Source organism: Erinaceus europaeus, chromosome 11 (genome assembly GCF_950295315.1).
Source record: "Erinaceus europaeus chromosome 11, mEriEur2.1, whole genome shotgun sequence".
Lineage (NCBI taxonomy): Eukaryota > Metazoa > Chordata > Mammalia > Eulipotyphla > Erinaceidae > Erinaceus > Erinaceus europaeus.
The window spans coordinates 26921181-26993269 of NC_080172.1; the positions used below are offsets into that span (position 1 = coordinate 26921181).

The 72089-nt window shown below is 37.0% G+C and overlaps 1 protein-coding gene across 2 annotated transcripts; it reads right to left on the minus strand.

The window, feature by feature from the left end:
* Positions 1–30110: 30110 nt before the first annotated feature.
* Positions 30111–49006, minus strand: NUDT12 (nudix hydrolase 12). Of its 2 annotated transcripts, none has more exons than XM_016189872.2 (7): positions 48896–49006; positions 46444–46591; positions 44410–44978; positions 37617–37784; positions 36428–36541; positions 33300–33499; positions 30111–31342 (listed from the first exon to the last, which is right to left on the minus strand). In XM_016189872.2, exons 2-7 carry the CDS (start codon positions 46557–46559, stop codon positions 31232–31234), a joined length of 1278 nt encoding a protein of 425 aa, XP_016045358.2. In that variant the 5' UTR covers positions 46560–46591; positions 48896–49006; the 3' UTR covers positions 30111–31231. The 2 variants fall into 2 exon arrangements, with proteins under 2 accessions (XP_016045358.2, XP_007526874.2); XM_007526812.3 differs by having other exon boundaries at positions 46444–46655; positions 48896–48984.
* Positions 49007–72089: the final 23083 nt, after the last annotated feature.

Consider the following 72089-nt stretch of genomic DNA (forward strand, 5'->3'; position numbering starts at 1 on the left):
GGGTACAACTCCAACATTTGACATTTTATTATCCAACCTCTTATCACCCCACCTTCTCCTTCCATATTCTTTGTGATAATCCTGACCTATGCATCACAGGAAATAAAAGTAGATTGAAATGATCTGCTTTCAATACCAAAACCACGAATTTATTTGCATTTATATCATATTAAATGGATTTGTTTGAAGAAAGAGTTACACCTTGATGGTTGGTGTGGTCTGACAACAATATTTGAAGAGAAATGAAATTGCACCCCTAAAACATACACTCTTGTAAACAACCATTACTTCAATAAAAGGAAAGAATAAGTTTGATAATAATATTTTGGTATTTAAAAGTGTTTAATTTTTTTAAATTATATTTATTAGAGACAGCTAGAAATTGAGAGAGAAGGGGGAGATAAAGAGGGGGAGAGAGAAAGAGAGAGAGAGAGGAAGAGAGAGAGTCCTGCAGCCCTGCTTCAGCCATTTGCAAAGCTTTCCCACAGCAGGGATGGGGAGGGGAGGGCTAGGTGGGAGACTATTCAAACCTGGATCCAGGTACTTGCACGTTATAACATGTGCAAGGTGCGCCACCCACCAGTATTTCTCAGCACACATAAAGACTATAGTTTTAGCTCCAAGGAAAACATATTACCATTAAACATTTGATATACTTTAATCCATTTTACTATGTATTTCCAAGATTTATATTTTTCATAGATGTTTATTTGTCCTTTGCAAAATTGGTAATAAGACTCAGGAAAGTTATCATGATTGCTGTAATATATCAACTAAATCTTATCACATTTGATACGTTTACTTTGGACTTTACAGGATATTCTTTTTACTGTGCTTTGATTCATTACTGTAATTTATAGAATGAAGAAAAAGGTAAATGGAAAATACTCACAATATCTTTCTATTGTATTATTGCATGATGACACCATTATTTTGAGAACACTGTGAGATAGTAAATATGTTTTATTTTATTTTATTTTTTTTACCAGAACACTGTTCAGTTCTGGTTTATGGTGCTGCAGGAGACTGAACTTGGGACATTGGAGTGGCAGGCAAGAGAGTCTGTTTACATAACCATTATGGTATCTATCCTCTCTGCCCAGTAAAGATGTTTCTTAAAGGTTTGTGAGAAAATTGTATCGGTGCCACTTTTCTGACAGATCAATGAAAAACTCTAGTGTATTTCTAAGCTAAAATGTTGTCATTGGAATATAGGAAGAGAGATGTATAAAAGGATAATGATGACTATTAAAATTCTAGAAGAAAATTAAATATGAAGCCCCTCTTCTCCAGAACTCCACCCCACTAGGGAAAGAGACAGGCTGGGAGTATAGATCGACTTGCCAACACCCATGTTTAGCAGGGAAGCAATTACAGAAGCCAGACCTTTCACCTTCTGCACCCCATAATAACCCCATACTCCCAGAAGGATAAAGACTAGGAAAGCTATCAGGGGAGGGGATGGGATAGGGAGTTCTGGTAGTGGGAACTGTGTGGAGTTGTACCTCTCTTATCCTGTGTTTTTTGTCAGTATTTCCTTTTTATAAATGAAAATTAAAAAAAAAGAAATAAATTCAGAAGGTTAAGTGCTTCACTGCCAGGGAAATATGCCATCTCATAGTACTTGAATTGATTCCAATTTTTTGTAGAATATAAAAGAAATCTTAGTGAATTTCTTACTATTTCACTTTCTTGATTTTAACACAAAACCTATGTTCTGTGTTGAATGATTTAAAATTTTATATGTGAAGCTTGTGAATTATTCAAGTTTAAAAATATGTGAAAGGCCCCCATAAAGAAATTTGGTTGTGGGAAAAGAGTAGCTCCCAAATATGGGAAAGGTGTATAAATATTGTTGACTGTAAACCCCATCAATTTGGTATGATCTGGGGCCCATATTCAGCTTAGGAGCTCATGTGACCTCTGAATCCCTGTAGATCTGAGCTCACATTCTTTGGTCAAGAATAGGAACATTCCAACTTGCCCCAATATTGACCCATCTTCCTCAGGTGTAGCATAGAGTATGTTGTCCATCCTCCCTTCAGAAGATGGAACATTCTCTACCATTGTTGATCCACGTTGAGGGCAAGGTCCTATGGGGGCCCACAAAGGTGTCTATTGTGTTGTTACTGGTAGAGATGACCGGTAACAATAGAGAGAGAGAGATTTATTCGAGGTCTAGGCCTATCATGTCTGTTTGGGAATCTCAGGACTCCCCGATTAGTGCCCCAGCTGATGGGGTGGCCTGAGAGTGACTAAAGAGTCATCATTAAAGTATGCCAGTCTCTTGCCCTTATTCAGCTTTTGCAGTCCTTGCTTTGCTAAGGTTAGCTTTGGAGTGAGCGAGAGAACTGTAATAGGAAGTAGGTGAGGAAGGTATCTAAGTCTAAGAAGACACTATTTCATTATGAACTTTATACTGACTCACTGCAGACTACTGTGTACTTTTGTTGTCATGTATATATTTTGTCCTAATTTATGGATACACGTGAACCTATTCGATCTCATGGGACCTGATCTATATCTAGGGTTGGTACTTTGTTAGGAAATGAATCACCTGGAATGGAATTAGAGAATGCTATGAAAGGAAAGGTCTCACCAGAGTAATGAGGCTGAAGGGTTGACATCCCATGCCTAAGGTCTCTGGACACAGTCTGAAATGAAGCATGCTGAGGTGGTACTCCTTGTATTGATTAGGTTAGGATCGGCAGATGCAGTATCATTTGGTATGAACTGAGAGAAGCATGCAGGAAGTGAGCCCCACCCTAGGAGGCAGGCTGGGAATATGGATCAACCTGTCAACACCCCTGTTCAGTGGGGAAGAAATTACAGAAGCCAGGCCTTCCATCTTCTGCATCCCACAGTGACCTTGGGTCCATACTCCCAGAGGGTTAAAGAATAGGAAAGCTGTCAAGGGAGGGGCTGGGATACGGAGTTCTGGTGGTGGGGACTGTGTGGAGTTATACCCCTCTTATCCTATGGTTTTGTCAGTGTTTCCTTTTTATAAATAAAATTTTAAAAAATGGGGAAAAAAAGAAATTTGGTTCTTACTCTTAGAGCGGTACTTTTTAGGGGAAGATGATCAAAGGGTTCTGACCTCCAATTTCATTAGGACTTGGAGAGAGAAGAGGGAAAGAAAAATAAATGGGAGGGAGGACAGTCAGATGTAGTAGGTGTGACTGAGAAAGGAAGAGAAGACAGGAGGTTGGACCACAGGAAAAAATGGAAAAATACATATAAATATAGATAGGTAGTTATAAAAATATTAGTCAACCTATATCTGTGATCTTGGGAAAGCTAATATAGTTTCCAGTGGAGGGGATGGGGACACAGAACTCTGGTGGTGGGAAAGGTGGGGAATTATACCCCTGTTATATTTTCCAAATAAATATTAAGTAATAAAAATACGTGAAAGGACATTTTTAACATTTCTGTTTACTTTGTAATGTATACACAATGCACACAAACTTGTCTTGATTTTGAATAACATGGGTTTTGAAACATATGTGTCTATAAATGTCATAAGTTATGCTTACATAGAAGAAGTTATATTAGAAAATAGCTATTTTCTGGAGTATGGATTGACCTACCAACATCCATGTTCAGCACGGAAGCAATTACAGAAGCCAGAACTTCCCTCTTCTACACCCCATAATGATCTTAGGTCCATACTCCCAGAGGGATAAAGGATAGGAGAGCTGTGGTCTGGGAGGTGGCGCAGTGGTAAAGCTTTGGACTCTCAGCTATGAGGTCCCGAGTTTGATCCCTGGTAGCACATGTGCCAGAGTGATGTCTGGTTCTTTCTCTCTCCTCCTATCTTTCTCATAAATAAATAAACTCTTAAAAAAAAAAAGAATAGGAGAGCTATCAAGGGAGGGGATGGGATACGGAGTTCTGGTGGTGGGAACTATGTAGAAATGTACTCTTCTTATCCTATGGTCTTGTTAACATTTCCATCTTATAAATAAAAATCATATAAATAAAAAAGAACTTAAAAAATAAAATAGCTATTTTAATAACACATTTATCACTTCATATCTGCTTTCAGTTTCTGTGCAACTGTAAAGATAAAGCTTTACTAACTTGGGAGCTGGCCCAAGATCTTTAATAACTGTTTACTAGTGTCTTATAAACAGTTTTGGTTGAGATCATTTAAGATTAGTCAATTGCAAACTTCTTTACAGCTTTACATCCATTTCTCTGCTGAAACACTGAAGAACAAATATATTTATATGTTTAGATAAATATGCATATTTTTAGGATATTTTGAAGATCTAAGCATCCACATCTCATGCTTAAAGAAACCCCCACCCTGCCCCAGCAGACAACTAGCAGACTGTTAAAACTTACAGGAAATGGAGTATTCAAATTAATCTATATTAGGACCCTGTGGTGGTCACTGAAGTCTAAATTTTCAAGGTCTTAAATGCAGAAGAATAGATATAAAAGAACATCAGCACTAAAATAATGATCTTTACTTTAAACTATAATTTTTATTAATGTTTCAGTTTAATTAGTGGTTTATAAGATTACAGGGGTATAGTTCCATACTGCACCCCAACTATTCTATGCATCCCCCCTCACCTCCTCTCCAATAACCATCTAGTTCTTACAAAGTCAGAAGTAGTTTGGCAATCAATTTTCTTTCTTTTTTTCTCCTCTTCTCTTCTCTTCTCTTCTCTTCTCTTCTCTTCTCTTCTCTTCTCTTCTCTTCTCTTCTTTCTATTTGCAAGTTTATGAGTTTCAGTTCTATATATTCCACAGGCTGTAACCATTTGGTAGTTGGCTTTACCTCTTTGCTTCACTAAGCATAAATATCTATAGTTACAACCATTTTGTTCCAAAAGATACAATACTATCTTTTTAAAATTTCCATGTAACATTTCATTGAATATACTCAATGTATCCTGTAACTTCTTTATCCAGTCATCTGTTAATAAGTGCTCAGGTTGCTTCTACTCCTTGGCTATTGTGAATAATGAGTGTTTTCATATTCTTTTGAGTATATAGTTAGGAGTGGTATTGTTGAGTCATATTATGAAAAGAATTATTGTATAAAAACCTTTGTTGGGATGCCATCACACTTAGTCGATTCAAATAATCCTTGGAAAGACAAAGAATCAGTTTTGATATCTGAAAGACTAATTCTAGATAGAAAATGACTTTCAAAATGTATAGGGCAATATAAAATTATATTAGTAAATTAAAGAAAAAAACCTTAACTTTTATTTAAGGAAGCTTGATACACTAAGTAGCACCAGTAAAGGGGGAATTAGAATAGGTAAACATGAGACGTAGATTGATTGGCATGAGATGATTTATCCTATTCCCTCATTTCTCTTTGGAGGAAACAGAGAGGCACAATAAAATGTTCAAAGAAACCTTGTGTTGACATATTGTATTCTTTTTCTCCCCCATGATAGACTCTGAAAGTAAAAATTTTCTTAAGACTTACTTCTGTACTGTTTTAAATATAGTAGTCTTAATCTGCTTCAGGAATTCCCCTTTTCCTTTCTTACCTTCTTATAAATGATTCTAGTGAAAATTAGAACTGAAAAAGCCAAGTTTACTTTACCACAGAGATAGCCTTAAGAAATTGGTGTTCTCAATTTGCAAGAGCCCAAACTTGGAAGCAACCCAGATGTCCAATGACACAAGAATAGCTTAAAAATTACAGTAAATATACACCATGGAACACTATTCAGCTGTTAAAAATGATGAAGTAATCTCTTTTGCTTCATCTTGGATGGAACTTGAAGACATCATGTTAATGAGATAACCTCCAAAGAGAAGGATAAATAACAAATGATCTCATGTACGAAATTTAGAAATAAGAACAGAGGGAAAACAAAGTGATATTTGGACTGGGTATGGTGTACTGCACCAAAGCAAAGGACTCTGTGGAAGTAGGGAGAGGGAAGTAGTGAAGAGAATCTTGGTGTCCTGTTGCATTATGATGTACAAGGACCTAAATCAGAGCCAAGGGGTTCCATACCCAGTTGAGTGTACACGTTATCGTGCCTGGGTTCAAATTCCAAGTCCCCACCTGTCTGGGTAAGAGAGCTTCATGAGTAGTGAAGCAGTGTTGCAGGTCTCTCTTTCTCTTCTTCTTCTTTCAATGTCACTCTGTCCTATCGAATAATATATATTTTAAAAGGACCTAAGTTGTGGGTGAGACTGTTTTGCAAATAATTTTCATAGAGAAATAAGAAACTGTACCCGTGTTTAAACACTGCAGTATAAACCATTATCCCCCCTTCCAGAAAAAAAAATGGTGTTCTGTTATCCTAGAGTAGAAGATATTTTTAAATTATACATCTGACAAAGGAATTGGTAATATATAAATAACACATAGGACTTAACAAGAAAACAACAAAATACTCAAAATCTGGGTAAAGTATCTAGAGAGACACTTTACCAGAGATGTATACATGGCTAACAAGGACATGAAGATATCTTCATCAACTATTATTGTAGGGAAATACCAACTAAAATAACAAGATATCACTTCATATCTATGAGAATATCTATTAACCAAAAGACATAAACAAAAGGATACACAAAGGCAATGACCTTTTTATATATTTGCTATACTCCTGTTTCATATTTATGAAAAGGAAACATTTGTTGGATGAATAGCTAAATAAATGAATACTACATGGTCTGTTTCTTAATTTTAATCATGTACATATTGTTTCCATTATATTTCATTGTGTGTGTGTTGTGTTGTTTTGCTTAAGAAAGAGGTACAGAGGTAGAGAGATGCAGAAGGAGAATGAGAGAATATAGCACCAAAGCTTTCTTCAATATGATGGGGGCTGGGTTTGAACCTGAGTCACACAAATGACAAATCAACACACTATCCAGGTGAGTTATTTTACTGATTCTTCATTATATTTCCAGTATGCTTGGAACCCTGTGCTTTTATTTGCCTAGTGTTTTTGATTTACTGAACTTTTTATAAAGAAATGCATGACAACTACCAGATGATTTTACTCATATGTGGAATCTCAAAATCTGATACACATGAACTTTAAAACAACAACAACAAAAACAATAGGAGAAAAAAAAACCTAACTTGTGAGAACTTAGTGGTTATCTTTGGGAGGTGGGAGGGTGGGAATACAGATTTGGTGGTAGATGTGGTATGGAACTATACACTTTAATCTTAAAATCTTGTAACCTATTTTTAATCACAAATTTAAAAATTCTGACTTTAACTTCATGTTAGACAATATATGTAATATCAGAAGAAGCATATATGTATTAAAACAAAAATGGATAACTAATAAAAATAAATTGTCTTCATCTTGTACCACCCAAGGCCATTTTTCATGTGCAGGAGTGTCTTTCTAAAGAGCCATCATACTTCATAAGCTGTTACCACGACATTACCAGAAATCTTGAAAGCATGTATCTTGCTTTGCTTCATTTACTTTAGTTTTTAGAAGGACTATAAGAGTACAATTTTACCTAATCCTATGTGCAAAATGAAACATGAATTGAATACAACTGTACTGAGAGAAATCACTCTACTCAACTATAATTAGAACCAAAGCCACTTTGATTTTTTTTTTTTTTCAATTGCAAGGTCAGGAAAATCTGTAATTACCGTTTTTCCCTCTTCTGACCTTGACCAGCACAAGAACTTTCAGAATCTATCTTTAGAATTTCCTTTCCATTCATTTAGCCCCATGGGACACTTTTTATTATTCCTTTTTGGCTAATCAAACTGTCTGCAATAAGAGGTGGCAACTTCAACACATACATTTCAAATAAGTAAAAATAATAATAAGTAAAAATAAATTACTAAAAAGTGGCATTTTTATTAAGATGATTAAAAAGGTAATTAAAATACACCTATGTATTCAAGTGCTGTAAAAGTTAGCAAAAGAATAGGTACAAAAGGCTAAATGAACAGATTCAGGGACTATTATTTTCTTGTGCCAGACTCTTCTTACCTACTAATTAAATGAAGAATGCCTTTGAGCTTTCTAAAGAGGAGTGCTGTCTGCTTTTTTGCTTATTGAAGTGGAGCCACACTACTTCAATAAATTTATTACAGAAGAGCTATGCTTCTCTGAAGACTTAGTGATTGTGGAATTACCAACATCCTTTGAATTTTGAGGCATTCAACCTTACACGCCACTATGAAGTAATATTTAAATATACTGCATTTCAATTTTAAAGCAGAAAACCTCCGTGTGTAATTCTCCTAAAACATAAAATCCCTGAGATTCTTTCAATAATGCACTGTCTCATTCCCCAGAGGCAGACCACAATTCTGCTGACACCGGACAATTTTTGACTGCTCAGATCAGAACTTGTGTAACATCTTGATTCCTTTCAGTCAAGAAACAAAGGAAAATTTGAAATACAACTACACAGCTAAATTGTAGAATCAGAAAATTCCCAACTAAATATTTAGACACTCAGTGCTTCTTCCTACATTTTCACAAGGCTATTTGTTGCTCATATTAGCCTTAAACAGGACTGTAGATTAAGTGAATCTTTTCAAACCATCCAGAAGAAATCAATAAATATCTTTTCTTAAAGCTTCAGTAAAATAGTTACAAACAGTTGTCAGTTAAGAGTCACACTTTAATACTTAAAAGTCATACTTTAGCAATATCTGGAGTATTCTGGACAATGCTAAAATCCCATACAACTTCCAGGCATATAGACATAAAAATCATAAAATCACATATTTGAATAGATATATTCACCCCTATGCTTACAGCAACATTATTCACAATAGCTAAGTAGTGGAAGCAGTCTAAATGCTCATCAGATGACTGGAGAGACAGAAGAGCTGTTATGTAAAAGATTTTTATGCCTGAGGCTCTGAGATTCCCAGATTCAATCCATAGTAATACTTTAAGCCAGAACTAAACAGTGCTTTGGGGTATATCATCTATCTCTCTCATTAAAATTAAATTAAATAATATTTTTAAACATATGCTCAATGGAATATTTCTCTGAATTAAAAAAACTGAATGATAAATAAAGCAAATATACCAGTTTTTTTTTAAAGATGATATTGTGTCTTTCAGATACAATGGATGAACTGGAGGTGAATTTATGTGAATTATAGTGAAGTCAGGAGATGAAAGACAACTATGACAGTTTCTTTCATATGCAGAATTTAGAGTTGAAACTAACTTACAAAAAAGGAGTAAAAATGCAAACTGTTTCTAAGACTTTGTGAGAACTATGGTGGTTATTGGTGGGGTATTAGGGACATAGAACTCTGCTGGTGAGTACAGTGTGGAAGTATGCCCTGTAATCTTATAAACTACTAAAAACATAAATAAATATAAAACCCCCTCATTGTTTAGAGTTCATATTAAGAGTAATTTAGATAATCTTGAAATTACTTCTATTGCCTCTGAATAATTACTTGATAAGGGGGACAGCATAATTGTACTGAAAAGGACTTTCACTCCTGAGGCTCCAAGGCCTCAGATTCAATACACAGCACTATTATAAATGAGAGCTGAGCAGTGCTTATATCTGTCTGTTATCTCTCCCTTTCTCTCTCTCTGTGTCTCTCTAAATTACAGAAGAATATTAATGTAAATATGATAAAATGTTTTCAAAGTGGATTTTATCAAAAGATTTGGAAGAGAATTTTTCAATAGTTTCAGTACCATTAGACTTATTTATTTTTATTTGTTATTGATAGTATTACAAGATAATAAGCTTACAATGTGTAGTTCCATACCACATCCATGCCAAAGTTCTGTATTTCTAATTTCTACTCTTCCACTTCCCAAAGATAACTATCATAGTTTTTTTTTTTTTTTTGACTTCCAGGGTTATTACTGGGGCTCAATGCCTGCATTACAAATCCATTGCTTCTGGAGACCATCTTCCCCATTTTATTGCTCTTGTTGTTATTGTTGTCATTGCTATTGTTGTTGGATAGGACAGAGAGAAATTGAGAGAGGAGAGGAAGACAGAAAAGGGGCAAGAAAGACACCTGCAGACCTGCTTCAGCACTTATGAAGCGACGCCCCTGCAGATGGGGAGCTGGGGCCTCAAACCGGATTTCTTACACTGGTCCTTGTGCTTTGCGCCATGTGTGTTTAATCTGCCACGCTGCCACCGGGTCCCAACCATCATAGTTCTTATAAGTCTTACAGTATGCTTGATTCTGTTCTTTTTTCTAAATTCATGTGTATCTAAGCATGTGTATCTCTAGGTTCACATATGTGTGAAACCACCTGGTAGGTAGTTGTCTTTCATCTCTTTACTTCGTTAAGCATAATCAACTTCAGTTCCATCCATTTTGTCCCAAATGACATAATGTCATCTCTTTTGGTTTCAGAGTAGTATTTCATGGGATAGATACCCATAATTTCTTTAGCCAGTCATATGTTGCTGGGCTTTTAATATGGTTCCATTCTTCAGCTGTTGTGAATAATAGAGCTAGGAGTGCATATGTCCCTTTGGAAAACCTTTTTATATACCTTTTAGTTAGTCACTAAAGTACATACATTGATGTGATTTTGTAAACCATCATTTTGTGGAGTTGAAGGACTCCATTTGACACAGGGTATAGGGACTTTGGGGGTGGTTCAATAAGTTGTATGCACATCTATGTCTTGTAAAATAATGTTCCTGAAATACTATAACATGATGAAAAATTTTAATTAACAAACATTTATAATTGATTCCAAGTTAATACATATTTTAAGCATCTATTTTAAGATGCTTTTTTGCTGTGTATTTCTGCTGACTTTAATTTTTATATAACTTTAGCCACTGTGCTGTAATTTTGCCCAGTGTCATAAAAGTGTATAATTACAGTCAGGCCAATGGTGAGCAAATGGGAAACTATGTGTAAAATTGATCTGCCAGGTCAATTTAATCACTTCATGAATTGGCTTACTGGGCAGATCATCAGTACTAACAGTCCATCTCATCTCATATTCATTGGGCTCTGGTCAGTCTCATGAGAAAAGAATACTATCTCAGTGCATTTCATATAGCTATTGTGTATTTTTAAAATCAGAATTTTATTATTCTTTTTGCAAAGATAATCAATAGTCTAGGAAAGAAGCATAGTAATTGATGAGAATTGAGAATTAGGCTTGCCACTAGTTAATAGTGTGTTGTTTTAAAGACCCCTTCGAGGGGCTGGTGAAATAGCCCACTTAGAATGCCTCATGCTTTGCTATCTTCATAACCTAAGTTCAAGCCCAGGCCCCCACCACAATGAAAGAAGCTTTAGTGCTGTGACCTTTTTCATTCTGTCTGTCTGTGTCTATCTATATAAATAAATAAATAAACAAATACACCCATTAAAAGTACTTGGTTGTTGAGTGATGTACTATATAAGGAGAAAATACCAAGGTTATCCAATGAGCTCCCTGGCTGTAATTTCATCACAAATATTTGTCTGAGAAATTAAATTCCTTTACATAAATTACTACTATTACTAATTTTTAAAAATATTTTTTTTCTTATTCATTGGATAGAGACAGATAAAAATCAGAGGAAGGGAGGAGATAGAGAGGAAGTGAGACAGAGAGACACCTGCAGCAATGCTTCACTGCTCATCTAGCTTTTCTCCTGCAGGTATAGACCGGGGGCTTGAACATTGTAATATGTGTACTCTACCCAGATGCCACCACTCAGTACCAAATTATTGATTTTTAAAGTGAATTACAAACATTTCAGGGGTATAAAAACATAAAAAATGTTTATTATTTCTTTTTAAAATTTTATTTATTTATTGAATAGAGACAGCCAGAAATCAAGAGGGAAGGGGATGATAGAGAGGAAGAGAGACAGAGAGACACCTGCAACACTGCTTAACCATTTGCAAAACTTTCCTCCTGCAGGTGGAGACTGGGGGCTTGAACCTGGGTCTTTGCATTTTGTAACATGTGTGCTCTATTAGGTGCATTACCACCTGGTCCCTGCTTTTTTTTTTGAGATTTAATTTATTCATTAATAAAAAAGATAGAAGGGGGGAGAGAGAGAGAGAACCAGACATGCGTTACTCTGATACATGCGTTACTCTGATACATGCGTTACTCTGATGCGTATCTCTGATATATGCGTTGTCAGAGATTGAACACAGGACCTCATGCTGGAGAGTCCAATGCTTTTAACCACTTCCTGGACCACAAAACTAGCACTGTTCATATGTAAGCCCACACACCAATGCTGTGCTATCTCTTTGGCTCCCAAATTAAACATTTTTGGATACTTATTCAACATCATAAGAACCTAACATTAAGATAAAAGAATTAATGTTTAAATCCTGATAGAAAGAAAAGTCGTTTTTAAGTCTAATATTTAAATTCTGAACAAGAATGAGAAAGGGAAGGATTGGGTAAATTTTTAATGAATTGTCTTTCACTGTAAAAATAAACTGTCATCAAAATCTTGGAACAAATAAAAATCAACTTACAGTGATATTCAAGATATGTTATCTTGCAAAGTTTGATTTGAAATTATTGACACCAAAATTTTTGGCCAGAATATTTTATTTATAAAAAATTGGACAAAATCAACAAGTTATTGCTCTAAATTGTCACAAAAAATCTTTCAGTTTTAATGTCCTCTGGAGATCAGATTGATGTTGCAGGTGGTTATTAGATATTAAAAGTTAATAACATGCAATTCTACATGTAAAATTAGTAAAGAAAAATTCTAACTAAGCTACATGAGAAAACATTTTTGGGGATTAATATATTTACTGTTGGTAATTTACACAAATCAGAATACAGGAATTCAAATACAGGATACTGCTTTGAAGTGAAACTGACCTTTCTTAGATTCTGAGTGAATTTCAGTTATGCTCAGAAGCCTAGTTTGTCAATTGCATTTTTCTTGCTTAATAAATGCACAATTTAACCAAACCATGATATGGATGGCAAATATTTAAATGTGCCCATAAAGTCTTTCTTGACATAAGGAAGTCTAAACACACATTTTGAAATATATATTTATTTATCCATTCTACTTGTTAATAGAGGAAGTTACAAACAGCAGCTGGACTTTTTTTTTATTTTAACCAGAAAAACATATGCTGTTAAATTACCATTGTTTATGGTATCCATATAATTTCCCAATTTCCCCCTTGATAATATCTTTTGCCAAGCAACTAAATTAGGACAAGGATTAAAACAAGATATAATTCTTTTGAAATGACAGAAGAATGGAAAGAAAGTAAAGAAAAAAAATAAACATATAGTCAGCTCACCTGAGTGAAGCCTTCATAATGTCATAGCTTTGAAGGAGACATAAATAAAATGCAAATATGTACTTTGAAAATAAAGAAAATGATTTGAATATCTAGCCTTGTTCTATTTGGGGTTTATCTGGATTGTCTGAATCTAAAATCTGATTAGCATTTTTAATCTTCTGCAGTGTCAGGAATGGGCTACCATCCTTTAATCAGTCTACTGTTAACCCGTTTTAATCATTCTTAATTGCCTGTTTATTCCCAGATATTATTTTAGTGAACAATGATGCACTATGTTCTTTTGTGACTTGGCAGATTGGCAAGAACATATATTAAGCATAGTTATATTGTTCATGTGGTGCAGGTGTAGAAGAATCCTAAAAAAGAAAAGAAAAGAAAATTTAAGTGATCTAGTTTGGTAGTTTGGTGTTTTATACAGGTAGATAAATTATCAGGAGAATTACTTATTTTTGTGTGATAGACACAGGAGTATGGATGGTAGAGGCTGTAGGCACTGTTTAAGATTTAAACCTGGGTCCCATTTCCTTGCCTTGTGTTGACAATGAGAAAGTCATCTAATTTCTCTTAAGTTCAATGTACTCATTGTAAAACTGGTATAAATTATATAGGCCTTAGGGGCCAGGTGGTAGTGCAGAGTGTTAAGAGCATATGGCATGAAGTGCAAGGACTAGTGTAAGGATCCCAGTTCAAGGCCCCAGGTCCCTACCAGCAGGGGGGTTGCTTCACAAGTGGTAAAGCAGGTCTGCAAGTGTCTTTCTCCCCCACTCTGTCTTTCCCTCCTCTCTCCATTTCTCTCTGTCCTATCCAACAACAACTACGTCAATAACAATAGTAATAATAAACACAACAATGATAAAACAAGGGCAACAAATAGAGGAAAAAAATAGTCTCCAGGAGCAGTGGATTTGTGGTGCAGGCACCAAGCCCCAGCAATAACCCTGGAGGCAAAAAAAAATTATATAGGCCTTGATTTAGAATATTTGAAATCTTATGTTAACAAGAACACAGAAGTAGTTTTGAACTTTCAAATAAATGAAAATTTCAAAATTGTTGGCATATAATGTCAATCGTATTTATTTACATGATCTTTAATAAATGTCATTAATATATAATGGAAATTTACCTTTGCTTGCAGCATTTTGCAAGAACACACATTACAATATAGAAAGGTGTCATAGATAAGAAGTGATAAGAGATGAATTTGAACAGTTAAATTGCCATGCTTTGTATTTTGTCCAATGGAGACTGTTTTTGAAGAGTATTAAGTAAAAGAAAAATTAGGTAGGATTGTTCTGGGCAAGATCCATTTGGCTGAAATGTGAAGAATAAATTGGAAGTAAACTTGCAGTAGAGAGCAATTTAAGATGATAAAGAAAGAAGTAAAGTAGAAGAGAAAAGAAATAGAGCTAGATAGACAAGATGTGTTAAGGCACTAACAGGTAAGGAAATAAGAGAAATAAGATACAGAGGTCATTTGGATCTGGGATGGACTAGGGCAAGGAATAAAGTAGACAAATTAAAGATAACAATTCTATGTTCTGGGAGTCGGTGACAGATCAGCAGGTTAAGCGCACGTAGTGTGAAGTGCAAGGACCCGCTTATGGATACCGGTTAAAGCCCCAGGTTCACCACCTGCAGGGAAGTTGCTTCACAGGCGGAGAAGCAGGTCTGCAGGTGTCTTTCTCTCCCTCTCTCTGTCTTCCCCTCCTCTCTCCATTTCTCTCTGTCCTATCTAACAACAACATCAATAACAACAATAATAATAACTACAACAATAAAAAAAACTAGGGCAACAAAAGGGAAATAAATAAATATTAAAAAAAACTAAAAAAAAAAACCACAAAAAATTCCCTGTGTTCCATGTAGGGGTATTAAAAGAACATTGAAATGAGGTTTTTTGGGAGAAAAATGTTTTTACACCAAAGGATTGCCCATAAATTCTGATTTATGATAGTAACGGTGATTGAACCTTCACCCATGAGAAATCTTCTGCATAACCATTTTGGTGTCTTCTTAGGCCAGAAAATTTAATTCTTGATATGAAGTATTTGCTAGTTTTTGAGGTGCTTCACAAGATCCATCAAATAGGAGAAGATAATAATTGGAAGGTAAACTGTAATGAAGACACTGTAGAAATGTGTTGAGAAGAAGGTCCAACCTGGAAAATGACCTACATTTAAGGACTTGATGGGCTGGGAGGATAGCATAATGGTTATGCAAAAGACTTCCAAGCCTGAGGCTCCAACCTCCCAGCCTGAGTACCTAGTACCACCATAAACCAGAGCTGAGCAGTGATCTGGTCTTGCTTTTTGTATCTTTATCTCTCACTAAAAAAAATAAATAAAATATTCTTAGAAACTTAAGGTTTGAAAAAAATGAATAGAGACTAAAGTATATGTATATACTTTAGTATATATATATATATATATATATATATATATATATATATATATATGTTTGTCAGTCAAGCATTATTGAGAAAGTTTAACAGCTATTAAATGACAAAAAAAATTGATGTAGTCCCATTGGTTTGTTTCTGCTTTAGTCTTCCTTGCAATTGGGTTTGATTCATCAAAGATGTCCTTGAGGTGTAGGTGGGAAACTGTTTTACCAATGTTTTCCTCGAAGTATTTGATTGTTTCTGGTCTGACATCCAGGTCTTTGATCCAGTTGGAGTTGATTTTTGTTTCTGGTGAGATAAAGTGGTTCAATTTCATTCTTCTGCATGTTACAACCCAGTTTTCCCAGCAACATTTATTGAAGAGAGCTTCCTTTTTCCATTTAATCCTTTGGGCCCCCTTATCAAAGATTAGATGTCCATAGGTGTGGGGATTTATTTCTGGGCTTTCAATTCTGTACCACTGGTCTGTGTGCCTATTTTTGTTCCAGTACCATGCTGTTTTGAAGATGATGGCTTTATAATATAGTTTGAGATCTGGGAGTGTGATGCCTCCATTTCTGTTTCTTTTCCTCAAGATGGTTTTGGCAATTCTAGGTGTTTTCAGGTTCCAGATAAATGACTGTAGTGTTTGTTCTATTCTCTTAAAGAAGCTTGGTGGAACTATGATGGGTATTGCATTAAATTTGTATATGGCTCTGGGGAGAATATTCATTTTGATGATATTTATTATTCCAATCCATGAGCATGGGATATCTTTCCATTTCTTGGTATCAGTTTCTATTTCCTTGAGTAGCGACTCATAGTTTTCAGTATACAAATCTTTCACTTCTTTGGTCAACTTTATTCCTAGGTATTTGATTGATTTTGCTGAGACAGTAAAGGGGAGTGATTTCTGGATGACTTCTTCTTCAGATTTAGTGTTTGCATAAAGAAATGCAATATAAAATTTAAAAGCTTCTGCACATGCAAAGAAACTATTAAACAAACAAAGAGACCCCTCACAGAATGGGAGATCTTCACATTCCATACATCAGACAAGAAACTAATCACCAAAATATATAAAGAGCTCAGCAAACTTAGCACCAAAAAAGCAAATGACCCCGTCCAAAAATGGACAGAGGATATGAACAAAACATTCACTACAGAGGAGATCCAAAAGGCTAACAAACATATGAAAAACTGCTCTAGGTCACTGATTGTCAGAGAAATGCAAATTAAGACAACACTAAGATACTAAGAATGGCATCCATCAAAAAGGACAGCAGCAACAAATGCTGGAGAGCTCGTGGGGAGAGAGAAACCCTTTTGCATTGCTGGTGGGAATGTAAATTGGTACAGCCTCTGTAGAGAGCAGTCTGGAAAACTCTCACAAGGCTAGACATGGACTTTCCATATGATCCAGTAATTCCTCTCCTGAGGTTATACCCCAAGGACTCCATAACACCCAACCAAAAAGAGGTGTGTACTTCTATGTTCACAGCAGCACAATTCATAATAGCTAAAACCTGGAAGCAACCCAGGTGCCCAACAACAGATGAGTGGCTGAGAAAGCTGTGGTATATATACACAATGGAATACTATGCAGCTATCAAGAACAATGAACCTACCTTCTCTGACCCATCTTGGACAGAGCTAGAAGGAATTATGTTAAGTGAGCTAAGTCAGAAAGATAAAGATGAGTATGGGATGATCCCACTCATCAGCAGAAGTTGAGGAAGAAGATCTGAAAGGGAAACTAAAAGCAGGACCTGACTAAATTGTAAGTAGGGCACCAAAGTAAAAACCCTGTGGTGAGGGGTAGACATGCAGCTTCCTGGGCCAGTGTGGGGTGGGAGTGGGTGGGAGGGATGGGTCACAGTCTTTTGGTGGTGGGAATGGTGTTTATGTACACTCCTAGTAAAATGTAGTCATATAAATCACTAGTTATTTAATATGAGAGGGGGAAAATTGTGTGTCTCGAAGTTTTTTAAAACACAGACTGAGTCTTTTTAATATATAGACTGTGTATTTGATACATGGACTCTCTCAAAAGCCTAGACCAAGTTGATCAGAAGCAACCAATAGCACAGCTATATACAAGATACTGGGTACTGTGCAGCAAACCATAACAAAAGGACTTTTCAAAGTTAACCCAATTACCAAATACTGTGATGATAACATTAACTATCCATTGTCTTTTTAAACCCTAAGACAGCAGGAACCTCACTTTTCCACTATAGAGCCTCTACTTCCCCCAGTCCTGGAACCCTTGGATAGGGCCCACTTTCCCGTATACCTCTCCCAATCCATATAAAATAATATTGCATCTGCCGATTGCAACCTAATCAACACAACAATTGCCACCTTAACATGCTTCACTTCAGACTGTGTCCTGAGACTTCAGGTGTGGAATGACAACCCTTCCGCTTCATTACTCGGGTGAGACCTTTCCTTTCATAGTATACTCTAATTCCATCACAGGTGGTTCACTTTTTAACAAAGCCCCAAAACCTAGATATACACCAGTTTCTGTGAGAGAGAGCATATGTTCACACGTATCCATAAACTACTGCAAAATATATACCTGAAAGCAGAAGTACACTAGAGTTTGCAGTGAGTACCCCCCTAACACTTCCTTTCCACTATTCTAACCTTTGGGTCCATGATTGCTCAACAATTTGTTTGGCTTTGTATGTTAACTCTCTTTTCAGTCACCAGGTTCCAGATGTCATCAGGATGCCGGCCAGGCTTCCCTGGACTGAAGACCCCACCAATGTGTCCTGGAGCTCCGCTTTCCCAGAGACCCACCCTACTAGGGAAAGGGAGAGGCAGACTGGGTGTATGGACCGACCAGTCAACGGTCGGTCCCCATGTTCAGCGGGGAAGCAATTACAGAAGCCAGACCTTTCACCTTCTGCAATCCACAATGACCCTGGGTCCATGCTCCCAGAGGGATAGAGAGTGGGAAAGCTATCAGGGGAGAGGGTGGGATATGGAGATTGGGTGGTGGGAATTGTGTGGAGTTGTACCCCTTGTACCCTGTGGTTTTGTTAATTTATCCTTTCTTAAATAAAAAAAATTATCTAAGTAAACACAAAACAAAATAATAATAATAATAATAATAATAATAATAATAATAATAATAATAAATAAGGTTTGGTAACAGAGACTTTGAAAAAATTAACATCTCTTAGCCAAAGGTAAAATGAGGATAGTATTAATATGCATTTCATAGAGTTGCCTAAGGATACACTGAATAACAGTAGTTAATATTTTCTATGTCAACTCCTATGTCAATATTATTAGTATTGAGAATAAGCTAGAGAAAGAATTATGTTTTAATAGATTATAAATGGGAATCCAAAGTAGTTCTTAGAAATAGATTGACAAGAATAGGAGAAAAAAAAAGAAACTTTTGCAAAAGTTCAGAAATCCAAATTTAAATTGATTACAGTTTCATAAGACTGGTTTTTAGATATAATGAATGAAGAGTTTATATATGTGTGTGTGTGGGTATATATATTTTTTCTCCATTGGTTTGTCGAGCTAGAATAACATTCTATATACTGCTGGGTTCTTCAGAGTCTAGAGAAATAAACAAATATGAATAGATTGATAGAAGAAAGAGAGTTTAAGTTTATTAATAACATGCATCTTCTTTTATACATCGGAGAGACCAAAAATTCAGAGGAACTCACCATACAACTCTAGATATTCTCTTTCTCTTTTATATCTTTTATTTATAAAAAGGAAACACTGACAAAAACCATAGGATAAGGGGGGTACAACTCCACACAACAGACTTGGGAAGAGAAAGAATGGGAGGGTCAGCTAGCTAGTAAGGAAATTAGCAAAGAAGAGCATAGGGAAAAGTAAAGCACGGACAGTTAAATTCTGCCCTCTCTACCAGACTACATCCCCTCTAGGAGGAGACCACTTCATAGGTGAGTTTCATGGTGCCTCCCAGGCCCTTCCTAGCAAATTAATCTTTTGCTAAAGATATATTTCGGGATGCGAGGATGGTAATTTTGTTTTCTCTTACAATGTGAAACATACATACAGATATGTTTACACCTATATGAAAAAAATGAGTGACAAATGTTTATTATTAACAGTGATGTAAGAAATATCTGGGAGCTAAAGAAAAAAGACATGTCATACCTAGTAATTTGTACAGATTGAGTATTTTATTTGAAATAATCATTAGTGATCTCTACAGTCTTGGAAACTTGGAGATATATGTAGATAAGTGCATATTTTTCTCTTGTCTTCTTTGACAAAGTATTCCAGACTACACGAAGTTCCTGTCAGTTTCCCAGTGTTTACATTCCCACTGAAGCCATAATAGCCTCCAAGGTTTGAATTTCACACATAGTTAGAACATATTTTTTCATCTCTCTCTCTCTCTTTTTTTGAACTCCAAATTCTCGAAGTTGTTGGGCATTAGATTATTCAAACTTGCCTCACAGATGTAGGTAAATTCAGCAAAAAAGCAAAACTACTCTTTAACAGTAAAGTCAGTGGATAAATGGCATTTAAATAGTTTCTATCCCCACTTATAGTGAAGACTTAAGCTCACTGCTCTCTGAAAACAGTAATAAATATTTATAAGGTGCTCTACTGAGGTGTTCTAAACATCACACTGCTCCAAAAGATTACAATTTCAAACTAGAGTAAAATAGGCATACCAAAAAGTAAACACAAATATACTTCAGCCTAGATTACCTGTCCACTTTGTTGTAAAAGACAAACAAGCACCAACTTCAATTTCTGTTTCAGTGTGGAACTTCCACATTACTAAAAATGAAACTACTTCACAAATAGTTAGAAGAATGTTCTTATGTTCTCCTTGGAGTGAAACAAGTCAGTCTAGTATATTCCCTGTGTTCAGGAATATAAAGCCTGGGCATTTCTCTTTGCTGCTGTTTGTCTAAGACTTCTGGTAGAAAGGGAAAATGTTTCCATTGATGATATGTCTAGAACTTCTTAAAACACAGACTGAGTCTTTTTTAATACATAGGCTGTCTTTGATATGTTCTCTCCCAAAAGCCTAGACCAGGGAGAACAGAAGCAACCGACAGCACAGCTATATACAAGATGCTGGGTACTATACCCCAAACCTTATCAAAGGGACTTTCCAAAGTTAACCCTATCACCAAATAATGTGATGATAACAATAACTATCCATTGTCTTCTTGAACCCTAAGACAACAGGAACCTCACATTTCCACTATAGAGCCTATATTTCCCCCAGTCCTAGAACCTTAGGGTGGGGCCCACTTTTCTGCATGCTGCTCTCAATTCAAATCAAATAATATTGCATCCACGGATCACAAGCTAATCAACACAACGAGTGCCACCCCAGCATGCTTCACTTCAGACTGTGACCAGAGACTTCAGGTGTGGAATGACAACCCTTCAGCTTCATCACTCGGGTGAGACCTCTCCTTTCATAGTATTCTCTAATTCCATTCCAGGTGTTCCACTCCCCAATAAAGTCCCCAAAACTAGATATAGTCCAGGTCCCCTGAGATAGAGCATATGTTCACACATGCACATAAACTAGGGGAAAATATATACCTGAAAGCAGAAGTACACAAGAGCCTGCAGGGAATATCCCCCAACACTTCATCTGCACTATTCCAGTCTTTAGGTCCATGCTTGTTCAACAATTTGTTTGGATTTGTATGTTAACACTCTTTTCAGCCACCAGGTTCTGGATGCCAGCATGATGCTGACCAGACTTCCCTGGACAGACGACCCCACCAATGTGTACTGGAGCTCCACTTCCACAGAGACCCACCCCACTAGGAAAAGAGAGAGGCAGACTGGGAGTATGGATCGACCAGTCAAGGCCCATGCACAGTGGGGAAACAATTACAGAAGCCAGACCTTCCACCCTCTGCAACCCACAATGACCCTGGATCCATACTCCCAGAGAGATAGAGAATGGGAAAGCTATCAGGGGAGGGGGTGGGATGTGGAGATCGGGTTATGGGAATTGTGCGGAATTGTACCCCTCTTATTCTATGGTTTTGTTAATGTCTCCTTTCTTAAATAAATTTAAAAAAAGATAAAAGAGTTGGAATTTTTAGGAAATTAATAAAAAAGAGAAGTTAGGTTAAATATATAGTTTTAAATCTGAAGACAAAATGATTTTAAATTTCTGCATATATATACATATATATATATTTAAAATTAGAATAAAAAAATCTAAGTCTTTCAGAGGAATACCAAAGGAGATCATTGGGGACTGCAAAAAAGGCAGGACTATAAGGACTTCAGGAACCTACCATATCACCGGTGAGTGCAAACACCTGTGCCTTGGGTGCAGAGAGGAGCATATGGAGATATTGAGCAACTGGTAACAGTCCAGCAATTTACCAGTTGAGGCACCACCTCCAGTCTGTTTTACCAACAAAAATACTGCTAAAGAGAGGAGAGGATGCCCCTAAGACTCACCAAATGCAACTGTAAGTCTCCATTGCTACTGCCCTCAGAGGCTGGAACAGCAGCGGAGAGGCCTGTGCTGACACCAGGGAACATAGAACTAGCCAGGAAACTCAGGAGAAGATCCACACCTTGATGGCCTAGTGGTGGGGCTCTGTGGTGGGAGTCTTTCCATGTTGTTCTCCTGATGAGAACATAGTGAATAGTTGCCTCAGAATCTATAGACTATAAATGAGAATTGTTTAGAAAATCACAGGACCCAGCAGTGATGCCTGGCTTGGCAGAGAAGCTGAATTGAGACTGAAGCTTTGGTGTTTGGGGTGTGAGAGTCTTTTTGCATAACCACTGTATTATCTCTCCCCATCCTGCTTTATCTCTTGTTCAGGAGTGAGAGATTAAGCTAAGGAGTCTATTTATAGTTTAAAAGCCCTGAGGCTCCCATACCCTACAGGGAAGAAAAAGAAAAAAAGAGGTTTTTAATAGCCACTGTGTTCCAACTAAGGGATTAAAATAATAATATTGAGACAACTGTTAATTTTGACAACTGTGAACCCTATAAGTACCTTATTAGACAAAAGTCAATCCAGGCAAGAGTGATCAGTAATTTGAAAAGTACTGAGAGAGGGAACTCATAACATACTATATAGAAAGGTTAAACCAACAAGAAGAAATATTGGAGAAATGAACCGGGATAAGAGTCCAGCTAAAAGCCCCCCAACAGTTGAACCACAAAATAATAAGGTCAACATCCAAACACTAGTTAAGGAAATAATCAGAGGAGTGAGTAAAGAGTTTGAAAGAATTGTCGTCAGAAATGCAGAAACAACAAATGAGACAGCATCAGCAAATTCAAGAGCATTGAAATCATCCCAAGTATCTTCTCAGACCACAGTGAAATTAAACTAACACTTAACTGCCGGGAGCCAAGGCCTTAGCTAAGACTCTCATATAGAGGACATTCCGATCACTGGAACTGAGATTACCATCTAGCTGTTTGGAAAGTTGCTCACCCACCTCCCTCCCCCACTACCTTAGCAGAACTTCCTCATGGTGTGTGCTTAAAATGCGGCTGCAAAACAAAATTTTCAGAGCTTGATCAGACCTCCTGTCTTGCTCTCGTTCTTTGTGTCAAACACAATTAGAACCTGAACTGGAGTTGGCATATTGCACCAAAGTAAAAGACTCTGGGGTGGGTGGGTGGCTGGGGAGAATACTGGTCCATGAAAGATGATGCATGACATAGTGGGGGTTGTATTGTTAAATGGGAATCTGGGGAATGTTATGCATGTACAAACTATTGTATTTACTGTTGAATGTAAAACATTAATTCCCCAAGAAATAAATTTAAAAAAATAATAATAAAATATGGGGAAGCAATAAAAAAATTAAAAAAAATTAAAATTAAAAAAAAAAGAAAGGAGGAAGTCCAAAGACAGAAAGACTAAGCGAAAAATCAATAAAATTGTTTTTAAAATACTTTCTCAACTAAACCGGCAAAACTGGCTTGGGTTAGTAAAAGATAACACAATGGTTATGTTAATTATCTAACACCAGAGGCTTTTGCTCTGATAAATGAGGTTTAATTTAAATAAGATATGTAAAAAAAATTTTTTTTTCCAAATAAAACTTATCAAATAAATATGGGGCGGCCTAATGTAGAGCTGTATAGATGTTTTAGCTAACCTTTTTACATTTTATTCAAGAAGTATGCCCCTGGTTTCCCTGTAAAAGAACTCTAGACATTAAAACATGAGAGACTAGGTAAAAAGTTAAGAGAGTTTTATGTCTGATATAGACAAAAATGTTCCGGTTAAAACTTTTATTTTAAAACTTGTTAAGAGATTTTTAAATCTTACTCATGAGTTAGTTACTTTTGCTTTTACAGTGACTTACTCCTTCTAATAAAGTTGTTACTGAGATAACTCCCCTATTTAGAAAAACTACAAAAATTATTATCAAATAATTGGCTTTTGAGAGTACAGATTCTACATGTCAAACTTTAATTAGTTCTTTTAGAGAGTAAAAAAATAAATTTATCTGGCTTGTTTTAAGACACTGTCAGAGGTTTATTCTTGATAAATTAAGGTAATACATGGTGCTTCTGGTCTGATAGATTTGTTTGGCAAATCCTGATTTAACAAAATTAGTACTTTGAACAATTAAGCTATGAGGTTTTATTTTAGCCTTTTAAGTTGCCATATTAGAGTTCTAAAGAGCAAAATCTATTAAGAGTTTTATATCTACACTTACTCATGATAGCTTTGTGATGACTAAAGATCTTTGTAAACTAAGTTATAATAGTGTGCTTAAACTGCCTAATCAGTTTAAAATAATGCTAAAAAATGGTAAACATTTTATCATGTCAACACATTAGGTATTGACTTTCTATAACATACTGGTATATTTTAATAAAGAGCCTTCTAAAATCATATGAAAAAACTCAAGCCAATTCTAACCATTGGATCATCAATTAACTTGGTACAAATTCTGTCCCTAAGTAAATAATTATAGGTACATCTGCACATGAAGAACTGACTGTTCATATGGTAAGATTTAAAACTAAACATTTTTCATTTTTTATTTATGGGTGTGTGATGACTCCTAAAGTCACTCATATCCTAAAATTTTCTCATTTTTTTATAAGCCTCTTAAAATTTTAACACTTGACCTGTCATAGTGAGAGCACTTTACTGGCTCCTGCATTGTTTAATTAAGATCCTGCTATTCAGACTTTTAAGATTAATCCCCATTGATAAAAGCCAATGCTCTCTGGCAGATTGATGTAATTCACCTGCCATGTTTAGTAAACAAAAACATTTTTTTCTCAATTAGTTCTTTTTCTAAATTTATGTGGGCTACAGCTCAAACAAAAAAAAACTATAACCCTTAAGCTCTATTAATAAAAAAGAAGGGGAATGCACCCCCAGTATTCAGTTGGCTAAAGTGTCAATGAGTAACTATACTAAACCTTTTTAATATTTACAAAAATTCGAATTGTCCACTTATTCTATCTCATTGACAAAGCCACCCACTCTCCCAGCCATAGAGACATATTTCTTCTTTTTCTTTTTTCAACACTGGATTTCCATGTTTGTTTTCCTTTTATTATGGTGGATGACATTATTGCTCTTACAAAATCCACAGAGTCCCTGTTGGCAAGTCCTTACCACAAAGGACGGCATGGCAGCATATACTCCAGCTAACCTCACCAGCCTATCCAAGTCTTCTCTTTCTGCTGACCTACCACTGCTGACTTCATCCTTACATGTTTATTGACTGCTCACTTTTCTCAAAATATTCCTCATGTTCAAGGAACCTCACCTTGACTTCTAATGTGTATGCACCTTGTATGCTCAAAACTCTACAAAAAATAGGAATAGATGGGAAATTCCTCAAGATAGTGGAGTCTATATATAGCAAACCCATAGCCAACATCATACTCAATGGACAGAAGCTGAAAGCATTCCCCCTCAGACCGGGAACTAGACAGGGTTGTCCACTGTCACCATTACTCTTCAACATAGTATTGGAAGTTCTTGCCATAGCAATCAGGCAAGAGAAAGAAATCAAAGGAATACAGATTGGAAGGGAAGAAGTCAAGCTCTCACTATTTGCAGATGATATGATAGTATACATAGAAAAGCCTAAAGAATCCAGCAGAAAACTACTAGAAGTTATTAGGCAATATAGCAAGGTGTCAGGCTACAAAATCAATGTACAAAAATCAGTGGCATTTCTTTGTGCAAACACTAAATCTGAAGAAGAAGACATCCAGAAATCACTCCCATTTAATGTATCAGCAAAATCAATCAAATACCTAGGAATAAAGTTGACCAAAGAAGTGAAAGACTTGTATGCTGAAAACTATGATTTGCTACTCAAGGATATAGAAACTGATACCAAGAAATGGAAATATACCCCATGCTCATGGATTGGAAGAATAAATATCATCAAAATGAATATTCTCCCCAGAGCCATATACAAATTTAATGCAATACCCATCAAAGTTCCACCAAGCTTCTTTAAGAAAATAGAACAAACACTACAGTCATTTATCTGGAACCTGAAAACACCTAGAATTGCCATAACTATCTTGAGGAAAAGAAACAGAAATGGAGGCATCACACTCCCAGATCTCAAACTATATTATAAAGCCATCATCATCAAAACAGCATGGTACTGGAACAAAAATAGGCACACAGACCAGTGGTACAGAATTGAAAGCCCAGAAATAAATCCCCACACCTATGGACATCTAATCTTTGATAAGGGGGCCCAAAGGATTAAATGGAAGAAGGAGGCTCTCTTCAATAAATGTTGCTGGGAAAACTGGGTTGTAACATGCAGAAGAATGAAATTGAACCACTTTATTTCACCAGAAACAAGAATCAACTCCAAATGGATCAAAGACCTGGATGTTAGACCAGAAACAATCAAATACTTCGAGGAAAACATTGGTAAAACAGTTTCCCACCTACACCTCAAGGACATCTTTGATGAATCAAACCCAATTGCAAGGACGACTAAAGCAGAAACAAACCAATGGGACTACATCAAATTGAAAAGCTTCTGCACATCCAAAGAAACTATTAAACAAACAAAGAGACCTGTCACAGAATGGGAGAAGATCTTCACATGCCATACATCAGACAAAAAACTAATCACCAAAATATATAAAGAGCTCAGCAAACTTAGCAACAAAAAAGCAAATGACCCCATACAAAAATGGGCAGAGGATATGAATAAAACATTCACCTCAGAGGAGATCCAAAAGGCTAACAAACATATGAAAAACTGCTCTAGGTCACTGATTGTCAGAGAAATGCAAATTAAGACAACACTGAGATACCACCTCACTCCTGTAAGAATGGCATACATCAAAAAGGACAGCAGCAACAAATGCTGGAGAGCTCGTGGGGAGAGAGGAACCCTTTTGCATTGCTGGTGGGAATGTAAATTGGTTCAGCCTCTGTGGAGAGCAGTCTGGAAAACTCTCAGAAGGCTAGACATGGACCTTCCATATGATCCAGTAATTCCTCTCCTGGGGTTATACCCCAAGGACTCTATGACACCCAACCAAAAAGAGGTGTGTACTCCTATGTTCACAGCAGCACAATTCATAATAGCTAAAACCTGGAAGCAACCCAGGTGCCCAACAGCAGATGAGTGGCTAAGAAAGCTGTCGTATATATACAGAATGGAATACTATACAGCTATCAAGAACAATGAACCCACCTTCTCTGACCCATCTTGGACAGAGCTAGAAGGAATTATGTTAAGTGAGCTAAGTCAGAAAGATAAAGATGAGTATGGGATGATCCCATTCATCAACAGAAGTTGATAAAGAAGATCTGAAAGGGAAACTAAAAGCAGGATCTGACTAAATTGAAAGTAGGGCACCAAAGTAAAAACCCTGTGGTGAAGGGTAGGCATGCAGCTTCTTGGGCCAGTGGGGGTGGGTGGGTGGGATGGGACACAGTCTTTTGGTGATGGGAATGGTGTTTATGTACACTCCTAGTAAAATGTAGTCATATAAATCACTAGTTAATTAATATGAGAGGGGGAAAATTAATTGTATGTCTTGAAGTTTTTAAAACACAGACTGAGTCTTTTTAATATATAGGCTGTGTATTTGATATGCGAACTCTCTCAAAAGCCTAGACCAAGTAGATCAGAAGCAACCAATTTCACAGCTCTATATAAGATACTGGGTACTATACAGCAAACCCTAACAAAAGGACTTTCCAAAGTTAACCCAATTACCAAATACTGTGATGATAACATTAACTATCCATTGTCTTTTGAACCCTAAGACAGCAGGAACCTCACATCTCCACTATAGAGCCTATATTTCCCCCAGTCCTGGAACCTTAGGATAGGGCCCACTTTCCTGTATGTCTCTCCCAATCCATATCAAATAATATTGCATCAGCCGATCGCAACCTAATCAACGCAAGGATTGCCACCTCAACATGCTTCACCTCAGACTGTGTCTAGAGACTTCAGGTATGGATTGACAACCCTTCAGCTTCATTACTTGGGTGAGACCTTTCCTTTTTCCATCCCAGGTGATTCACTTTCTACCAAAGTCCCAAAACCTAGATCTAGACCAGGTTCTGTGAGAGAGAGCATATGTTTACACTTATCCATAAACTAGTGCAAAATATATACCTGAAAGCAGAAGTACACTAGAGTTTGCAGTGAGTGCCCCCCCTAACACTTCCTCTTCACTATTCCAATCTTTGGGTCCATGATTGCTCAACAATTTGTTTGGCTTTGTATGTTAACTCTCTTTTCAGCCACGAGGTTCCTGATGCCATCAGGATGCCGGCCAGGCTTCCCTGGACTGAAGACCCCACCAATGTGCCCTGTAGCTCTGCTTCCCCAGAGACCCACCCTACTAGGGAAAGAGAGATGCAGACTGGGAGTATGGACCGATTAGTCAACGTTCATGTTCAGTGGGGAAGCAATTACAGAAGGCAGACTTTCCACCTTCTGCAACCCCCAAAGATCCTGGGTCCATGCTCCCAGAGTGATAGAGAATGGGAAAGCTATCAGGGGAGGGGATGGGATATGGAGATTGGGTGGTGGGAATTGTGTGGAATTGTACTCCTCCTACCCTATGGTTTTGTTAATTTATCCTTTCTTAAATAAAAAATAAATTAAAAAAAAGAAAAAAAAAGAAAGTTTGCAAAGCATAAAAGGAATAACACACAAAAAAGAAAATAGTCAGATATATTAATTTTTTATATTCATTTCCAGTACAATACACTCATGACACTTAAAGTTTTATCATATCTTATATAGGTTACTCTTTTTCTATGTACATGTAGTCATTCATCTCTTAGAGGCTAGAAATAGAATGATTAAAACAATAATTTGTTTATTAGATATAGATTTTCCCTGAGGACAGCATTAGAAATCTAAAAGCAAATTTATAATTCCTTTTGTTATTTTATATTGATATACTAACATTATGGGAATAAATTTTATTAACTAGTCAAAGAAACTAAGTGTTAAGTGTATGTTTGACGTAAAACCAGCAAATTATATTACTTCATAAATATCACTTCTATTTATATAGTTCAAATTCTGTTTAGTAACTGAATGCCCTGTGTAAGTCTGAATTTTGCCTAAAAGCTTGGTATTTGTATGTCTTCATCAGTTACTAAGCACAACATTCATTATTCAATAGTGAAATAAGTTTTTTCTAGGAAAATTATGTTATTTAAGTTAAATGAATGCTAACCATTTAATAGTTAATTAATAGTAGTTAACAAGTTAAACTTATTCTTCTTTCTTTGTACTGTTTAGTTTTTTTGGTCATCATCAGGGCTTTATCACCCTAAGGTGACTTTTTCAGTAAGACAGACAAAGAGAAAGATACCACAACAATGCTCCTTCCTCCAGTGCAGAAGTGGCCAGGCTCTAAACTATATGCATGACTAAACAAACAATGTTTAGGAGAGAGGTCCTGCTGGTCCTAAATTTCTTCCTATTGTCCTTTCGTTTAATTTATTCTATAAGTATATTTTTATATTTCCTATTATCTTCCTAGTAAAGGGAGAAAATTGCATGTGGTTACTGGTTATAGCATACAGACTGCTGTAACTAAGTTCCTTAGTTGTAATTACAGTTGTATTAACAATTGTAAATTGTAACTGTAACTTTCACTAATTGACTGACTCACTTTTAATGAACTAAAGTAATTAAATTCACCTATTAGGATTTCTACAGAAAAGGGAAATGAACTACATATGTGACCTTAAGGTCTCTTCTTGTTCTAACACTTAATAGTAATGAGTGAAATTATAGAACTTCATAAATGCATAGATTATCTTTTGAAACAGTATCAAAACAATCTTGTAAAATCTGGTAGGCCTTTTCATGTTCCCATGTTGCAAAACTATTGAGTAAAATTTACCTTCTCTAAAATTTCACTGATTCAGGTCTAATATTTATTTATTTATTTATTCCCTTTTGTTGTTCTTCTTGTTTTGTTGTAGTTATTATTGTTATTGATGTCGTCGTTGTCTGTCTTTCTGATAGGACAGAGAGAAATGGAGAGGAAGGAGGCGACAGGAGGAGAGAAAGATAGACACCTGCAGACCTGCTTCACTGCCTGTGAAGCGACTACCCTGCAGTTGGGGAGCCGGGGCTGTAACCAGGATCCTTAAGCCTGTCCTTGCGCTTTGCGCCACCTGTGCTTAACCAGCTGCGCTACCGCCCGATTCCCATGTACTTTTTTTAAAGGTTTCTTAGGATGTGTTGAAGACCAAAATAAAGATGATTTACTTGTGCTGAATAAATATGTTAGGAATATTATATAATTTTGCTAACATAGATAAATACCTTATGAAAAATAACACAAATTTAGTTTTTATTAAATATGTAAATTATCTTTCATTTACTTAATATATTATCTTTGAAGATAATTCATTTCAAATTTTGTAGTTTCCATGAAAATGCAAAAAAATAATATCTCAATTTGAATTAAGAAATTATTTTGAATATTCCTAACAGATTTAAGGAGGAAGTTTCAGAGACCTTGTTATGCTCTTGTTAGCTCTCTTGTTATGATGGTGTGGTATTTTAATCACTCTTAGAATTGTTAAAATATAAAATTCTAGAGGCCAAAACATAGTACCACTGTTAGAACAGTGGAACTAAGAAAAATGTTACAATGGGAATTTGAGTTAAAATCATCTACCAAAACTTAAGGACATCTTTTGTGTTTTGAAAAGGCTAAAAATACAAAAAAATAATAATAAAAAATTAAAAAGGCTAAAATAAAGTAAAAAATTCATTAAATTGTTCTGTATTATTTTTCTAAAGGAACTTTACTGATCCGTTTAAAGACAGGGTAACCAATTTCATTTTTAGAGCAAGTTTCTTTCTCACTTAATTTACCTTAATAGTTTTATGTGTTTGTGAGATAAAACGTTGGGGCATTTCCAAAATAAATGAAGGCTTACTCAGATGTAATAAAATCTGAGGAAATGGTATAATTTGTGAAAATATGAAGTCTGTGGTTGATGGAAAGCACACTTACAAAAGATTTTGAAATAGAGTAGCTTGTATTGTGTTACTCTCAAGAGTTTCAAACATTCCTAATCTAACTTGAAGGGGTAAGTGGTAGTGAAACCAATTAATACTTGGACAAAGTCTAGTCATCTGATTTAGAGGTTGGGGTTCATTCCAATCCAGTGTTTGATTAACTGATGTGCAATAGCTCGGCTTGGTGGCACAAAGAATGCCTGCTGCTTTCCTTTGGTCAGAACATCCACAACCTAAAATAGACCAGGACCAAATAAATATATTAGGATTTCAACACTGTCATACTTAAATACGATTTCATATGAGATGACTTTTACAGTGAATAACAACATAAATAACTCACCCACATGGCAGACGGCATATTTAGTGGTGTGTGAAGGGTGAGGCCCTGAGTGTGAGCCCAGGCACCTTGACAGCACTGGAGACAAGGTGTGTGGGGGTGTGTGGGTGGGGAGAAGTGTCTCTATAGATGATGAAGCAGTACTTTCATGTCTCTTCTTTATCTATCCCTTTCTTCTACCTTCTCTCTCTCTTGCAAAAAAAAAAAGAAAGAAAATAAAAGAAAAAGAAAGAAAGAAAGAAAGAAAGAAAGAAAGAAAGAAAGAAAGAAAGAAAGAGGCTCTTAAATGGATGGCAGGTCAAGGGGGACTATGTAAGAATGCACAGAGGAATATAAATTGTTCCAACACCATGTGGAAAACACTTTGGAAATTTTTAAAATTTTTTTCAGAACACTATAAATGGAGCTACCCTATAACCCAGCAATTTCTCTTCCAGGGATTTATCCAAAGGAAACAAAAGCACCTATGCAAAGAGATCTCTATATATCTTTGCACATAACAACACAATTTGTAAAACTCCAATTCTGGAAGTAGCTCTGATGCCCAGTGATAGATGAATGGCTAAGAAAGTTGTGACGTATATGCCTCAGCTATTAAAAAATGATTTAGTCATCTCCTTTGCCTCATCTTTACATGGAGCTAGGAGGAATCATTTTAAGTGAGATAAGTCAAAAAGAGGACAAATACTGAATGATCTCACTTATAGGTGGAACTTAAGAAACAATGACAGGGAAAATACAAAGTGGAACTTGGACTGGGTGTGGTGTATTGAACCAAAGCCAAGGACTCTGGGGAAGGAGGGGGAATGGAGGGTGGGAGAAAGCATTGGCTCCCAGGTATATGATAGCAGAAAAGGACCTAAGTTGGGGGTAAGAATGTTCTGTAGACATCTACCACGTGAAGATGAGAAATTTTACCCATGTGCCAACAACTGGAAATCATTAATTCTCTAGTACAATGATTAAATGCAGAAGTACTATTATTATTAATTTTTTTTGCAATTTCCCTGTTTCCTTATATTATTTTTTTAAAATTTTTGTTTAGAAAATGGAAACATTGACAAGATCATATGATAAGAGGGGTACAATTCCCACCACCAGAGCTTCCTATCCCACCCCCTCCCCTGATAGCTTTCCTATTCTTTAACCCCATGGGAGTATAGACCCAGGGTCATTATGGGGTGCAGAAGGTGAAAAAAAGGTATTATTCTTAAACAAATAAAAAAAAGTAATAAAAACATGAGCCATCAAGAACATTCAGCTATACTCTATATGTGTGAGGCCCTGGGTGTTGCAGAAAAAAAGACACCTATTTTCATAATACAAAATCTGTACAGTATTTTAAGCTGCTTCAATAGGTTGAGTGATTCAATTTTAAACAAAACAACTCAGAAAGTTCATCCCCTTATGAAAGCTGAAGGTTTTTATGAGTATACCTTAGTTATACAGTTTGATTAATCTTGTCCTTGAGTGTATTTCACAATGAACAAGAACTTTTCAAATATGTTAAGCATTTTACTGATATTTTATGACAACTTGCTTTAATGATATAAACTAGACTATATAATGTCTGTCACTCCTGAAATATTGTTCTACCTATTTTTAGCCCATTGAAAGGTATAATCTGAAGAAAAACATCTGAAATCAGAAAATGGTGTAGAATCTTCATCACTAGAAGAATCTTACAGAGTAAGTTGACTTAGGATGTATCAATTATACTGTAATCTATGTATGATGAAAGGGCCATTGTCATTCATTTAACTTATTGAAAACATGAATCCTTGCTGTTTGCCCAAACCAATACAGGCAGAGAACAATCAATAGAAGAAGGAAATTAAATTGAACTTTACCTGTTCTCTAGTGAACCAGCGGGCATCTTCTATTTCATTCTTGTCAACTTTAATTTCTGTAGACACGGCCACAGCTAAGCAACCAATCATTAAGGAGGAGGGCATTGGCCATGGTTGACAAGAGACATACTGAACATGGCCAACTTTGACTCCACTCTCCTCTTCTACTTCTCTCCGAACAGCATCTTCTATTGTCTCCCCTAATCAAATGGAGCAAAAGAACAAGAAGCTGATGAACATGCTCTGAACATTTTGTGTTCTGAGTGGTTCAACATTAGGAGATCATTTTAGACAGAAATCCGATTCAGAGAGTCAGAAAGCAGAAACCTAACACTAGACTGGAATTCAAGACATTATTTAAAATTTTTTTTTTCTCTTTAAAAGGATACACACAAAAACACAGAAACTTATTTTCAAAGGTTTAAATTTGTTAAATATATTGAAAAATTATAACATCAACAACTATTTATTAACTATGACTGAGTAAACATTGTGTAAATATATATCATTTCATTTGTGTATCATTACTAAAAAGTTATACATTATTACTAGCTGATTTTTATAAATACCTAGATTTCTTCTTCATCATAATCTTGAAACTCATTGTTCCTATAGTTATCAGTTACAATATTGAAAATAACTCCTTAGGAAAAAAGCTAAAACCACATAATATCATAAGTTTAAAACCATGTAAGAGAAAACAATTCTTTTCTTATTTAAATTGTTATTTTCTTATGTAGACTCAGCTGTGATAAAATAAAATGGCACCTATACCTGCTTATGCTTTTGACTGACTGGAATAGATAATCAGAATAGAGGGAACGGTTTCTAAATTGTTTATCTGGAAATTTAGAAATAGTTTATATTTATATATAGCTTTATAATTCAAATAGATGGGATAAATTTCCTACAATAAAATCAACAACTTCTGTTCACTGAAAATGTAAAATTAGGATTCTGGAGGTGGTACATTGAGCTGGGCAGTGAATTTGGAAGTATGAGGTCCCAAGTTTAATCTATGGCATCCCATGTGCTAGAGTTACGATCTGGTTCTCTCTCTCTCTTTCTGTGTATACACATATATTTATATAGATGCATATATGTATACATAAAAATCTTGTGTTAATAAATAAACAGAATCTTGGAGAAGGAGAAGAAGAAGGAGGAGGAGAAGGAAACATATAACTAAATGACCAGGTGATAATTCTAAAAGTAAAGTGCAGACAATGTATGTGGTCACGGATTCAATACCCAGCACCACAAAGGGACATCATGCACAGTACTAAAGTACCCCCATATAGAGTGGAGCAGTATGCTTGGTCTCTCTCTCTGTCTCTCTCTGTCTCTCTCTCGGTATCTCCCAGTTCTATCTCTTTTCCTCCTTCTCTTTCAAAAATATAGAATGAAAGTTAGGCTGTGTAGGCAGCTTAGCTATAGTACCCACATATATGATTCTGGGTTCATTCCCTGACATCACATAAAAAAATTGCAATGAAAAGTCACAGACTAGCAGAACTTATTCTAAGCTCATAACTAAAGAAAGACTTACATAAAATACCTACTTAAAAACTTCTAAAACCAACATGTAAAAAATGATAATCAAAGCAAAAACAGACAATATAAATATGCAAACAGAGAAAAAGTTGTATTCCTAATATACTTTTGAAAAGGATGCTCAATTGGTAGAAAATGACACTACAGAGACACATTATCACATATGTATCAGACTGGCAAATTTAAAAGCCTGAAAATCCTAACTTGTTGAAGATGCAGGATAGGAGAACATCTAATAAACTACCAGGAGTGTTAAGTTGGCAGGAATACTTTAGAGAATAATTTGACCGGCCGGGATGTGGTGCACCTTGTTAAGTGAACACATTACAGTGTGCAAGGACGCTGGTTTAAGCCCCGGGCCCCCACATGCAGGAGGAAAGCTTCACAAGTGGTGATATAGGCTGCAGGTGTTTCTCTTGTCTCTTTCCCTCACTCTATCTCTCCCTTCTCCTCTCAGTTTCTTCCTGTCTCCATCCAATACTAAAGATTAAAACTATTTTATAAAATAATAATTTGAAAATATTCAGAAAAGATCAAGATGCTTATATCCTATGGACTAACATTCTAGTCTCTTGTATCTACCTTAGATAAAATATATACAAGGAAGAGTTACATATAGTCACTGCAAGGGACTGTAAGGTTGTAGTAACAGCAACAACTTTGAAATAAATTAAATATCCAGCAGTGAGAGTAGCATAATGAATTGAGATTAAAATGCAACAAAGTAGTTAAAAAATTATCCAGAGTAACTAAAGTCAGCATTCTTACAAAGAGCATAGTTTCAGGATCAAAATGTACAAGGTTGATTCCACGGTCTATTTTTTGATAACTTTCATATTGGGCAAACTGCTATGCCTTAGTACCCACCTGTAAAAGTGTTCTCACAGTATCTACTTTATTGATTATATGAAAATCATGATTTAATATGGAAACCTTTCAAAACAGAGCGTGTCACTACACATTATTATACTACTGTTAATGTTTATTAACTAAATTGTCCACTTATCTATTCCGCAAACATATATTAAGTTCTTACTACAGATAAGACACTTTCCTAAATGTTTAGGATATAGTAATATATAAAACAAATTCCTTGCCTTTATGGAGCTTACTCTTTGGTATGAGCAAATAACAAATAGGTAGATAAGTAGATAAATATATATATATATATATATATATATATATATATATATATGCATATCATGTGAAGTGGTGATGAGTGCTATACAGAAAAATTAGGTAGGATTATAGGGTTGTAAATGCTGAGTTATATGCCTAACAAAAACATTTGGGAGCACTCAGGGAAGGACTTTTTGAAAAGTTGAGAGTTGAATAGCTCAGAAAAGAAGTGAGGTATACATTATTCAGATATCTCCAGTAAAATTACAAAGTAATGCCTTAGTAAATGCACACAATTACAAGATATTTGAAAACATTCCAGTTTTATAGCAATATAATTGATCAATGATTGTTTCTCCAGTGTTATCTGAGATTGTTTTTATTGACTACAAAATTTTGTAAAGTAAAATTTTGTAAATTTTAAGTTAGATAAAAATCATTAAGAAAAAGCTTACCAGGTTCAATAAATCCAGCAAGGCAAGTAAACATGCCTGGGGGAAATCTTTTCTGCCTGCCCAAAAGACACTTGGTCCCATCTGGATGAATAACTTGCATGATTACAACCGGATCTGTTAAAAAAAAAGAGATGCACAAATGACAGAATAAATAATTTATACTTAATGTGTAAAATCAATTTCTCACAGGACAATTAAAATGGTGTAGGTCCTGTAAGAAAAAAAGGCTTTTATAAAAAAAAAATGTTTCTTATTGCCTTGATATATCTGATAGCAACATTTCAAAAATATTGTACAGAATTTGGTTGGGAAATTAATGGACAACTATTTGGCCTTCCTTGTCATCTAATAGCAATATTTATTGTGTATTGTAGTATACAGGCATAATCTTATTTTTAATTAGAATAAATTTTGAATATGCCAAGCCATTATATTGTGCCTGTGAAATTAATATAATGCAACCTGTCAATTGTATTTCATTCAAGAATTAAAAAGAGAAAATTCAGGTAGTTAATACATAGGAGAAATTCAAGTTGCATCATCGTGTATATGCTGAGTTTCTTTTTCATTTCCATTCCAAACATTAATACAATGTGCTTAAAAGCCAATATAGCCTGAAGATAAATGTTTAATCCATTAAAGATAAAATATAAGTTAAATAGTTTATCTCTTCACAAACTTAATCTAGCATTACAGTTGTGAACCAGAAGTCAAATGTGAAGTAGCATGTAAGCAGTTATCACAAAGTCATGCATTTTAGTGTCACGAGACCTACTCATGTGTTACTGAGTGTATCCTCTTTTGTCTTGGTTTTTATTCTGTTGACCACAGCACTGCTCAGCTTTGGGTTATGCTGGAACTGGATATTGAAAATTGAACTTGGCACCTCAGAGCCTCAAGTATGAAAATCTGTCTTGTGAGCTGTTATGCTATCTTCCTGGCCCTCTATTGGATAGTCCCCCACTACCACTACCACACACACAATTTTAAAGGGCTAGGTTTCTAGATTTTCAATTGATACTGACTCACAGTTGAGTTAGTTGTGAAATTTAACATTCTTTTAATAAACAAGGTAAACTCTTCCACAATCCAGAGATTCTATAAAATCTTATGCCCTATGATTCCAGAAGGCTGAGATTTCACTAGGAAAAAAAAATAAAAAAGAAGAAGAAAAGAAGAAAAGTCTCACCAACTCTTGGGTATGATGTATTGTGAACTCCATGGAGGCTCGGGCAGCCTTCTTTCAGGCATGATCTCTTATAGCCACCTTCTTCAATTTTAGTTGCACTTCCACAAGTGGGACAGAACTTGTATCGACTGTGCCAGGCAAGAACAGATCTTGCTTGAGCCACAACACCTTTAAAAAAACAGAAAAGTTTTAGGACTGTTACACATTGTAAGAAAAAAAAAATACGCCCCTGTATGTGGGACTATGTGAAAGCTTGGTTAGGAGCACCAGCACCTATATACAATATCAAGGTATCATAAAGACACTGTTTTTTAATAGATACGTGATCAAGGTTTTAGTATCTCTTTTTATGTTGTCATATTCCTTGTAAAAAGAAGACTTGATTTTACAAATGCCAAGTGAAATTTGGGTTTACTTCAGTCTGAACAAATGAAACACAACTCCCTATAAGACAAATATACTGACACCAGACAACATTCTTTTAAAATTTTTTTATTATCTTTATTTATCATTGGATAGAGATAGTCAGAAATCAAGAGGGAAGGGGAAGATAGAGAGGGAGAGAGACAGAGGGACACCTGCAGCCCTGCTTCACCATTCATGAAGCTTCCCCCTGCAGGTGGGGACTGGGGGCTCAAACCTCTGTCCTTGTGCACTATAACACATGGTCTCAACCAGGTGTACTACCTGGTGCACCCACTCCCTCAGACACCATTCTTAAACACTATATTAGTTCATGTTTGTACTATAGATCCTTTCTCTTTCTTTCTTTCTTTCTTTCTTTCTTTCTTTCTTTCTTTCTTTCTTTCTTTCTTTCTCCACCTCTCTTTCTTCCTCCATTTCTCCCCCCCCCTTCTCTCTCCTTATTTTTCCCAATGTGGTGTTGAGGCCTTGTGCCTACACATTACTTCTGCTAATGACTTCTCAGGGACAATATTTTCATTCTATTTTTAGAGAAGGATCTGGAGAGGCAGAAAAGGAGAAGAAAGAGATAGAGAAGATACCATAGAACCACTCCATTGTTCATGGAAACACCCTGGTGCCGAATATGGTCTTTCATGGGGTGCCAGGTTCATAGAAGGATTTTGTGTTTGCTAAGGCATGTGCTCTCCTGGCTGTGCTATCTCCTAGCCTTTTCCCTTCCCTTCCCTTCCCTTCCCTTCCCTTCCCTTCCCTTCCCTTCCCTTCCCTTCCCTTCCCTTCCCTTCCCTTCCCTTCCCTTCCCTTCCCTTCCCTTCCCTTCCCTTCCCTTCCTTCTTACTTTCATTTCTTCTTTCATCAGGAAGTTAACTCAGGGCCTTGTGCATGTTTAACATTACAACTGAGTTGTAGTGTGAGCCAATCTCCCACCCCCTTATTTTACAAGTAGGAAAGAGGGGAAGAGAAGAGAGGGAAGAGGAGATACCACAGCACCACTTCACCATCTACCAAGTCACCCTGGTGCCATCTCTAGTGTTTCTACATGGTGCTCTTGCATGGATCTAAGCCCTTGCACATGGTAAAGCACATATTCTATTCTATGGGTTTAGCTATATTCTAGTTCCTACAGGAGACTACACAGGCAATCACCTTAGACTTTAAAGGAAATACTATTAGAAAACGGTAGAAACCCATCTCCAGTTTATTTTTTGACTATACTGCCTGTATATGCCACTCTGGAACATATCCTATTTAGAACTAGAAATTGCACTGTATGAACTGCATTGACAACATTTGTGGTTAACTTTGCTTATTATAAAAAGAATGCTTAGGGCTGAGTGGTGGTGCACCTGGTTGAGCACACACATTACAGTGCTTAAGGACCCAGGTTTAAGCCTCCGGTCTCCACTTGCAGGGGGAAAGCTTTGCTAATGGTGAAGCAGAGCTGCAGGTGTCTCTTTGTCACTCTACTTCCAACTCCTTCCCAATTCCTCTCTGTCTCTATTCTAAAATAAGTAAGTAACATTTAAAAAATGCTTACTACAGCTGGAAAGTTAGTGTAATGATTATGCAAATGAATTCTATTTCTGAGGCGTTGACATTCCAGGTTCAGTCCCTAGCACCACCATAAACAAGAGCTGAACAGTGCTCTGGTTTATCTCTCTATTAAAAACTAAAAATTAAAAAAATGCTTAATAGAACAGATTTGAGAAGATATACATTCTTGGGAGTCGGGAGGTTAAGCGCATGTGGTGTAAGGATCCACGTTGGAACCCGGAGAGAGCCCCCCACCTGCAGGGAGGTTGCTACACAGGTGGTGAAGCATGTATGCAGGTGTCTATCTTTCTCTCCCCCTCTCTGTTTTCCCCTCCTTTCTCCATTTTTCTCTGTCCTATCTAACAATGACATCAATGACAACAATAATAATAGCTACAACAATAAAACAAGGGCAACAAAAGGGAAAATAAATATTTTAAAAAATTTTAAAAAGAATATATACATTCTTGCTATCACAATAACTTTCATATTAAAAAGAGAATTGAAATGTCCCGACCTAAAGAATTATATTCAAAAAGTATTATATTTAGGAATAATATATTTCAAATGGATAACAAACTTATTCTCCTGACAATAAATTATCTGGTTTAAGGGTTCTTGCAAAACCAGAAAGAATAATAAAACAGCAACAGTAGTTTTTGAAAGGGAGAAAGTGAAGCTTATAATTCAGAAATAAATGCATGTTAACATTAAAATTCAATGATCCATGGGCAACATGAAATTTCTCCTGCCATCTTGCCTTGTGATATGTAATTTATACTTTTACTATCACAGCACCATTACAATAAGAAAGTACTTATTACTGAGTAGTTATTAGGTTTGAAGAACCATACAAGTATTTTTACGTTCATTATATTAATGAGAATGGCCCTATGAAATAGGTGCTAGTACCCACCTTTATTATTTAATAGAAGGAAACCGATGCAAAGAGAGATTAAGGAACTGTGTAATGGCACAGAGTAAAAGGGCCTTAATTACCTTAATTAGAAAAAAAAAAAAGAAGGACCCTTTTGATATTCAAATAACTTATACAGTTCCAGAGAAAAATGTTTTCTTTTAAGAGGTACAATTGTATACTATGGTAGTTCACTTTCTAACAAAGTCCCATAACCTAGATATACACCAGTTTCTGTGAGAGAGAGCATATGTTCACACGTATCCATAAACTACTGCAAAATATATACCTGAAAGCAGAAGTACACTAGAGTTTGCAGTGAGTACTTCCCTAACACTTCCTCTCCACTATTCCAAGCTTGGGATCCATGATTGCTCAACAAATTGTTTGGCTTCATATGTTAACTCTCTTTTCAATCACCAGGTTCCAGATGCCACCAGGATGCTGGCCAGGCTTCCCTGGATTGAAGACCCCACCAATGTGTCCTGGAGCTCAGCTTCCCCAGAGACACACCTTACTAGGGAAAGAGAGAGGCAGATTGGGAGTATGGACTGACCAGTCAACGTCCATGTTCAGCGGGGAAGCAATTACAGAAGCCAGACCTTCTACCTTCTGCAACCCTCAACGACCCTGGGTCCATGCTCCCAGAGAGCTAGAGAATGGGAAAGCTATCATGGGAGGGAGTGGGTTATGGGGATTGGGTGGTGGGAATTGTGTGGAGTTGTACCCCTCCTATCTTATGTTTTTGTTCATTAATCCTTTCTTAAATAAAAAATTTTTTAAAAAGGCTATAATAGTAAAAAAAAAAAAAAAAAAAAAGAGGTACAATTGTTTTCCCTAGAAGAATAACATATACCATTTCAGGATTTGGGAAGAGGAGTCTAAGCAGTCTGCTTAAGTATATCACCTAATTTTTTATTTTTATCAGTGAAATACTCATTTCTGGTTTATGGTGGTGTTGGGGATTGAATCTTTGGTGTCACAGGCATTAAAATTTTTTTTTTTTTTTTTTTGCAAAATCATTATGATCTCTCTCCAGCCCTCACCTCACCTAAAGGAAAGTGGCCACTGACAAGTGATCACTTTGTCACTGCCCAATAACTTCCATCCTCTATAACTAGCTTTTGCTTCTACTCCACTGACAGTCCTCTTGTCAAATTTAATCAGTAGCTTTTTCATGTTACCCAAACCAAAGAGCCTAAAAAATAAATCTTGATTATCATACTCTAATTCTCATCAGCATTCTACATTATTTAACCAGGAGTACCCAAGAATTCTTCCATTTTTGTTTCTTTCGTTAGCATATTCTCTGCTTTTCCACCTACCCTATGGCTATATTGCTAACATTACCTTTGATAGTTTTCTCTGCTTCTATCTGACCACTAGATTTGGTGAGATCCAGGCATGATTTTGAAGCTTTCACTCTTGCTGGCAGTTGACTTTCTAAATGATCCCAGTAATCTACTTGGATTTATGCATTTATTTTCATGGGGGGGGGGTGATGGTTTATAGTAGAGTTGTTGACAGAATGGTACAATTTCTCACCCTTATGACAGGTCGCTCTCTGAAAAACATTCCCACCTCCAACACTTTCTTACCCCCTCCCATTCTAACTTGGATTTAAATACACATTGGTTTTGATGACTTTCCTGGGGGCATCTCCAGTTCTGGTCTTTTCGCCATCTTCTAGATTCTGATCTCTTCTGGAATTTAAGCTGACCAAAACTAAAATAGTGATTAATTTACTTCATGTCTATCCTGCTTCCCTTGCTCCACTGTTGTGGTCCCAGTAAACCTTGTATTGTTTAAGCCAGTTCCCAGCTCCCCAATGTGAATCCTTTTTTGTGTTGCAGCAGCCTCCACCAACCCCCTTTTTAAGTTAAATTACAATACTCCACCTACCACCCTGTATATTTTATTATCAAGAAAGAAGATAATTATATAACCAAATACTAACAGTCTTGTCTCAGATTTAACAGTCATCATCATTATTATTATTAATTTTCTTTTTAAGATAGAGACAAGAAGACAGAGAGAAAGAGACTCCAGCATGGAAGCTTCCTTTAATGCAGTGGGGGCTGGGCTTCAACCTGGGTTGCACACATGGAAAAGTAGCACACTATCAAGTGAGCTATTTCACCAGCCCACTGGCAGTCATGCTTTATATTTTCCTTATTTATCAGGTGTCCCAAGCCCAATCCACCAGTAAGTATTACTGATTTATTTCTTCAAAGTATATCTCGAATATACCACTCTTTTCTCCATCTCTACTATGATGACCTTACTTTAGGTTATCATCAAGTCTCTTTCATTTTAACCCACTGATCAAGCACTACTAGACTGTTGGAGGATGGGGCCCACTGTCCTGGAAATTCCAGGCTGTTGTTCCCACGAGGTCCAAATGGGCTGACCCCCAACTCTTTGGGTTTAACAAGGGCAGGTTCCCCTGACCTCCTGAACTAATGATGGATGGCTTCTCTGGAATAGGGGCTACCTTTCTGCACATACCCCTACTCTCCCCTTAAAACAAAGGCCATAAATTACTGTACATTGTGTTTGGCCTACCTTGAAAGCCACCACATACATTCTTGCTCAACTACCCCCCTCCTCATCCCCTTGCCCTGAGGTGCCTGTAATTTACCCCCAGGGAAATATAGATTGTGAAGCTTGTGATCAAACCTTGTATGGTAACTTTCTACTTGTGATCAAATAGTCTGTAGGTCAAAATGTGGCTATGCATTGTGTTGCTCTGTGTTTGGGTTAAGGATTAGCTTGAACCTGGGTAATGGGTATATGTACTTGCTTTCTCTCTCAATAAATGAGTTGCACACCTTTCCAAGGCCACTCTTGGAGTTGAATGAGTCTGAGATTCTCTCCGTGCACACTGCCCCCGATATGCAGAGTTACCCCAGGACTCCATAGGGAGCAGTTCTGACCCTTGTTCCCAGTGGCCAGGGGGTGGGGAACCCAGAGCGGCCTGCACTAGACCTATCCCCAGATCAAGAGATTTTCCCCTTCTTATTACTCTAGTCTAAGAATCTGCAATGAATCCCCTAGGACACCATTTTCTGCAACCTCTTCTTTTTTTCTTTTCCTGTTGTCAGCACGATTATGCTTTGAGCTACTCCTTTTTAAATTTATTTATAAAATAAAAAAATATCAACAAATCATAGTATAAGAGGGGTACAATTCCACACAATTCCCACTACCAGAACTCTGTATCTCATCTCCTCCTTTGAAAGCCTTCCTATTCTTTATCCCTCTGGGAGCATGGACCCAGGGTCATTAAGGGATGCCCCACCAGGGAAAGAAAGAGACAGGGCTGGGAGAATGGATCAACCTGCCAACTCCCATTTTCAGCAGAAAAACAATCACAGAAGCCAGACCTTCCACCTTCAGCAACCTCTTCTTAACAAGACTTCTGACCTCCATATTTAATTAGCTACACTTCTACAAAGTAGTCAGAAAGCAGTCAGGCTGAGAGTTTGTTTTATATATATATATATATATATATATATATATATATATATATATGAATATAAGTCAAGGCCAACATCTAAATGAATATAAAATAAAAACTCTTAATTTCTTACTATGGTATATAAGGACTTACATGAACTGATACAGCCAACGGTAGAAAACAAATGCAATTCATCAAGGCCTTTGCCATCTTGCTCACTGTATAGGAGGTGCTCAACAAATTTTCACCGAAGAATCAAATGAACTAGCCTGAATTCATGTTATTTTTGGGTAACCTAATCTTATTTAGTCCCCCTAGGATGAGAACTTTAGGAAGTTTCTAATACAGCTAGTTCAATTTCAATGCTGACTGTAAAGTAGGAAATATCCTAGAAGATGCAGGCATATTCCCACTTAAGAAAAAAATCACTACAAATACCAGTAAAGAGATTCACATCTTACCGGCTTCTTTTTCTTTCAACTGCAGAAGAGCTGGCATTGGAGGATGGAGAAAATAACAGTTTTCATGTCTTTGCTTAAATTCTTCAGCAGCAGCAGGATCTATACCCAAAGCGAACCAGGCAACCAATCCATCTGCCTCTTCTTTTGGAACTTCCCCAGCTGAGTTAAATAACTCTTTTTTCAAAATCAAGGTAATCTTCTCAGGATGAGTCAAATAATTCTTTACATCTGTATAGTTCAGCTGACAAAGCCTTACTTCTGGTTGTTGGTAACTTTCTTTATTTCCACCTAGAGTAACCAATGGATTTAAATCTGAGAAAAGAATATAAACTGTGGTTGGGTGGGTTTCTTTAGTTAGTAGCCAGTCAGAATTATTTCTTTTTTCACTTTTCCGGTCCAGTAGTGTCCTGCTAAAATAATTTTCACATTCTTCCACATCACTGGTTAGGAACCAAGGCTTCTTCCCATCTTTAGCATTAGCTATTAAGTTAGCTATATGCTTATAACCCCAAAATTTAGCAATATCTAGTGCAGTCTGCCTTGACTTATTGGCAATGGATCTGTTGCACCTACAGGTAGAAAAAACAAAGTAGGAAGTAAGCATTTTCTTCAGAATTTTTTTTTCTATTTAAAACCTTATTTATTTGTTTTATCAGAGTCCTGCTTAGCTCTGGTTTATGGTGGTACCAGGGGTTGAATGGAAGATCTTGGAGTCATAGACATCAAAGACCATTTGTATAGCCAACATGCTATCTCCCTATCCCTAAGAAAATACTTCTGACTAGAGAGAGAGAGAGAGAGAGAGAGAGAGAGAGAGAGAGCCAAAGTATCATTCTAGCATATGCAATGCCTAGGAACATACTCAGAACCTCATGTTTGCAAATGCTCCATTCTACAGTTACACCACCTCTGCAGCTACTAGAATTTATTATATTAAAATAATTCCAGAAGCACATGAGAGCACCTCTGTATTTAATGATTACATTTTTTTTTTTTCTCTTTTCCTGTTACTAAGCTGTTTACTAACTGGAAGGTTAAAATAATTAGAATAAAAATTTTGGCAGTGAGTAAAGTTATGAACAACTGCTTAAAAGACATAAAAAGGGAAACTCAAAGCAGGATCTGACTGAGTCTGAAGTAGGGCACCAAAGTAAAAATCTCTGGGTGGAGGGTGAGGGTGGACGCTCAGCATGGGGGGAGGGGAGGGGATGGGACGGGACACAATCTGTTGGTGGTGGGAATGATGTCTATGTACACTCCTAATAACTTGTGGTCATATAAATCACTATTTAATTAATGTGAGAGGGGAAAACAGATATAAAAAACATTAATGTGCTTCAAGGAGATCTTAAAATTTCCATTTATTTACTTATTTATTCCCTTTTCTTGCCCTTATTGATGTCGTCGTTGTTGGATAGGACACAGAGAAATGGAGAGAGGAAGGGAAGACAGAGAGGGGGAGAGATAAACACCTGCAGATCTGCTTCACAGCCGGTGAAATGCAGGTGGGGAGCTGGGATCCTTATGCTGTTCCTCACGCTTAGCACCACGTGCGCTTAACCTGCTGCACTACCTCCGGACTCCCAAGATCTTAAAATTTCATAAGGTGAATGACATCAACAACAACAATAATAACCACAACAAGGACAACAAAAGGGGGAAAACATGGCCTCCAGGAGCAGTGGATTCATGGTGCAGGCACTGAGTCCCTGCAATAACTCTGGAGACAAAAAAAAAAAAATGCGTAAGGTGTTCTTGGTAGTCATAGTGGGTAGATTTGTTGTCTATCTGAGAGAAAAAGATTAGAATAGCACATAAGTTTGCTTTGCTAATAAGTAAGAAGTGTGAGGTCCTTAAAAAACAAAGTTAGAAAGTTTTTAGTGAGAGATTAGGCTTCAATTTCTTTCCCCTACAACACTGAGCTATTTGCAAGCTCAGTGATAGAAATATTGCTATAGGTAGAATTTCAAAGGAAGTACATGATACAAAAATTAAATCACACACTCGTTTAGGAGGTATAGTGAAAACATTTACCCTTTATCAAGTAGAAGTTGGATAACATCTGTGTGCCCATTCCTTGCAGCATACATTAAAGCTGTCCAGCCATTATCAGATGTTTCATTGAGCAGAGATGGCGAATGACTCAGCATTCCTGCTAATTTGGCAATATCTCCTTCTGCAGCTGAACAGTGAAACTGGGAAATTATTTCTTGCATTGGACTTCTTTTTATAGAAGACATCTTTTCCTTAGAAGAGAAGGAAAAAAGGTAACTTGCCTGGGACATTTTTAATGGGGGGGGGGATAAATAGTTTACAGTTGACAGTAAATAAAGTTGTTGGTAAATCTAAAATCTGTTTTCTGCAAAACTCTCTAACACCTAACCTAGGTCATCTTTCAGCCTGTGACTTTTTGTAGCAATGATCAAGTTTTACATGAGTTTTGATTTAATTAGACTAAATAGTTATGGTTACTAAAACAATAAAGTCATCACAAAGGTAATTACTAGATATGAGGAGATGTATAAAATAATTTATAAAGGATGTTTGATAATGGATATGAGGGGAGTTCATATTTTGGTTAGTGAAGATAGGTAACAAATATAAAGAAGAGATACTTATAGACTAAAGGGATTTTAATATGTGTCAGGGACATGGAACGTTAGAACAGATAAGTCAGTAAAGGCAGAGGTTCTTTTTTTTAATATTTATTTATATTTATTTTTCCCTTTTCGTTGCCTTTGTTGTTTTCTATTGTTGTAGTTATTGTTGTTGATGTCGTCGTTTGATGTCGTCGTTTTTATATAGGACAGAGAGAAATGGAGAGAAGAGGGGAAGACAGAGAGGGAGAGAAAGACAGACACCTGCAGACCTGCTTCACCACCTGTGAAGCGACTCCCCTGCAGGTGGGGAGCCGGGAGTTGGAACCGGGATCCTTATGCTGGTCCTCGTGCTCTAACATCACTTAAAAAAAACAAAACAGTTAAAGTTAATGATTTATAAAAGGTCTCTATTCAAGGATAGAAAAAGTGACCAATAAAACAGTATAATAAATACAAGGTGTATTTTCATCTGACTTGTGACAAGGACTGCAGTGCTCTGTTTTGCCACTGTGTTGTTTCAGTAAGGAAAAAATATACAAAGTGTAATTGTTCTGTACCTCTTAATGTTACCTAATTATGAACTGAATGTGATATGATACAGACTGGGGACATGACTCATGCTTTGGTTGTCTTTGAACTTCCCCCAATCCTTTTTTTTTTTTTTTTAACATATGAATTATTTTCTGTGAAATGCTATTTAAGAAAAGATTTGGAATTCTAACTAGGCTTCTACCATTCCTAGCATTAAGATAAGGTCATGTGCTTGGAAGGGGAAGATAAAGAAGGAAAGACTGTATTTCACACTTTTGGACATCTGTAGTAGTGCTGCAGGTGTCCCTCTATCTCACTGCCTTTATATTCCTTACCCCTCTCAATTTGTGTCTTTATCTAAAATAAATAATATTAAAAGTAGAATTTTCAGGAAGCATGAAGTGGAAAATGTACACCGTTCTCCTTCACTTTCTCAGAAAAAAAAAAAAGAAGTTGGTCTGTTACACATTTCAGAAATGAATACAAAATTTGAAAGCCAATATTACTGCTTGTCTACTTTTTCATTTCTAATTGATAGGTACTCTAGAGAAATACATAAGACAGGATGGCTAAATGTGGTCCTAGAATTCCCAAAAGAGCTTGGTCTATTCGAAGATCATCTGAAAAAATTCATAGATTTTAATCAAACACCTTCTGTTACTGATGTATATAACCCAGGATTTATGACCTGTCCAGGGATGCCAGGATTCAAAGAAAGAAGGCTGACCTCAAATAAGTTTATATTTGAGCCTACCGATCATTACTGACATAATTCCAGTTCCCAGAACAGCAATGCTATTCCACCAAATCAAAGAATCAAGGGTTGCCCACGCATGCTTTCTGGGAAAGGCCAATTGTCTTGAGAAGGTTTATTTTCATGCTACTACTGTGAGTAGTTGTCGGCTTTGAAGCTGAAACCCCGCACTTCAAGAAACACCCATCAACACACACACACCCATCAACACACACACACACACACACACACACACACACACACACACACACACACACACACACACACACACACACACACACACACACACACACACACACAATCTGAGTGACACACACACACACACACACACACACACACACACACACACACACACACACACACACCCCACACACACCACCATCTGTAGGGGTGGCTGCGCACGCCCTCCCTCCTGGGAGTTCTGCTCTGCTTGTACCCCAAGCTCTACCTCTTGCTCTGCTTGCAAGTTTGCAGGGCAGCGCTGTTAAGACCCTGCAGGATCAGACCGGACAGCGCGGAAACAAAGGTTTAACAGAATAATTGGTCAACCAGTCCTAGATAGGACATTTGGGTTGACTAACTCGCTGCTGCTCCTACTAACCCAAAGGTGATCAAAGTAGAGGAAATCAGGATATAGGCGAAGGAATGGGAAAAATCACTCTCACTCTTCTCGGTGCAGGATGCAGCCTCCCCGATTTCCGCTGGAAGTCAAGTATCCTCGCAGGGCTTTATGGGACATGTAGTTTAAAGGTCATTGACTGTGACTCCACTTGGGTATTGCAACCTTTGAGTATTGCAACCTCCTGAAAGAAGAGGTTGGTTAGTTGTGTGTGAAAGATTGAATTTCATTATGTTTGAGACCGAAGTTTGTAGAGTGTGGCCCCAAAGAACCAAAATGTAGTTGGTACAAGTAGAGAAGGATAAATGTGTGACTTTATTTTTTATTAACTATTTTTTTCACAGTAATAAGTCAGTTCCCTAGTATCCTGCATGTTTTTAACTGTATCAGTGAGCTTAAGTTTTTTTTTTCATGTTTTGTTCACTAACATGTTTTGTTCAGCAATGCGTTTACAAAATTGCAAGATTTCAACAATATAGTTTCAAATCCACACCTAGAGTATGTAAGACACTACAACCTCTACCAAAGTTCTCTATACACTGCCACCCCACATTATTCAATATGGTTCTGACAAAGTCCAAGAGACAATGTGATTAACTTTTCTGTTTATTTTATTTTTGTAAGCTCATTTGCTGGAGTATTCTTCATTAGAGAAAACCATCTAGCAGTCCTTCACTTCTTTACTTCTTTCACTTAGCATAACCATTTCTAGTTCCATTCATTTTGTTCCAGATGATACAGTTTCATCTATTTTTGATTTAAGAGTAGTATGCCATTGCATACTACTCCATAATTTCTTTATCCAATAATTTTTCATTGAACAGATTGCTTGCATATTTTAGTGATTATAAATAGTGCAGCTATGAACAAAGGGGTATATATACCCTTTCAAAATTATTATTGGGAGGGTTGGGGTGGGTGGGTGGGATGGGACACAGCCTTTTCATGATGGGAATGGTATTTATGTACACTCTTATTAAAGTGTAGTCATATAAACCACTATTTAATTAATATGAGAGGGGAAAAACTGATCATATGTCTCGAACTTTTTAAAACACAGACTGAGTCTTTTGAATACATAGGCTGAATCTTTGATATGTCGACTCTCTCAAAACCTAGACCAGGGGGAACAGAAGCAATCAGTGACACCTCTATATACAAGATGCTGGGTATTATACAGCAAACCCTAACAAAGGGACTTTTCAAAGTTAACCCAATTACCAAATAATGTGATGATAAAAATAACTATCCATTGTTTTCTTGAACCCTAAGACAGCAGGAACCTCACATTTCCTCTATAGAGCCTATATTTCCCCCAGTCCTGGAACCTTAGGGTGGGGCCCACTTTCCTGTATGCTTCTCTCAATTCATACCAAATAATATTGCATCCGCGGACCGAAACCTAATCAATGTAATGAGTCCCACCCCAACATGCTTCACTTCAGACTGTGTCCAGAGACTTCACAGGTGGGATGACAACCTTTCAGCTTCATCACTCGGGTAAGACCTTTCCTTTCATAGTATTCTCTAATTCCATACCAGGTGGTACACTCTCCTATAAAGTCCCCAAACCTAGATATAGTCCAGGTCCCCTGAGATAGAGCATATGTTCACACATGCCCACAAACCAGAATTACTCCAAAGGCAGTAATTCAATGCCATGTTATTATTTAATTAGCTTCTCAATTTGAAACTTAAAGATTCCTGAATACCTACAAATATGTTAATACTCTTTAGCCTAGCATAATATATCTCTTTTTTATTATTATCTTTATTTGTTTATTGGATAGAGACAGAAATCAAGAGGGAAGGGAAGGATAGAGAGGGTGAGAGACAGAGAGACACCTACAATACTGCTTCACCGCTTGTGAAGCTTTCCCCCTTCAGGTGGGGACTGGAGGCTCAAACCTGGGTCCTTGCGCATTGTAACACATGCGTTCAACCAGGTGCTCCACCATCTGGCCCCCCTAACATAATATATCTTTCTTAATATGAACTGAACATATATTATTAATTATATTTTCCCAGGAAAGTCCTATATAAGTTGTCTACGTGATCTAGGCAGAGTGGGGGCGAAGAAGATAAATATCTGCAGGCCTACTTCATTGCTTGTGAAGTGATCCTCTGTAGGTGGGGAGCCCAGGGCTCTAAGTCAGATTCTTATGCAAGTCCTTGCGCTTTGTCCCATGTGTGTTCAATTCGCTGTGCTACCACCCACCCCTCCATATCATCTTTTTTTTAATTGTATAATAATACTCCATATGTCCCATATTTTTTATCCAGTCATCTGTCAAAGGGCATTGTGGTTGTTTTCAAGTTTTTTGCTATTGTGAGTAAAGCTGCTATAAACATGGGGGTGCATATACCCCTCTCGAATCAGTTTTATATCCCTTGGGTAAATGCCTAGGAGTAGAATTGCTGGATCATAAGATATTTCCACTTGTATTTGTTTAAGGATTCTCCATACTGTTCTTCATAATAATGGCTGCACCAATTTGTACTCCTCTCGGTAGTGTAGTAGAGTTCCTGTCTCACCTCATCCTCTCCAACACTTAACTTTTCTTGATTTATTGATAAAGCCTGCTCTCACATGTGTGAGGTAAGTGTACTTTTAATTTGAATTTCTCTGTTGAGTGAATTAGAGCACTTCTGCATATGTCCGTGGGCTTTTGCTTCATTTATGGCTTCCTCATCATTGATTTTATAGTAGCTCTTCTGATATTTTCTTATTTATAACATTTTTATTTTTGATTTATCTCATTTCTGGTGCTTATTCATTGTTTTTCCCTAGTTGGATATAAAACCACCACATTGAAAAAAAAAAACACTTTATCATATTTACTGCAATTTCCCCAGGATTTGAAATTTTAGTTGGCACATAGGAAACATTCAGTGAATATTTGCTGATATTTTTGTATTAATTAAAAATATTTTTGATGCAGCTACCACATACACCTTGGTAGCTGCAACTTCTCAAGTAACATTAGACAATCATAGGATATCACTTTCTGTGGTTATTGTGTGTGCGCGTATGGAATGCAGTTAGGAAAATAATGTCTACCTAGATTTCTCTTCATGAAAATCATTGTCTAATGAGGTGGAATAAGTGATAAACCATCACATGCTCTCTGACAGACTGAGGACAACATGGAGAGTATATGTGAGCACTCAAAACTAGTCATACAGGATGGGGCTAGAAAATGTATAGTGTAGACTTAAAGTGCTCACCCCTTTTTTTTTTTTTTTCCTTTTCCAGATTTTTTGGACAGAGGATGTGGGCCAGGTTGCTAAGAACTAGGCATGGTCTTATGAATAACTGTACTCAGTACACTGTGGTCAGAAGTGATGCTCTCCTGAGCTAAAACAGTTTAGAGCCAGTACAGTAACTTCCAGATATTTATTTATTTAAATTTTATTTATTTATTTTCCCTTTTGTTGCCCTTGTTGTTTTTTATTGTTGTTGTAATTATGATTGTTGTCGTTGTTGGATAGGATACAGAGAGATGGAGAGAGGAGGGGAAGACAGAGAGGCAGAGAGAAAAATAGACACCAGCAGACCTGCTTCACCGTTTGTGAAGCGACTCCTTGGCAGGTAGGTGGGCTGGAACTGGGATCCTTACTCTAGCCCTTGCGCTTCACACCACGTGTGCTTAACCCGTTGTGCTACCGCCTGAATCCCCCTTCCAGATTTTTTTTTTTTTTTATTGCTTTGTTATGGCAATCTGGCTATGGCATGTTAAAATGATTGAGTCACAAAAAAATAGGGCTGGCATTCATCCCTGGAAGCAAGCTGCTCTGGCCAGCTGATAGACTTTCAGTAGATTTGTATGAGCCAGAAATAAACCTTAATATTCTTTCTCTTTTTTTTAAAGATTTTATTTATTTATTAATGAGAGAGATAGGAGGAGAGAGAGAAAGTACCAGAAAGCACTCTGGTACATGTGCTGCTGGTGATTGAACTCAGGACCTCAATGCTGGAGAGTCTAACGCTTTATCCACTGTGCCACCTCCTGGACCACAGAAAACCTTCATTTTCTAAGTCAGTGAGATTTCAGGGTTAAGTTGCTACCTGACTATATAACAAGTCTATTTTAAGACATACAAAAAAGTTAAATGAAAGGTAATAGGGAGCTTTGGCCTTAGTTTTGAAGGGCCAGGAACTGAGAACATGGAAACTGTCAGGGGATCTTTCCTTCATGCCAGGGTAGACCCTGATTCTGAAAAGAGTAGGAGCAAACTTACTTTAGTAATATTAGTAGTTCAGATTCAGAGGAGGTGGCAGATACATCAGAAAAAACATAGCATCACTTTTTCTCTTCTTTCTTTTCCTTCCTTTCTCTATTCCTCCTACTCCTCCTTCTTCTTTGGCTAGTAGGCTTATCACTAATGCTCATTACCTGTACAAATCTATCATTTTTCAGTGGACTTTTCTTTTTCTTTTACGTTTCCTGATAGATTCTGAGGCGAGAAGGGTGAAGGAGAGAGAGAGATATCCACAGCACTTTTTCATCTCCTGTGAAGCCCCATTCTTCACCTTCAGTAAGTAGATACCAGAAGCTTGAACCCAGGTCCTTGAGCATAGTAATGTGTACACTCTATCAGGTGTGCCACTACCCAGTTCTATACCATAAAATCTCGCTTTAAATTTGTATATTAGCAATTTTAAAAATGATTAACAAGATTGTAAAATAACAGGGCCATCTAGTTCCCATACCAGAGTTCCAAGTAGCATCCCCTCCATGAGCGAGCCGCTCCCCTATTGTTTATCCCTCTCTGGGAATATGTACCAAAATTTGTTATTGCAGAAGGTGGAAGGTCTGGCATCTGTGATTGCTTCTCTGCTGGACATGGGAGTTGGCAGGCCAATCCATATTCTCAACTTGTTTCTCTCTTTCCTTAGTGGGGTAGGGGTCTGGAGAGGGACACATTGGTATGGTCATCTGCCTAGGGAAGTCAAGATGGCATCATAGTAGTGTCTGAAACTTGGTGGCTTAAGGGAAGTAAGACATAAAGCAGGAAAACATTGTTTAGTGAACAGAAACCCAAAGGTAGGAGTAGAGCAAATGAAATTAGGAGTCTTCCTATAGGAAGAAGCTAGGAAGTCTATTTTAGGTTTTCCTATGGGCCCACGACTTCAGTAATTTTTGCCTGAGCCTAATAGTGAATATAGCATTCAAGGACCTGGTAGGCAGAATATGGACTGGCCTCTCTGTCAACAGTTCCAAGTTATTTGATTTAATACATGTTATACTCACTCAGTATTTATAAACACAACCCCTTACTAAAAATGACAGTATGGTTTTCAGAGAAGACAAAAATTAAACACTTTACTCCTTTAATGTATACATCTAGAAATGCCTTTGGTTTTAAAATTTAGTCTTATGATTTTGTTTATTTATTTAAAAAAATTAAAATATATATTTATTTTCCCTTTTTGTTGCCCTTGTTGTTTTTCATTGTTGTTGTAGTTGTTGTTGTTGATGTTGTTGTTAGATAGGACAGAGAGAAATGGAGAGAGGAGGGGAAGTCAGAGAGGAGGAGAGAAAGATAGACACCTGCAGACTTGCTTCACTGCCTGTGAAGCGACTCTCCTGGGGAGCTGGGGGCTCTAACTGGGATCCTTAGGCCAGTCCTTGCTCTTTGCGCCACGTGTGCTTAACCTGCTGGGCTACCGCCCGACTCCCATGATTTTGTTTATTAAGTCACTATTGTTGAGCCTACTAGTAATCTCATCACTCTTAATGATTAAAAAAATCCATTTTAATAGATTTTAACTTTTGGAATTATATAAAAGTAACTGTAACTAAGATGTTATCACTTCCCTTCATATATTTTATAAAGGCTTTCCAAATTACAATTTATTATTATTACAAATCATCTCTCTCCTTTAGCTATGTGAGTTTTATTTTATGAAGCAACAGCTGAGTGAGGATTCTGTCTGATCAGAGGTAGAATTAACATTGCTTGAAAGAGCAGCATTCTTTTTGTGTACTTAAGTTAATTGATACAGTAATTTCACCACTGATCCACTGCTCACATTTGTTGTTTAAGTCACTTAAACTTGAATGTCTAGGCTGATGGTGATTTGAATGGATTTGTAGCATTTAAAAATGTCCTCAAAACTGACTGCAGCATGACATCCATCAGAGTCTGTATTCAGTTTTGGTTTAGTTATTTTGAAGCTATTAGATGAAAAAAAAAAATCTAAATTCAATATTCTGCAACAAGTCTTTCCATCACTATGTGAAAGCCCAGAGGAGTGATATATATATATATATATATATATATATATATATATATATATACATATGTATTATAGTTTTAGTCTTCTATTTATCCTTAGGATATTTTTGACCCTAGATACTTTTTCCTTTAAATTTCACTGAGCTGTGATCATGGCTCTGACCTCTAGCCTTGAAAGAAGAGGAATTATGCCTCTCAGGAGTGATGCCTCAGGCACTTTGCAAGTTGGCTGGCAGGGATTATTTCCCAGACTGTGAAGCAATGACCTTCTTCGGAGAGTGAATGTCTGCAGTGCACGTAAATTCCTTCAGTCATGATTGAGAGCCTAAGGTTTTGTTACCTGCTCTATGAATCAGAGTTGATTCTACCTCTATGGAGGACGGGTAATTTAATGCTTTATTTAAAGCCATGTGTTATGTGCTCACAGGCCAGTTAATTTACTGGTGGAGGTGAATAGACTCTTTTTTTATTTTTATTTTTTTGTTCCCTATGGAGGATTAGTTCAGAAATAAATCTGGAATTTTGGAATGAAAAATTGGAATGATGTTACTATGATCAGAGGACACCTTACCTTTTATTTCTAAACAAAGTGCCTTGACAGTGCTGCCAACTATCCTGAAATCAATTTGTCTGATTTCAATATCTCAGAGGAGATTTCATTGCTTCCTAAGCTATCATTGCAGCAATAATACAATGCTGATTGCTCTGATATTCTTGGAATACATTAAAAAAGGAATGGAATTTAGAATGATTAATAAACATCTTTTTCAATCTGTAGACTGGCATTTTGTTTTTATTCTCTGAATTAAGCTGTCAATCTGAATTCAGTAAATTTCTAGAGCTTTGAAAAATAATGAGAATATTCCATCTTTCTTTCATTCTAAAGAGTATTTATACATTTTCAGATAAAACCTTCTTCAGTGTTGTATGTGAGGATATTTAACATTAATCTAAAAAGTCTGTATATTTTAATTTTTTGGTGAAAAATTCCCGAGAGTCCACCTAATTACTGTTAACTGTCAATCAGTTATAGTATATATTTAACTGACAGAATTTTGAGATGGTTAAATTATTAAATGTTGCTGGAATGCCAGGGACTCAGAGGTTGGGGGGAGGCAAGTGAGAGACTTGAGAGTATGGGACCCAGGGGAGTGGGTGGTTGTTGGTATTCTTTGTGTTGGTTTGGCCCCTTCCCCCTACCTCTGAGAGAAATGGTTTGGTCCTTGCTAGTTTCACGCCCCTCTTTCTCCCTGCCCTGTTATGCTAAGGACGCCCAGAGTCCCAGCAGCAGCAGCAGAGGAAGAATGATGGGGGAAGCACATGGTGTGGTGATTTGCCTGTTCGTGAATAAAGATTAAACTGCAGCTTCTCAGCCCAGCCGTGTGTCCCCGAGTCTCTGTCTCTGTCTTCCACCATGACGCTAGCCTGGCCAGCTGGCACCCCCAGAACTTTAACAACAGGTGGTAGCACAATGGGTTAAGCACAAGTGGCACAAAGTGCAAGGGCCAGCATAAGGATCTGGGTTGAGCCCCTGGCTCCCCAACAGGCATTGAAGCAGGTCTGCAGGTGTCTTTCTCTACCCTTCTCTGTCTTCCCCTCTTCTCTGCATTTCTCTCTGTCCTATCCAACAACAATGACATCAATAACCACAACAATAATAACTACAACAATAAAACAACAAGGGCAACAAAAGGGAATAAATACATAAATATTTAAAAAAGAGAGAGAGAGAGAGTATAGGACCCAGTACACAATAGCAGATGAAGAAGTATGTTGGTGGTGGGAGAGGTATGCAGATACTTATCACAAAAAGAGAAGAAACTTTACCCAACATCTGTGCTGTAAATCATTATTTCACTAATGAAACAGTAAGAAATATTGATGATTAACTAATAGTTACCTTGGGTGGTAATGAAGAAATCATCTTAAGTAATATAAGCCAGAAGAGGAATGAAAACCAGATTAGTTCAATTGTAGATGAAATTCAATGGTAACAATATCAATTAAAAAGCTTGAAGGAGTTATACTCAATATATATATATATATATATATATATATATATATATATATTTCCCTTATTGGGGGATTAATGTTTTACATTCGACAGTAAATACAACTGTTTGTACATACATAACGTTTCTCAGTTTTCCACATAACAATACAACCCCCACTAGGTCCTCTGTCATCCTCCCCAGTCTTTTATTTTGGTGCAATACATCAACTTCAGTCCAGGTTGTTTATTGTTTTTTCTTCTTATCTTGTTTTTCAACTTCTGCCTGTGAATGAGTTCATCCTATATTCATCCATCTGTTTCTGACTTATTTCAAATAACATGATTTCTTTAAGCTCCATCAAAGATGGGCTGAAAACAGTGAGATTACCATTTTTAATACTGAGTAGTATTCCATTGTGTATATATACCACAACTTGCTCGGCTACTCATCTGTTGCTTGAAACCTGGGTTGCTTCCAGGTTTTGGCTATTATAAATTGTATTGCTGTGAACATGGGTACACACAAATCTTTTTGGATGCGTATATATTTATTGATACATTACACACAAGTACAAGGTTTAAAATACTAAGATGTATACTATATAATATGTATAGTATAGTATATGGGGAAAAGTTATAAGAATTACTGTAAAAGACATTCTAATATTTTCTTTCTATATTTTTTTTTAAATTGATTTATAAAAAGGAGACACTGACAAAAACCATAGGATAATAGCAGTGCAACTCTACACAATTCCCACCACCAGAACTCTGTATCCCATCCCCTCCCTTGATACCTTTCCTACTCTTTATCCCTCTGGGAGTATGAACCCAGGGTCATTATGGGGTGCAGAAGGTGGAAGGTCTGGCTTCTGTAATTGCTTCCCTACTGAACATGGACATCGTTGATCCAGGTTGATCCATACTCCCAACCTCTCTCTCTCTTTCCCTAGTGGGGCAGAGCTCTGGGGGAAGCAGGGCTCCAGGACACATTGGTGGGGTTGTCTGCCCAGGGAAGTCCAGTTGGCATCATGGTAACATCTGGAACCTGGTGGCTGAAAGAAGAGTTGACATACAAAGCCAAACAAATTGTTGATTAATTATGAACCTAAAGCCTGGAATAGTGCAGATGAAGAGTTGGGGGTCTCCATTTTGTAGAAAGTTAGTAGGCCTATTTTACTTATATTCCAAAGGGCTCATGATTATACTAGTTTTTTTTTTTTTCTGAGCCTAACATCTGATATGTAGGTGGATCCAAGTTATTGTCTGGGGGGATCATGTCATGGCTAGAAAAAGGGCTAGAATTAGAGAGGTTATGGTTTGTTCACTCTTCCTATTTTAATTAATTCATTAATTAAATTTGTGGGCCCAGGATCTGGTGTACATGTGTTTTTCACCACTTTATATACCTCTGTTATTCAAATAGAGACAGAAAAGGTGACAGATACCATAGTATCAGAGCTTCACCTAATGCTACTGCATCTATAATATAGAGCTAGACCTCAGACTGGGGCCCTATACATGTCAAGGCACTCTCTGATGAGCTACAACCCACCTATTCACACCTCCCTTTTCATTGTAGTGCTGGGGCCTTGCATGATGCCACCACTGAGAAATCACTCAGGTAAATGTTGGGTTATTATTAATGTTGCTGTTTTCTTCTCATGCTTCTTCTTCTTTTTCTCTCTCTCTTTCTCTCTTTATTACCACCAGGGTTATTTCTAGGGCTTATCATCTGCAAGATGAATCCACTCCTCCTGGAGGCCATTTTTTCCTTCTATTTTATTTGATTGGATAGAGAGAATTGAGGGAGAGATAAAGGGGGAAAGAGAGTGAAAAAGAAAGACATCTGAAGACATTCATTAAGTGTCCCTTCTGCAGGTGGGGAGCAGGGTCCTTCCTTGCTCATGGTAATGTCTGTGCTCAACTGGATATGCCACTACCCAGCCTCCTGACCCTTATTATTATTTTAGTGATTGATAGAGGAGGAAATTTGAGAAAAGAAAGATACCATAGCAACACTCTGCCATCTATGGAACAACCCCAGCACTGCCCATGGTGCTATCATGAGTGTGCTATCATAGGCACATAAATCTATGCTCTTCCACATTGAAAGACATAATGCTCCATTGAATGAGTTCTCTCCTAGTTCCAACTCCTTCTATACTTATTCTGTTAGAAAAAAAATTTCAGACTTCACCATATTATCCTCATACATAGCCTTTTCTTAAATAATTCTTACTTGATCTTCAAAACTAAGTTTATGTGAATCTATCTAAAGGAAACCAAAATTTCTCTCTTGTCAGTTATTAGTGCACTCAAAACAAAACAAAACAAAACAACCAACCAACCAACCTAAAGAACATCCTCATTATATTTTACAGCCTTTTTTTTCCCCTTTTACTTAAAAAGATTAGGATTTTCTTTGAGAGGACCAACTATCTTGTTCATTTTTGCATTAGTAGAACTAACAACAATTTTACCAGTATATATATTATAATATAGAGGGTGAGAGATGACGACGCTGCTCTACCACTTTTAAATCTCCCATGTGTGGTGACCACCACTTGTGGTGACCCCCAGCAGGAGTTTGGGACTATTAGCATACAAATGACACCACCCTGAGGAGGTGCTTCAGAGAAGGGGATGTATAAAAGCAGGGACTTTGAGCACGTGGCTTGCTCTCTTTGGCTGCTGCTGCTGCTACTTCTGGTCAGAAGCTTCTTCTGGTCAGGTATCCGCCATGGCTGCTTCTCCTAGGAACTGAACACGTGTGACTCTTGCTAGCCGGTAAACTTTTAGATCCCTCTACAGCCATGATCAAGCTTTACCAGAGCTTATAACTGTTTATCTTATGGGACTAAACTTTGATAACCATATTCAGACTTTATTGACCTAGTGTACACTTAACTCTTGATGATAAGTACTTATTTTGCCTTTCACCTGTTTCACCCTAATAACCGTGTATTGATTAAACCAGTTCCCAGCTCCTGCTGTGAATTCTTCTATATGCACCACAAGCAGCCCCACCACCCATACCTCTTTTTAAGTTAATTTACAACAGATACTTCCATGGGGTGACCTCAGGCATGGCAAAGTACACTCTTCCAAGGAACTATCTTTCAGCCCACTCAGAAGGAGGCTTTTGATTCCTGTCTCCATAGATCCCTGGTGGTCCAATGGTAAACATTCAGAGGAGTTAATTGAAAGTATTTTTAGCTAAAAAATTCTGTTTGTTATATATCAGCATCCAATGTAAATATTGCTAAATAAATGTTCACTGGGTTTAAAATATTTATCCTCTAACCTTCTCCTATTGAAAGTTTCATTTTTTGTCCTTTAGAAAAATATCCTTTTTATGTAATGCCATAGGATGAGCACAGGTATGTAAAATACTGAAAGGCTTGAAGTTCCTTCTGAAATTAGTATGAGGATAGGCTGAATTATAGGAAGCAGGTTATGGATAAGGATAACGTATTTTGATGATATTCAAATTCATTCAGCACAGACCAAATAAGTCAGAGCATATTTGCTGGTTCATCAGTTATGCTTCTTCTACATCCTTATTAGTAAACAGTAACACATTTTACAGAGGCCCATCATTTCCCACAGGGCCCACACAGTTCTAGGTTAAGCCTAAAAAGCATCTTTCCTTATAGATCAGTCATTGAAAGTGGAGTGAAGCAATTATGGCATCTCTCTGTTGAGGTATATTGGTCAAACACTCTATTTTGGAATAGTAAATTATACTGGATTAGTTATTTACTACCTTGGCTATTGTTGAAACTTGTAAATGTGTGTAGATGCCCTCTTGAGCTTACTACTGATACTGTTAGAAAAGTAACAGATATATTCTGGGAAAAAAATATGGTCCTTACCCCAGATCAGATCAATGGGGTTTACAGTTAACGATATTTATATACTTTTCCCCTATTTGGGAGCTACTTGCTTCCCTGATCCAGCTTTCTGGTCCTTTTTTCAACTGTGACATCATCCTCCTAGACAATAGCTTAGGTCACGTGCATATTAGAAGTCCAGTGCAGGCAAAAACTAGTTGGGTCATGGGACCCTTGGAATATATCTAAAATAGACCTACTAGCTTTTTCCAAAGTGGAGACCCCAAATCTCCATCCACAATATTCTTGCCTTTATGTTCTTAATTAGTCAACAATTTGCTCTGCTTTTTATCTTAACTCTTTTTCAGGCACCAGGTTCCAGATACTACCATAATGCCAACCTGACTTCCCTGGGCAGATAATTAACTATCTAGAAATATTCATGATTTATCTTTAGTTACTAACGATACTATCTGCAATATAAGTTAATTATTTTTGTTTTCTTAATATAATTGCTTTTAATTAAAATCTCCTAGCTCGGAATCTGTGAACTTGTTTGTCATTCTGCATATAGGACACTCATGTGCCACAATATTAATTTCATCCACTTTTTTTTATCTTTTCTTCACATTCTGCTCTGGTTTCTTCTTGTCATATGTGCTATGTATCCATAACACCTGTTACGTACAACTGTTTCCTGTGTGCCACCTGCTCCTTCAGCCACACCCCACAATGTTTATAATTACTTTTTCTAGCGATATTTGATATCCAAATATATCATCATTTGGTTTGAAATTTTTTGTGAACAGTTAATGATTGATGTAGGCAGGATCTTGATGCAGCCAGTGCTAATACAGGGCCCAATATCTAAGTGTTATAGACATGCTCCCTCTTCTAGAATTAGGGGGTAGAAAATGATTCACTTATAAGTAGGATGCAGCTAATGCTTGCAACATAATTACTTCATTGAGCTTGGCCTCCTTTCTCTCTTTTTAGTACATTTAAAAATATTAGGCTTTTGAGAGAGTCCGCATATCAAATACACAGCCTATATATTAAAAAGAATAGATTAGAAGCATCTAATAGCACAGCTATATACAAGATACTGGATACTGTACAGCAAACCATAACAAAAGGACTTTTCAAAGTTAACCCAATTAACAAATAATGTGATGATAACATTAACTATCGATTGTCTTATGGAACCCTAAGACAGCAGGAACCTCACATCTCCACTATAGAGCCCCTACTTCCCCCAGTCCTGGAACCCTTGGATATGGCCCACTTTCCCGTATGCGTCTCCCAATCCATACCAAATAATATTGCATCCGCCGATCACAACGTAACCAACGCAACGATTGCCACCTCAACATGCTTCACCTCAGACTGTGTCCAGAGACTTCATGTGTGGAATGACAACCCTTCAGCTTCATTACTCGGGTGAGACCTTTCCTTTCATAGTATACTCTAATTGCATCTCAGGTGGTTCACTTTTTAACAAAGTCCCATAACCTAGATATACACCAGTTTCTGTGAGAGAGAGCTTATGTTCACATGTATCTATAAACTACTGCAAAATATATACCTGAAAGCAGAAGTACACTAGAGTTTGCAGTGAGTACCTCCCTAACACTTCCTCTCCACTATTCCAAGCTTTGGGTCCATGATTGCTCAACAATTTGTTTGGCTTCATATGTTAACTCTCTTTTCAGTCACCAGGTTCCAGATGCCATCAGGATGCTGGCCAGGCTTCCCTGGATTGAAGACCCCACCAATGTGTCCTGGAGCTCCACTTTCCCAGAGACACACCCTACTAGGGAAAGAGAGAGGCAGACTGGGAATATGGACCGACCAGTCAATGCCCATGTTCAGCGGGGAAGCAATTACAGAAGCCAGACCTTCTGCCTTCTGCAACCCTCAATGACCCTGGGTCCATGCTCCCAGAGGAATAGAGAATGGGAAAGCTATCAGGGGAGGGGGTGGGTTATGGAGATTGGGTGGTGGGAATTGTGTGGAGTTGTACCCCTCCTACCTTATGGTTTTGTTAATTAATCCTTTCTTAAATAAAAAAATATTAGATTCTGATTATATATGTTAAACTTTAAAGACTAAGATGTTTTCTGATTCATTTCTTTGATGAGCTCTTTGGTTATGTACTTCCCTTTGATAGCCTAGGTACTAGTGACTCAGTCTGTGGTAAGAATACTCTTTAACAACTGGATATTTATAAACATTAAATATAAATTGAATTCCCCCTCCCCCCCATCATGGTCAGGCTTACATTAGAGTAGAGAAATCTGACTCCAGAAATTGGATCACAAGCCTCTAGCTTCACATCCAGCGATGTAACCTCTTAACCACAGCTTGTCAGCCATGCCGCGGGAAGGTTTCTAGTAATCTTAGCTTCTATCCATAATCATAATCAGGAAAACCTGCAAGGACCCACTTCCTGCTTTCACTCACAACTTTCAGATGTTTTTTTAAATTGTAATGTATGTATATTTATAAACATTAAATATAAATTGAATGCCTGGCAATGCCGTATGTGAAAGAGTATCTGTGTTTGAGCTTCAGCATCACATGAGTTTATCATTGATGGATGTGTGGAAGATCTACAGATGGTGAAACTTGCTGTGATGTTCTCTCTCTCTCTCTCTCTCTCTCTTCCATCTCTGTCTGTTGACTTCTCTCAGAAATTTAAAAACAAAGATAAAAAAGCAGTGGAAAGAAACATCTACATACAGAGGCTCAGTGCAACACAAAGTTGTCAATTATTGATTGTGTTCAGAAAAATTAGCAGTATTTCTAATATTACTCCTACTTTACCTCTTGTCTATCAACTACACACATGTGTCACATACACACATCTCTGAAACATAGAAAGCCTGAGATATGGGTGCCAGCCTGACTGGGTTCTGGTGAGACTTTTCTTTGCTTATGGAGGTCACATTTTTAGCATCCCTTTAAAAAAAGCAAAACTAGCAAAAGCATTAATAAGGAAACAGAGAAGAAATGATGGGGTTTGTAGGGATGGTTTGAAAAAGTGGAGTACATAGGGATGGTTTGGTCTTTGTGGCGATATGGCACGGAAAGGGAAGAAAGAGGGTAAGAGTGAGATGGAGAATGGAAAACATCTGAAAGTTGGGAGTGGAAGCAGGAAGTGGTTCATTGCAAGTTTTCCTAATAATGATTAATGGACAGAAGCGAAGATTACTAGAAACCATCCCTCGGCATGGGTGACGGCTGTGGTTGAGAGGTTAAGTGGTGGGTGTGAAGCTAGAGGCCTGTGATCGAATCCGTGGAGTTGGATGTCTACACAAAGGTAAGTTCCGAAGGTAAGTGGGGTAGGGGTAGGAGACACATAGGTGCAGTTTCTTATTTCTCCCTTATAGGTGTCTGCCAAACACTCACTTTTTTAAAAATCCTTTTCTACCACCATGCACCAGCACCTGAAAGCCCCCATCACCCCCATCACTTTTTTCTCCAGAGTCCTTTGCATTGGTGCACTAAACCAGTATTTTTCAATTTTTAAACTTCTCAGCTCTGAAGCAAGGTGGTGCTTAGAATTGAGCCCTGGTCCCCTTTATCAAAGATTAGATGTCCATAGGTGTGGGAGTTCATTTCTGGACTTTTACTTCTGTTCTACTGGTCTGTATATATCTATTTTTGTTCCAGTACCAGGTTGCTTTGATTATGATGGCCTTATAATATAGTTTGAGATCTGGGAGTGTGATGCCTCCATTTCTGTTTCTTTTCCCCAAAACTGTTTTGGCAATTCTGTTTTCTTGTTCCTAATAAATGATTGTGATTTTTGTTCTATTTTCTTAAAGAAACTTGGTGGGACTTTCGTGGGTATCATATTAAATTTGTATATGGCTCTGGGTAGAATATTCATTTTGATGAGATTGATCCACATCAACCAGATTTCCAAATAACTTGGTTATAACCGTAACTATCTATTGCCTTCTTAAACTCTAAGACAGCAGGAACCTCCCCATTCTCTATAAAACCCCTATTTCTTCCAGTCCTGGAACCTCTGGGGTGGGATTCCTTGTCCTGCAGGCTTTCCTCAGGACTGTAGCATAGCGGGTTAAGGGTATGTGGCGCCAAGCTCAAGGACCAGAGTAAGGATCCCGGTTTGAGCCCTTGGCTCCTCACCTGCAGGGAAGTCGCTTCACAGGCGGTGAAGCAGGTCTGCAGGTGTCTATCTTTCTCTCCCCACTCTGTCTTCCCCTCCTCTCTCCTTCTCTCTGTCCCATCTAAAACAACGACATCAACAACAAACAACAAGGGCAACAAAAGGGAAAATAAATAAATTAACTAAGGGGAGTCGGGCGGGAGCGCAGCACAAGGACCTGCGTAAGGATCCGGGTTTGAGTCCCGACTCCCCACTTGCGGTGAAGCAGGTGTGCAAGTGTCTTTCTCTCCCCTTCTCTATCCTCCCCTCTTCTCTCCATTTCTCTCTGTCCTGTCCAACAACAATGACATCAATAACAAAAACAATAAAACAACAAGGGCAACAAAAATAAATAAATAAATATAAAAAATTAATTAATTTAAAAATATTTTATGAGCAGCACCTACATTTTCCAGTCTTTCAAACAAATGTTCTCATTACAGGCTGGGTCCTATTTTTTTCTTTTCTTTCTTTTTTCCTTTCTTCTTTCCTTCCTTCCTTCCTCCCTTCCTTCCTTTCTTTATTTCTTTATTTCTTTTTTGTTGTTGTATCAGTAACTTCCCCTGTATTTCCACATTGCTGGTATGAAGGCTTTTGCCTTTAAGAAATAGAACCCCATGACAAGTTACTGCAATTATAAAGTGTGTGGAGGGGTACTGGTGGAGGAATGAATGATACTGGATACAGAGTGATATTTTAGGCTTGTGGGCAAGTGGTGCAGGACTTAACTAAAATAGCAAAAACCTGTCAGATTTTATTTTCCCTTTCTCTGCACAGTTGTCTTTACTTCTTTTATTCTCTACATGTCTTTCCTTATTTTTTTTTCTTTGCAAATTTACCTGTTGATCCTGTGAAAAACGTTAGATCTAAGCTATTAATCTGAAACTCCATTTTGAACTTGCCAAAGAGAGAACCTCCAATTGGTAGGCTAGTGTTATGGAATTTCAATTTCTATGGATTTGAGTAATTGGAGGAAAAATTTACAGAGAGAAGTTTAAACAGACAACCACAACAACGTTGTCTGTTATGTGAATGTTAAACTTCTAACAAATAATTAGCTCTAAAATGAATGTTCTTTATTTTGAACATGAGTATTTTATGTTTTATTTTTAAAACATTTTTCTGTTTTTAACTGAAAAAAAATTTTAACATCATGCCTGTTTCAGGTAGGCATCATGGAAATTCAGCATGTTTATCTTTTGCATTAAATTCTGTCTCTCTCTCTTTCCCTATTGAGAAAGTTGATGAACCTAAAAAAGGTAGAAATGATAGGAACAATATTTGTCAGACATCCTTCAACTGGATTTACCAGTCTTGACAATTTCCTTTATGTCTTCCTACATGTTTACTTATACTGCCCTTTGTATACTAGAAATGATTAGACATTATTTACTCAATTAAAAAGAAAATACTTAATATTCTCTGGAAAAACTTTATTGCTATTACTTTGTTTTTGCACTACATTTCCCTTGTTTTTGTTTTCTAGGATCATTTAACTAATGATCCTAGAAAACTAATCTTTTTAAAATCATGTTATTGGAAGGGTTAATTGTTTACAATACAGCAGTTGACAGGTTCAGTTTCTTGTCTCCCTATAATAGATGTCTGCAAAACCCTCTCACCCTAATTTTGGCCTCCTTTGAAAAAATATTCTTCAGTCAGACACAAAAAATTTGTCTAGGAATGTTTTCAATTAAATTGTCTTACTGTACAGATAAAGCTTTACGCATTTCTAGACAAAACTTAATCCGTTGTCTAAAAATTGTGTTTAAAATATGTACTGGCACTATTTTTCAGATCAACTTGTGCTATATCTTTTATTTCTGTTTCTACTTTCTAGAAAATGATTTAGCTTTCAGCAGCAGGTGGCAGTGCTAGCAAAGGCTGTGATTTTTAGGATCTGATCAGTTTGGAAAGGATTTCTTTCAAAGCCTATCCAAATTAGTACAATTGGCAAGGTGTCGTTAATGAAGGCCTCTGTTTATCACCAATTAATTTTATTTGATGGATTATTTTAGGAACCAATTCAAAATTATAAAATCAGTATTTAAAAAGATTGGCATGGAGACTGAATTAGTTTTAGTTGTGGGAGTATAGGAGAAAAGTCAGTTTGATTTTTCCTTATTTTTTGACAGCTTTGTAACTAGAAAAAAGAAAACCTCAAAATCCCAAGTACTTACAGTTAGAATGATTGGGTAGTTAGAGTCCTGTTAACACTTTCAGAAAAATATGTGACAGAAACATCATTTATTTCCATTCATGAAAAGGTAGCTATTTTGAAAATTTATAGCAAACCTCAAGAAAGCTTTTAAAAGGACAAAGTATTCTGCTTTAACAGAGTTACACATTTTAGAATGCTTAAATTGCTGAGATTTTTAAAAAATAAACTATCCTCTTTAGTTATAATTGTTTCACACTCTATCATTTTGTTGCTTTTCTCTTCTTTCATTATGAAGAAAAGGAAGCTGGAGATGAAGATGATTTTTTGCCGTCATTAAAATATTCTATTTGGCTTCTCATCATTTTTTGTGTCATTTTACTAGAAGAAATGAAGACTTTTTAGGATGCTAAGTTGAAAACTGATGTTTAGCTGGTGTTAAGCTGTACATGTCTTTGAACAACTAAAGTACTGCTGAAGCATCCATATGTTTGTCATGTTTCTATGACATTACATACCAGTTGACAGCAGATTAGTTACTTTTCATTGTTATTCTAATTGCCTAAGCACCTAGAACACTTAAACTGGAATAAAGGAGATATAGTGTAATTTAAGGAGATCATTGTTCAGATGAAGAGACTGACGATCAAGGGAACAATTTTAATGAAAAACCTTTCATGACATGAAAAAACTTGAACTGACCCAACACCTATGGATATCTAATCTTTGATAAGGGGGCCCAAAGGATTAAATGGAAGAAGGAGGCTCTCTTCAATAAATGGTGCTGGGAAAACTGGGTTGAAACATGCAGAAGAATGAAATTGAACCACTTTATCTCACCAGAAACAAAAATCAACTCCAAATGGATCAAAGACCTAGATGTCAGACCAGAAACAATCAAATACTTAGAGGAAAACATTGGTAAAACACTTTCCCATCTACACCTCAAGGACATCTTTGATGAATCAAACCCAATTGCAAGGAAGACCAAAGCAGAAACAAACCAATGGGACTACATCAAATTGAAAAGCTTCTGCACATCCAAAGAAACTATTAAACAAACAGAGAGACCCCTCACAGAATGGGAGAAGATCTTCACATGCCAGACATCAGACAAGAAACTAATCACCAAAATATATAAAGAGCTCAGCAAACTTAGCCGCAAAAAAGCAAATGACCCCATCCAAAAATGGGCAGAGGAAATGAACAAAACATTCACCACAGAGGAGATCCAAAAGGCTAACAAACATATGAAAAACTGCTCTAGGTCACTGATTGTCAGAGAAATGCAAATTAAGACAACACTAAGATACCACCTCACTCCTGCAAGAATGGCATACATCAAAAAGGACAGCAGCAACAAATGCTGGAGAGGATGTGGGGACAGAGGAACCCTTTTACATTGCTGGTGGGGATGTAAATTGGTACAGCCTCTGTGGAGAGCAGTCTGGAAAACTCTCAGAAGGCTAGACATGGACCTTCTATATGACCCAATAATTCCTCTCCTGGGGTTATACCCCAAGGACTCCATAACACCCAACCAAAAAGAGGTGTGTACTCCTATGTTCATAGCAGCACAATTCATAATAGCTAAAACCTGGAAGCAACCCAGGTGCCCAACAACAGATGAATGGCTGAGGAAGCTGTGGTATATATACACAATGGAATACTATGCAGCTATCAAGAACAATGAACCCACCTTCTCTGACCCATCTTGGACTGAGCTAGAAGGAATTATGTTAAGTGAACTAAGTCAGAAAGTTAAAGATGAGTATGGGATGATCCCACTCATCAACAGAAGCTGACTTAGAAGATCTGAAAGGGAAGCTAAAAGCAGGACCTGATCAAATTGTAAGTAGGGCACCAAAGTAAAAACCCAGTGGTGAGGGGTAGACATGTAGCTTCCTGGGCCAGTGGGGGGTGGGAGTGGGCGGGAGGGATGGGTCACGGTCCTTTGGTGATGGGAATGGTGTTTATGTACACTCCTAGCAAAATGTAGACATATAAATCAGTAGTTAATTAATATGAGAGGGGGAAATCAATTGTATGTCTCAAAGGTTCTCAAAAGACAAACTTGAATCTTTTAAATAGATAGGCTACATATTTGATATGCGGACTCTCTCAAAAGCCTAGACCAAGTAGATTAGAAGCTTCCAATAGCACAGCTATATACAAGATACTGGGTACTGTACAGCAAACCATAACAAAGGGACTTTTCAAAGTTAACCCTATTAACAAATAATGTGATGATAATATTAACTATTGATTGTCTTTTTGAACCCTAAGACAGCAGGAACCTCACATCTTCACTATAGAGCCCCTACTTCCCTCAGTCCTGGCACCCTTGGATAGGGCCCACTTTCCCGTATGCATCTCCCAATCCAAACCAAATAATATTGCATCCGCCGATCACAACCTAACCAAAGCAACGATTGCCATCTCAACATGCTTCACCTCAGACTGTATCCAGAGACTTCACGTGTGGAATGACAACCCTTCAGCTTCATTACTCGGGTGAGACCTTTCCTTTAATAGTACACTCTAATTTCATCTCAGGTAGTTCACTTTCTAACAAAGTCCCATAACCTAGACATACAACAGTTTCTGTGAGAGAGAGCTTATGTTCACACGTATCCATAAACTACTGCAAAATATATACATGAAAGCAGGATTACACTAGAGTTTGCAGTGAGTACCTCCCTAACACTTCCTCTCCACTATTCCAAGCTTGGGATCCATGATTGCTCAACAAATTGTTTGGCTTTGTATGTTAACTCTCTTTTCAATCACCAGGTTCCAGATGCCACCAGGATGCTGACTAGGCTTCCCTGGATTGAAGACCCCACCAATGTGTCCTGGAGCTCAGCTTCCCCAGAGACACACCTTACTAGGGAAAGAGAGAGGCAGACTGGGAGTATGGACCGACCAGTCAACGCCCATGTTCAGCGGGGAAGCAATTACAGAAGCCAGACCCTCTACCTTCTGCAACCCTCAACGACCCTGGGTCCATGCTCCCAGAGGGCTAGAGAATGGGAAGGCTATCATGGGAGAGGGTGGGTTATGGGGATTGGGTGTTGGGAATTGTGTGGAGTTGTACCCCTCCTACCTTATGCCTTTGTTCACTAATCCTTTCTTAAATAAAAAATTAAAAAAAAAAAAAAAAAAACTTGAACTGAATCTTGCTTGCTAGGCAGGCTCCAATGACTCAGTTAAAGTGATTATTTTATTTATTTATTTATTTATTTATTTTACATTTTCCAGTCTCTTGTGCATTTTTTTAGAAAGTGGAAGAATGTGTCATTCATAACATATTATACTTTATTATGAACATGCTTTTTTTTTTAAACAAAATTTGCCTCTTTCTCCAGGAAACATATTTTAATCACTTAACTAAGTAACTACTTTATATCTCCAATTGTGTGATGTGTTATTTATATTAGCTAACTCTGAATCTCAGTTTCAGTGTTTTTATGAGGACTATCATATGTAGTGATGGCTCTTAGTGTATTTACATTTTAAGGCTAATAATGGAAAAAGTGACAAAACATTTAAGATGCATTAAAATAAAGCGTGAAATTATCAGGAAATTTGAATAGTTCCAAAAGATTCTTAGATATAATCACTGATTTGTTAAGGAACAGCTTTCTTTTTTTTTCATAAAAATCCAAACAGTAAGAGAAATGACAAATGAGGAAGATAAATACCAGATGATCCCACATGTAGGTGAAACTAGAGATACAAAGCCAAAAAGGGAAAACAAAATTGAATTTGTATTAAGAGTCGTGTATCACTCCAAAGCAGAAGATTGCAGAAAGAGGGAAAGGACTTAAGTTGGGCCGAGTGTTCTACAAAGACCTTTCATGGGGAGATGGGAAATTGTATCCATGTGTCAACAGTTATACCCAACTGTCAACAACTATAAACTATTAACCTTTCAATAGAAATGATTCAAAAGGGAGTTGGGCTGTAGCACAGCGGGTTAAGTGCAGGTGGCGCTAAAGCACAAGAACAGGCATAAGGATCCTAGTTCGAACCCCCGCTCCCCACCTGCAGGGGAGTCGCCTTACAGGCGGTGAAGCTGCAGGTGTCTATCTTTCTCTCCTCCTCTCTGTCTTCCCCTCCTCTCTCCATTTCTCTCTGTCCTATCCAACAACGACGACAACAACAATAATAACTACAACAATAAAACAACAAGGGCAACAAAAGGGAATAAATAAATAAAATAAATATTTTTTTTTAAAAAAGAAATGATTCAAAAATTATTTTCAGGATTATATTAGAACTAGGAAATATGGTGGTGGACACTATATATTATATGTGGGCCAAATCATTTTAAATACGCTGCCTATTTCCAATAAAATATCAATAAGTCTTTTATGCTATTAGTAAACAGAGACTTCTTAAAATTATTTATGTATTTATTTTTATTATTTTATTTATTGGATAGAGACAGTCAGAAGCCAGAAAAAGTAAGGGGAGACAGAGTGGGAGAGAGAAAGAGAGACATCTGCAGCACTGCTTCATCATTTGCAAAGCTTTCACCCTGTAATTGGGAACCGGGGGCTTGAACCTGGGTCCTTGAACATTTTAACATGTGCCTCAACCAGGTGCACCACCACGTGGCCCCACAATTGTTTTTGTATTTTTGAAATTTATTATAATTGATTTCTCAGTCATCATTTATTTTTTTTCAGTATTCGATTTGTTTATTCTTTTATGAGAAAGGATAAAGAGTTCGGAACATTGCATAGTTTTTGCATATGGTGGTG

Coding starts and splice junctions, on each gene's coding strand:
- NUDT12 (XM_007526812.3), bottom strand. CDS start 46,649: ATGTCTTCTATAAAAAGAAGTCCAATGCAAGAAATAATTTCCCAGTTT. Junction 36,542..37,616: donor TACATCATACCCAAGAGTTG/GTGAGACTTTTC, acceptor TTTTTTTAACAG/ATCCGGTTGTAATCATGCAA. Junction 33,500..36,427: donor TGCTGGATTTATTGAACCTG/GTAAGCTTTTTC, acceptor CCATTTGATTAG/GGGAGACAATAGAAGATGCT.